Source organism: Astyanax mexicanus, chromosome 18 (assembly GCF_023375975.1).
Source record: "Astyanax mexicanus isolate ESR-SI-001 chromosome 18, AstMex3_surface, whole genome shotgun sequence".
NCBI classification, from domain to species: Eukaryota; Metazoa; Chordata; class Actinopteri; order Characiformes; family Acestrorhamphidae; genus Astyanax; species Astyanax mexicanus.
The window spans coordinates 21,954,295-22,025,485 of record NC_064425.1 but is presented as its reverse complement, the minus strand read 5'-3'; the positions used below and the strand labels follow the sequence as shown (position 1 = coordinate 22,025,485).

Sequence of the window (71,191 nt, the reverse complement as noted above, 5' to 3'; positions counted from 1 at the left end):
CTTTACAGGCCTGCTTGATTTAAGCGGTCCTTTGATTAAAAATTGAAATTTCATATATACATATTTCATTGGCTCTATAGCGCCACCTAGGTTTCAATGCATATTTGACATTACGGAAATGCTCAAAAACTCTTGAAAATTGTCAGATTCCATAAGATCTAAAAACACTTTACAAATATTGTGATAATTTTTTCATGTGTAGCTAGCGGACTCTATAGCGCCCCCTAATTCATTCGTTTAATAAATTAGCTGTGGATGTGTCACAATTTGCCTAATCTTCTAAAATTTTGGTAGGAGCGTAGATACTATGACTCTGCACATATTTGCAATTGGGTTGTATTAGCTCCGCCCAACAGGAAGTCGGCCATATTGGATTTTGTAATTTTTTTACACTTTTTTTCACAAACTCATTTTAACTGCTCCTAAAGTCTTTGTCAGATTACCTCTAAATTAGCTGAGAATGAACATCAGACACAGTTGATGAAAATTGCCAAAGGAATAGTTGATCGCTAAAACGGTGACGTAATGGCGAGCAATTGATTGAATAGAGACGCAACACTAAACCAAAGTGAAACCATGACACAGTCAGAACACAGATGATTAAAAATTCATGAAACTTGGCAAAAACACAAGAGACATCATTAGACACGTTTTCAGTATTGGTAGGACTGACTCCGCCCAACAGGAAGTCGGCCATTTTGAAATATCTGAATTTTGCATACATTTTTTGCGTATGTTGTCAAACTACTCCTAGAAATTTTGTTGAATTCTCTTGGTATTTGGTAAATATAAACATTGAACATATCTGATGATAAATTGTGAAGAAATAGTCGATATCTTAAACGAGGAGGGAATGGCGGACGGTTGAATGTTTGAGATGCCACATCAAAACTGGAGGTTGACACATAGGTAATGCTAGGAGTTTTGAGGACGTTATAAGAGAGAAAAGCTCACAAACTTTGACCGGCCTGCTTATCTGAGGCTGTTGTTTGATCTAGAATTAGAATTTCAAATATATGTGTTTTAACAGCTCTATAGCGCCACCTGTATTTTAAATGGGTATTTCACATTTTTGGCAGGATAGAAAACTCTTGAAAATTACCACACTTAATAAGACCTCAAAATTACTTTCACCGGTTTCTCGGTTTGGCCCAGTACGATTTGCGCTGTTGTGCGAGGGCCCTACGTCCCCCTGTGACAGGGGGACAACTCGTTTTTTATTATTTCACCTGTCAGTGATGTTTTTTTTTTGTTAAGACATGTTGTTTAAGTATCATATTTGTTTGCTATTAATGTAAATATGTTTTTGGATACACAATATTTTTTTTAAAAAGACAGCTCATGGATTCATGTTGGATATTTATACAGCATGAGAAAGATAAAAAGAAATACTAGTGTAATAAACTAGGCATAATTAACCAATATTTTATATATAAAAAGTCTTCAGCACTCACACCTACTTATTTATTTTTCTTTTAGTGTTTGCCAACAAATAACACAACATTTCAGCAGTATTAAAAGTGATAGAAGTTCATTTCTATCACATGCTGTGTCTACATGACCTAATCCTTCTGAGAAAGGCTGTTCAGTCCAGGGTCAATGCCACTCACTAATCAATTCCAATGTTGGTGAGCTTTAAATACCCTATCAGAGTGACCAGGTTTGTTGTCAGTTTGAGCTGATGTATAGTGCAGCCTAAGCCCATATAGCACTACTCCAGATTCCAAAAGGCCTCATACACACCTACTGTACAGTTAGCATTTTTTTTATTATTAATTATTATCAATCTTTCAGCACAGCAGTGATATAAAATGTAAGCAGAATGTTTGTGTGTGTTGTGCAGGTATGAGTGTATCAGGTACAGCAGTGTTACTGGACTTTATACACTTTATTTTCATGGCTGAGCTGAAAATAGTGTGGCAACTAAAAATATCCAGGGATCAGTGGCCATGTGGTCAAAAAAACACATCTTAGTGCAAATGTGATTCAACAACCCCAAATGTTGTGACAGTATGGAAAATGTAAATAATGAAAGAACACAATTTCTTTTTTCAATTTTAATTTTTGACTCAAGATATTTCATGTTTTGTCTATTTAGCTACATTCCATTTGTTACTGTACATCCATTCCTGCATTTCAGGCCTACAACACATTCTAAATCAAATGTTTAGGGCTAGTAATGTGGTACTGTCACAATTTCAAAACAGTAGCCTCATGTTGTCCAGAAGCAGAATTCGTTTTTTTGGTCTGTGAGGCATTTGGGTTGGACCATTACCAACCAACCAACCAACCAGCCTGCCTGCCTGCCTGCCTGCCTGCCTCGTCTGCCTTATTTTGAAAGGAAGGGATTGTCAAAGAAAAGGAACAAAATAAATAAATAAATAAAAAGACCCAGCACTTTAATAAGATATATATAAGATAGAATATAATTTATAATAAGATATAAAATAAATAAGATAAAAATAAGGATTACAAGTAATAAAAATGTAAGGAATGCAATAACAAATAAATACATAAAACTAAGTATATAAATGAAAGAATAATAAAAAAAAATATATATATATATATATATATATAACAGGAAGGTAAAAGGACAGCTTAACAAAAAAGTTAACTAAAATTTTAATCAAACCAAAAACAACTCATAAATCATAAAAAAGTCAAATAAAATAATTAAAATAAATTATAAAAAATAAATTAAAAAAACTATAACAGTGGCAGGATGTCTCAAGCTGGTTAGAGACTAGAAGCCTCAAATTATTGTGTGACACCAGCGAGCTGAGCTTTAGAGTTTCCTGTAGTGAATTCCAGCTCATTGGTGCACTGTAGCTAAAAGATCAGATCAGATAGTGGAAATGTGTATTGTGGTCAGATTAATCGGTATTCTGTATCTTTTTTTTTTTTGGAAAAAATAAAGATATGTAGTGTTGGCTATAGGCAGGACTGTGGAAGAAGAGGGTACTGGACTGGTCTGTCTACAGCCCTGACTTTTTACTGAATTTAAAATGGAAAATGCGATGTGCAAATACTGCTGCACTTTTAAATGTGTTTGCATGACGAACACTCAAACACTAAAACACTCAACCAATGGTCATCTGTCTTTTTAATGTTGTTAGCATTACAAATTGGTGAATGTTTTACCATCCCGGCTTTATTTAGAATGTGTTGCAGGCCTGAATTCTAGGAATGGATATAATGGATATTAACAAAAATTAAGCTGATCAGACAAAACATTAAATATTTTGAATTCAAATAACAGTTAAAGTAAATGCAAGTTTTCTATACCAACTTTTTTTGTAAATTTGTGGAAAGTCTCTATAGTCTCTAGGATCTAACGTTTTATACAAAATAATAAGTATATTGTTTCTAACTGGTTATCAAAATGTTAAGTGCGTCTAATTAGGTGGCCATTGAACGTTTAGTACGCTACCCCTTTAAGTTGACGCGTTACAAAAATAAATAGGGCTAATCTAATTTAGTTTAACACAAATCCTGTAAACCCCATTTCACTTTCTCTGTCAGTGTGGCAGTTTGTCTCCACTCTCTAAATCAAAACACTTCCTATATGTTTGAGCTCAATAAATCTAAAGTTAATACATTGGGATTTAATTAAATGTTAAAGTAAATTGAAACAGAAATAGATTTTAAATAAATTTAAGAATAGTGTTCAAGAATAGTGTGAAAAATAAGCTTTTGATCTATTTACATTTATTTATGTTAAGTTATTTGCTTGGATATTTTCTTTTGACTTTTGAAATATGTTAAATTATTGTTCTGAATTGTATTATTGTTTATTCCTAATATTTTTTAATACTTTTTTTAGGTATTTTGAAATCTTCCTTTTATTGATTAATCCAAAAGATCCCTTTTTGTCCTTTTAATTAATTGTACAATACCATGTTTATTACTTAGTGTTCTGAGAATTTAGTTAACTAGTATATTGTCACTGTCATAGAAAATCCTTTTGCTTTTATCTTAAAGACTTCTTAACTTTTAGTGGAAGAGTGTAAAAGTGTGTTTTTTTGTTCCAGCTTCTTTAAGAGCATTTTTATTTTAATTTTATTCATCATGACTGTTTCACACTATGTAAATAAAACTTGCCAGATTCAAAAAGTAAAAAAACAAACAAACAAAAAAAACAACATTATAAATTATTCTGTCTAAAACGTAAGACCTGATTTTTGTTAGGCAACAAACATTCAATATAGTTTAGGTTTGATTTCTTCTTTTTGTTGCGATAATTTTGTAGTAACCCACACAAAACCTTTAAGAAAATGTTCTATCGTTACTTTAATCTGATTAGCTACTACACAAATCTGTTTTAAGGCTGAAATTATTTTTGGTATTCCCAGTGTCCCCAGTGCATTACAGAGTGATTCGGCTGTACTCAGCACTGCGGCTGCTGAATGGAATCCCTCTGGCATTAATCTCATCTGTTGTAGAGGCTGTTAATCGTCTGAGTCCAGATTTACTAAATCAGGAGCGCTGATCTTTGATAGCTTTATTGATTGAAACACATGCTCTTCATCAGACCATTGGTGCCCGGCCAGTTGGTTGCATTTTTAGCCACACAGAGATTATACGTGCCGAGGCTGTTCCCATGGGTCACTGATAACTAAGGTCAAAAGAGGGTGAGCTCTGTTGGCCAACACAGATCAAAGGCCTGTTAATTTGGCTACTATCATATACACAGTAATTTTGTTCATGTTACTTTGATGGTAGGATGAAATATGTTCTTTGTATTATTTTGAAAGGTTATACTTGGCTGATAGCAGGTAGCAGATGATGCAGTAAATTACAAGCTTGAACAAAGTAACTCAATAAGGGCTGAGCTTTTTAATGCACCTGAAATGTTGTTTATATTTATTATTTATTATTTAAGCAAGAACAGGTTATTGCAATCGTAATAATACATTGTTATATTCAGAGAATTCATATAATTATAAAACTACTTACAGTTGGTTCATTTGAATTATATGATCATTAACCCTCCTGTGTTTTGTTCATTTGATGTTCCCTGGTCAGGAATGTTTAATTATGCAAAATATCAAAAAGCAGTGTGATTTTTTTATTACTAACTCCATTGCTAATTATTCTATCAATATTTAGACCAATGATGTTCCTTACCTCTAACAGGTAACAGTTCAATTAGGATAATTCGTTTTTTAAATTTTTTTTTAATAAAAAAAACATGTTCAAACTTTTTTCACTACTTTTTTACTTTTAAAAAAGACCAACATATAAAACGTAATAGTTTTACGTAACATTAAAACATAACATTGCAATTTTGTTTTAGTTTTTGTTTATGCAGGGGGTGGTTGCAAATATGTAAGATAAACCATTTTTATATTATATGTTGATTACACTAATTAAAGCAAGCAGAATAAGTTTCATATTGAACAAAATATTTTTAACAATTTTCCTTGATCTTCAAACTTTAAAATGGGTCAATTTGACACGTAACATAACAGGAGGGTTAAAGGTATCACTTTTTCATGTTTGGTGTTTTAAGCCTTAAATCATAAGTTTTGAGTTCCAAGTAAACGCTATTACTCCGTGGCTCAGAGCCCTAAACAATCAGCCACTCACTGAATAGGAATAGTGGTCGTAACCCAAAAGTGAACTGTAGAAACCATTAGGTTCCCCCAAGAAAAAATCTCTATACAGACAGATACGTTGGCTGACTTGATTGGGTTCTCAGGCTAAATGCAATGGGTAAGATTAAAACCCACAATACAGGAAAAGTAGTTTTGAACCAAAAGTAAACTGTAGGAATCTGCAGTTTCCCCAAACATTTTATTTTTATACAGGCAGTTTATTGGATTCTAAATTATTAGGGAACTGTAGGAACCCTCTTGTTCCCCTAATCACTTTTTTATACATTTGTTTTTCACACTATGAGGCGCACCAGATTATGAGGTGCATTTTAAGCAACACTAGTAAAGATGAGGGGTGTCGACATGTTTTCCTTCTAAATCAGCAGGTCTCACCGTAAGTTAACAAAACTGTAATTCTAAAAAAAAAAAAAAAAAAAAAAAAAACCATTTTCTTTTGAAGTCACTGGATCACTGGATGTTAATCTATACAGATTTCTCTTCTATTTGGGTGAGTAAAGCACTTTTGTTTATTTACAGTAAGCTTAAATTTCCAGATTTCCACTATGACTGAGTGCACCAGTATAGTGCACCAGCATTAGCGGCTAATACCGCCCGACAGTGCTAGCCTGAGGAACCCTGAGATTTCCAGTAAGCCAGGGCGATATTAGGTAGTGTTTTTTCCCACGTAGCTTGTTTTAACATGGTAAACACGCAGACTACAGTCCAATATACTCACATCTGAATGGCAAAATAGCTAGCACTTAGCACAGTTAGCAGCTAATACTGCTCCAGCAGTGCTAGCCGGGGTGAGCAGCAGGCTACAGACCGATAAAACTCGTCTCTAAACGGCAAAAGAGCTAGCGCTTAGCGCAGTTAGCGGTTAATGCTAATACTGCTCCAGCCTCCGTGCTGAACTAAACTGAATAAACTGAAACTCCTTTACGATGCTGTACTTCAGCTGCTTCTTACAACCTGACTGTTAACATTCATTCATAAGGCGCACCAGATTATAAGGCGCACTGACGATTTTTGGAAAATTAAGTTAAGTTGGCTGATTATATTGGGTTCTAAGGGTAAATGCAATGGGTGAGACTTAATTCTAAACATCCATACATCCATCCATCCATTTTCCTCCGCTTATCCAGGGTCGGGTCGCGGTGGCAGCAGCCTAAGCAGGGAAACCCAGACTTCCCTCTCCCCAGCCACTTGGGCCAGCTCGTCCGGGGGAATTCCAAGGCGTTCCCAGGCCAGCCGAGAGACATAGTCCCTCCAGCGTGTCCTGGGTCTTCCCCTGGGCCTCCTCCCGGTGAGACGTGCCCGGAACACCTCACCAGGGAGGCGTCCAGGAGGCATCCTAATCAGATGCCCAAGCCACCTCAACTGGCTCCTCTCGATGTGGAGAAGCAGCGGCTCTACTCTGAGTCCCTCCCGGATGACTGAGCTTCTCACCCTATCTCTAAGGGAGAGCCCAGACACCCTGCGGAGGAAACTCATTTCAGCCGCTTGTATCCGTGATCTCGTTCTTTCGGTCATGACCCAAAGCTCATGACCATAGATGAGGGTAGGAACGTAGATCGACCGGTAAACCGAGAGCTTTGCTTTTTGGCTCAGCTCCCTCTTCACCACGACGGATCTAAAAATTATGAACAGAATCGGTGACAGAGGGCAACCTTGGCGGAGTCCAACCCTCACTGGAAACGAGTCCGACTTACTGCCGGCAATGCGGACCAAGCTCTGACACCGGTCATACAGGGACCTGACAGCCCGTATCAAAGGGCCCAGTACCCCATACTCCCGGAGTACCCCCCACAAGACTCCCCGAGGGACACGATCGAACGCCTTCTCCAAGTCCACAAAACACATGTAGACTGGTTGGGCAAACTCCCATGACCCCTCCAAGACCCTGCTGAGGGTATAGAGCTGATCCAGTGTTCCACGGAAATCATTTTCCATGGCCTCTCCGAACTCCTCCCACGCCTGAGTTTTTGCCTCAGCAACCACCCGTGCCGCATGCCGCTTGGACTGCCGGTACCCATCAGCTGCTTCCGGAGTCCCATGGGCCAGAAAGGCCTGATAGGACTCCTTCTTCAGCCTGACAGCATCCCTCACCGCCGGTGTCCACCAGCGGGTTCGAGGATTGCCGCCACGACAGGCACCGACAACCTTGCGGCCACAGCTCAGGTAGGCCGCTTCAGCAATGGAGGTGCGGAACACGGCCCACTCGGACTCAATGTCCCCAACCTGCCCCGGAACGTGTTTGAAGCTCTCCCGGAGGTGGGAGTTGAGGTCCGTCTGACAGGAGACTCTGCCAACCGTTCCCAGCAGACCCTCACAATTCGTTTAGGTCTGCCAGGTCTGACCGGCATCCTTCCCCACCATCGGAGCCAACTCACCACCAGGTAGTGGTCAGTGGAGAGCTCCGCTCCCCTCTTCACCCGAGTGTCCAAGACATGCGGCCGCAGATCAGATGACACGACAACAAAGTCTATCATTGAACTGCGGCCTAGGGTGTCCTGGTGCCAAGTGCACATATGGGCACCCTTATGCTTGAAGATGGTGTTGGTTATGGACAATCCATGACGAGCACAGAAGTCCAATAACAAAACACCACTCGGGTTACGATCGGGAGGGCCATTTCTCCCAACCACACCTCTCCAGGTCTCACTGTCATTACCCACGTGAGCGTTGAAGTCCCCCAGCAGAACAAGGGAGTCCCCTGGAGGGGTGCTCTCCAACACCCCCTCCAAAGACTCCAAAAAGGGTGGGTAGCCTGAACTGCTGTTCGGTGCATAGGCACAAACAACAGTCAGGACCCGTCCCCCCACCCGTAGGCGAAGGGAGGCTACCCTCTTGTTCACTGCGGTGAACCCCAACGTACAGGCCCCGAGATGGGGGGCAACAAGCATGCCAACCCCAGCTCGGCGCCTCTCTCCCGGGGCAACTCCAGAGTGAAAGAGTGTCCAACCCCTCTCAAGGAGACTGGTTCCAGAGCCAGAGCCGTGCGTCGAGGTGAGCCCGACTATTTCTAGCCGGAACCTCTCTAACTCGCACACCAACTCCGGCTCCTTCCCCTCCAGAGAGGTGACATTCCACGTCCCAAGAGCCAACTTCTGCAGCCGAGGATCAGATCGCCAGGGTCCATGCCTTCGGCCGCCACCCAAATCACACTGCACCCGACCCCTTTGGCCCCTCCCACAGGTGGTGAGCCCATGGGAAGCCCACGGAGCTCTTTTAATACCGGCGCCAGGCGCCGATACACCACACTATACACTAACAGTTAATGCCATACATACCTTTCATGTTGAGCTACTGCTAATTTCCAGCTAACCAACTCTGTGGGTGCACACACATTGTTTGTAGCAATAGTTTAACAAAAGTACCACAATATAGTTGAATAATCACACACACACAGGTTTTCAATGTTTTTAATAACTTATCTTAGCGTGGTGAGGAAGAGCCACGTTTGTTTGTTTGTCTTTTCTCTCCTGCAGCACTTCCGGGTGACCAAAGGACCAGAACTCTGGAAGCCAGCTGGCTTTGTAGTGCCTGCCTCGTTATGATCCATGATCTCATCCAATTGCTGTTAATTAAGAGTAAATTAAGGGTTGTGAAGAGACTAGGGTTTTGTAATGTGAACGGATGTGTTGTATGTAAAACAATTTGACCATTTGTAAATCTTGCCATTGTTTTGTAAATTGGGAGATTAATGGGGTTGTGTAGGTCTGCAGCTGTTTAGGGTTAATTGTAGGGGAGGGGCTAGTTGGTATTTAAGCTCTTAGAGAGCGGGGTTGGGGTGGCCATTTTGCAACGGCAGTTTGGGTTGTAGTTCTGAGCTGTGCAGTTTGTTTTTCAGACTGGGAAGTTTGTACTTTATGTTAGTTATATGTTTGTTTTCCTTTTGTTAGTTTCATTGGCCTATATTACTTGTAGCACTTTGATATTTCAACTTTATTTTTGTTAATTTTTGTTGTGTTCATTTGCTCACTTTTGGCACACTCGGACTGTAAATAAACACCTTCCTTGCTTTGGAGTTGCAACTTTTGGCTGTGTCATCATTTTGTCACGGAACCCATGTGGCAATACTATAACTAATTTAAATTATTAGTAAACTGGAGGAACTCCCAATCAAATTTTTTACTTTTTTGTAGGCAGCTAGTTTCGCTGATTATATAAGGCTAAACGCAATGAGCCAAAGGACCTCACAAGATAGACATAGTGGTCTTAAACCACAAGTGAACTGTAGGAACCCTCATTTTTTTGCAAACAAACTAATTATACATGTATAAGAATAGTGGTCTTAACCCAAGAGTGAAGTGTGGGAACCCTCAGGTTTGCCAAAGTTGTCTTACATATGCACTAGCAGTAAATCTGGTTACATTTATTGGGTTCTAATGCAAAATGCCCTCATTATCCCCCTAAAATTTTATATTTATAGATTTATAGAAGCAGTTATCTGCAGTACACCTCGTGTGTACACGTACTGCCTGTGCCTTTACCTAAACCATTAGTCCCATAGAGAAATTGATGTACATTGATTGTATTAGGGTCTATAATTTCAGCACACATACTGCGAATATTTAGTTTTGGACAAAATTGAGTTTTCTATTAAAAAAAGGGAAATATAGTCTACAATTACACCTGATCCCTCTCCAGGAAACCAGCCATTAATGCAGTGGGCAGGACTTTACAAGGAAAAAAAAAAGAGCACAAGGATGCAAAGGTTGACCCATACTTGACCTCCTCGTGGAAAGTAGCAGATAGATTTACCTGAATGTCTTAATTAAGCTTGGCCCTTTGCATGTTTTGCTGAATGGAGGAGTTGTGTAAGAATTCCAAGCAGGAATCCCCATCCTATATGCCCCACAAAGATATCCTTTGGTTCTTGGAAGAGTTCAGTGGTTATCTTGTTAAGGCGTTATCTCCCCTTTTACATGCTGAAAAGCTTAAAGGCTTTAGTGGATACTCGCACAGCTCTGCCATTCCTCAACAAGTTCAGCCAAGAGCAGCTTCATCCAGCATCACTGCGTCTGAGGCTACTGCTGCTCCTGCTTCTGCTCCAGTGAAACCTGAGGATCTGGGTTTCCGGCTGTAGCATCCATATCAAAGCAAGCACACTTTGCTCAAGGAGTAATGGGTGCCCATGGATCTAACCTGGATGAAATCCTGGCTGAGGACATGCACCACTGGTACAATAAGTTTATGAGGGAATCACCATCAGGGCTCATCACTCTCTTTGAGCTGAAGACCATGCTACAAATGCAGGGCATGACGGAGGAGGCCAGCAGCTACGTGGACCAAGTATTCTTTACTTTTGACATGGATGGGGTAAGAACTTAAACACTGCTTGCATGTTTTTAACCTCTTAAACTCCTTGGAACCACCATTGTTTCCTGACAGTGAGCCAAGATAAAGACTTTAGCCTTATATTATCACTGTCAGAATTGGTTTTAATGGTTTTAGGAGTCGTGTCATATGATTAATGTCTTGTGTTTTCTTGCTGAGGAGAAATTCAGCAGATCTAAATAATATTTTACTGCTTTCTGAAAACCACACAGAAGAAAGCTATATGATAAATGATAAGATATTACACTTGTCGGTACCACTTTAAAATAAGACTAACTTTGTAAAGGGTTTATACATGGTTTAGTTTATTAATGGTACTAATTAGGTTGTAAATGCCTTAAAAATCATTAATAATCAGTTATAACACTACATAGAAATGTACGTAGACCTGTTGTTTGCCAAATAGTGAACCCACAGCCACATGACTGATTATTAATGATTTTAAGGCATTTACAACCTAATTAGTAACCATTAATAAACTAATTGTAAACTGTTTATTAACCCTTTATAAAGGTAGTCTTATTTTAAAGTGGTACCCACTTGTCTTTTATGAATCTAATTGAACTTAAACCAAATTAAAATTATTCTGACCAAAAAACAATAAATTATGATTTTGATGAATTATTTTGACATAAATGAGAAAATCTGAGGGTTGCTTCTCAGGAGTTAAATTTCAGGTTTTAATTGTGTATAGAATAACTTAAACATTTGTTACTGCTTAGAATCATTCATTTAGAACTGGTAATTAATTAATCAAGTGATGGTTTTTCATTAGAGTTTCCTTCACACACTGCCAGTAGTAGTGTTCTTAATCCGGCATTAATGGGATCATGTTACTAAAAAAGTTACTGTCCCAGTTGACAATGCTCCAATTCAGCCTTTACTAGTGTTTATTTCACATTTGATCTTAAATCCTAACCCTGAACATCTCTTTTTTCTTTTCTTTTCAGGACGGGTATATAGATTTTGTGGAATATATAGCAGCAGTAAGTCTACTACTGAAAGGCGAAATCAATCAGAAACTCAAGTGGTACTTCAAGCTCTTTGATCAAGATGGAAACGGCAAGATTGACAAAGATGAGATGGAGACCATATTCAAGGTATATATATATATAAGTAAATGATATTCAGTAGGGGTGGGCAAGATTATATCGTATACAATATATCGTGACACAGAAATATCATGATATTAAAAATCCATATCGTGATAATAGGGATGGTTTGTCTTAAAAGTAGTCCATTATTTACTGTGAAGCTTTAGGTGTATTTATTGTATAATTGTTTTAGTTTATAGTTTTTGTTTGCAGTTTATATGCATGAAAATATACTGCAATATTTTTTGCTGCATTATATTATTTTATGCTATATTATTTATTTTGCCACATTATGATTATACTGTTATACTATTATACTATATTCCTGAAATTAATTAATTATTTTTCTGTTTTCCTATATAGCCAAGTATATCGTTATCGCAAAAATACCCTGAAATATCGTGATATTATTTTAGAGTCATATCGCCCACCCCTAATATTCAGTGTGTGAATGAAGATGTCTATGATATTGCTTAAGAAGCCTTGAAGTAGCTTCCCACAAGAAACAGTGAATTAATTAATCAATTAAAAAGTAGGGGGGTGTTTTATGGTTTGATAGAGATTTCCTCTTGTTTATGAGCAAGAAATAGACTTGTGGAACAGATTATCCTAGGGATGGGTTAAAAACAGCCTGTGCAACCCACTGCCACAAAGTGCTCTTAATCTTTTCACCCACACTTCTTAATCCTAGCCTCAATCCTTCCTGGTCTTTTGCTGTCTTGGCCATGTGTTTCTGCGTCTTGCTCTTTCTGAATTTTATAAAAGCAATGATGGTATATTTTCATAATTAATTATTAATAGATATTAATTAAATAAAACACTTTACAACTCTGTTAACTGTCTCCCTGGATTATAAACTATTGGGGATTTTTTTTCCCAGTCAGCGATTAAGCCTAGTGTTACACTATATTTCTTTTTAATGAAAAATCTCCATTCCAAATACTTTGTAACACAAGACTAGTCTTAATCCCTGCCTAGGAAACTGCCCTTGTATGTCTAAATGTTTGTTCATGGTCCTTTTAACAGATTCATCTATTTTAAGACACATATAGTTTGTCTAGTTCCTGTACAGAAGTATTGCCAATAAAATAAGAATCTCGGAAGCAGAAGTGGGTTTGATGGCTATAAATCCCCCTAAATCTATAAAGTTGTAAAGCAGGGCACTATTTTTTTCTGCAATAATGGGGTTGTGAGCATTCCCACAAAAGCAGGGATAAATTAAGTTTTAATATTATGGATTTAAGAAGTAACAGGTGTCCCAGTTTTGTTGTATATTTAGATTTAATGTATTTCTTATATTTCCTGCCACTACTATTCTTTCTTCTGCACTGCTGTAAAATTGCAAATTTACTTGCTGTGGGATTAATAGAAGATTATCTTATCATTTCTTATATTGTGTTACAAAAATACTGTACTTTAAGTACTGTTATTCAGAAAAAAGTGAGTTAACATTACTGGTACCTGTTTACTTTTATGTCTTACAATAAAAAAACTCCTTAAATCAGTGGTTCTTGAGTTCCTCATGAACAAAGGTTTGGACACACATTTGCATTTAATATGTGTTCTTTATTTGTATTGTTTACTACATTGTAGATTTATTAAATATTAAAGACTTAAAAACTATAAAGATACACATATGCAATTAGGTAGTAGGCAAATAAGTGTTTGTCCTTCATAAAAACAACCCAGGTGGTTTTGAGACAAGTTGGAGCGCAGAGTGTAGGAAAAACAGTAAACAAGAGCTTAGAACCTCTAGAACTCCTTTAGACAGTTGGAGAACCATTTAAATAATCTAAAGTATAAAACATATGTTGGCGTGTTACACACTTTTTTGTTTACTTCATAATTGTATGCATGTTCCTTAATTCAAACTTTTGACTCATACTGTAGATAAGGGGTGTTGCGGTATAGGACACATGAAACTGGGCAGTGAGTTTCCAGGACTGGTGTTGAGAACCAAGCTCAAAAATGCTTTTTTTTTTTTTGGAGATGGATAACCCACAAAATATACAGGGCAGGGGTGTCCTAGGACCAGGGTACAAATGTGTTTATATGTCTTTAGGAATGAAAATGAATGATCTTTTCTTTTTGTACACAGGCCATACAGGACATCACCCGTAGCTACGAAATCCCTCCAGAGGAGATTGTCACACTCATTTACGAGAGGATTGATGTCAACAATGAAGGTATTTTCAAAGTCACAAGTTTTACATACACTTAGACCCCATTTACACATTTTCTAGATTGTATTTTGATAGGATTTAAGTCACATGCGTTTTAGCCACATGCATTTATACTTGCTAGTCAAAAGCATATCTGGTTAGACTGAAATCTGGCTGCTGTGTGCAATAGAATATGCAAATATGCATCTTGGAGAGATAGATGTATCTCAAATGCATTTCAGACGATCCTCTTAAAGTGATCCTGAGTGATCAGACTTGTATCTGTTATAAATGTGTCTTGAGTGTGTTTAAACTTGCATTTTTTATGTGGCCTGTCTTGTTTTAAGGTGCTTAAAACTGTGCTATATAAACCACTTTAAGCACACACAGAGAATTCCTTTTAAAATGCCAGATTTAATTATATGGACAAATAACAAACTATTTATTTACAGCAGAATTGGGTTGTGATTTTTAGGTGCATTGCAAAAGGTCATTTCTAAAGTGATCATTTCTAGAGTAAACACTGTGCGAGTGATGTTGACTATATCAGTTGCAAAAAATGTCAGGTAGAAGTATAGGCTTCCTGTTTCAGCCATATATGTGCCCATTAAAATCAATGCAATACAAAATGTTAATATATTAAAAACCTTAGTTGGGAAATTGTGCTTAAGTTCTCTTGAGTCTCATGTAAAAACCAATAGTGTGTAGAAAAGGTATGTTTATATGTTTTATATATTTAACTTTTTTTATGTAAGGAGTACAAAAAGTACAGATAATTGTGTGAAAAAGTAAGGAGTAGAAGTAAAAAAAAAAACTCCAGTAAAGAATAACTTGTTACCTGACACCTCTGTATGATATGCATTAGGGGTGGGCGATATGGCCCTAAAATAAAATCAGGATATGTCATGGTATTTTTTCAATAATGATTTACTTGGCAATATGACAAAACACTGAATTTAAAAAAATCGAGAATACACTACTGCAACAAAATAAATATTAAATTATATTACTGCATACAACCCTAACTGAGATATTAAAAAATACAATAATTTTATCAGATTTGTAACAGAAGTCAATGATCCAGAATGTAATGATACTAATAATAATGCACTCCAAATATCTCCATATATCCAGGATTAAAGTAAAATAAATGATACTGGACAGATATAATCTGTTTCTAGTAGATCTATAATGGGAAATAAGAACAGTCTGAATTCCACTTTCTTAAAAATAGCAAAAAGTAAATGTAAGGATATAATGATGTAAGAATATTTCAGGGTATAATATCGTTTGCTATATTCAAAAATTGTAAAAATATTATTATGTATGATACAATATGGCACACCCCTAATATGCACTGTATCTACATGTCTAATTGAATGTTCTAATTGAATCTCTGTTAAAGGTGAGCTGACTCTGGAGGAGTTCATCACTGGGGCTAAAGAACATCCTGACATTATGGAGATGCTCACCAAGATGATGGATCTAACTCATGTTTTAGAGATTATTGTCAACGGACAGAAGAAGCCTGAGAAAGCCTGACTGTGCTGTGCCACGCAACTGGCAAACACGCTGTTCCCCTCACCATGTGAACGTCACCGAACTGTGTCCTATAATCTTAAAAATATCAGTGTTTAAGAAAAAAAAAAAGAGTGCGGGTGAAGAGAGACGTTAAACGGCCCCTGTGACTATTACAGATCTTGAGGGAAAGTGAGCAAGGAGCTTCCAAAGAGTGGTTACTTCTCTACACCCGTCCTCTGACTTTGTGCCTCCTGAGTCGAGGGGACTTGCTGTCTCCTCCTCCACCTCTGACAGTTTGAGTTAGTCCTTTAAGTGAACCAACCCCAGGGGTACAAGAGATGGACTTGGATTAGTTGGAGACTTCACTGAAAATGAGAGATTTCATATCAGAGTGGAAATGAAATGAGTTAGAGTGGCACCGGAAGGGTCTGAATTCAGAAACGTTCAGTCTGGTCTCTGTGGAGTCTTACATGTGGAACAGTAATCTAGAAATCATCAGCTACCAAATTCAGCCAGATAAAGCGCATGAAATGAAAAATAATAAATGCCCAGTTTTATCCTAAAGAGTAACAAATGACAGTTAAACATCTGATTACCATGATCAACAGTAACAGATTGTAATGTTTATTTTTCCTGCTACACAAAAATAGGTCACTTTTTGTGTTTTTTTTTTTTCATATTAGTTTATTGTTTTATAGTTGGGTTAAACAGAACTTTACAAAAACTTGTATAGGTCTACTGATCTGTAACTACGATTTTCCAAAAGTGTTTTTGAATACTTTGAAATATCCCTAAGAACTGCCTTAAATAAACTTTAATATGTACAATTCACCTCCTGTATTTATTCACCTGGCATAATAATTTGAAGTATGCTGTTGGTAAAACATAGACATGTTAAATCACTACTTCAGGATAAATGTTACTATTTAATTTTGGCATTGCATTTTGTCTGTGTTCTTCTGGAAACTCTCAAAGACAAAAACAAATGTGCAAAAAGAAAATAATGATTTAAAATATATTTTTTGTTTAAATAAGATATGTTAGTATACATAATAGCAACAATATCACTATAATTTTATTATCTTGTTTTTTTTTTCTGTCAGTTTTACTGGTCCATTTCTAGGTAATGAATAGACCAATAGAATTTATTTTTTAATTTTTCAATTCTTAAAAAAACACCATTCCAGACGTTTATAGCTCTGAAAAAAATTAAGAGACCACTTCAGTTTTTGAATCAGTTTCTCTGATTTTGTTATTAATAGGTATATATTTAAGTAAAATGAACATAGTTGTTCAAATATATGAACTACTGACAACATTTCTAAATATTTTCATTTAGAGCATTCATTTGTAGAAAATGAGAAATTACTGAAATAACAAAAAAGATTCAGAGCTTTCAGACCTCAAATAATGCAAAGAAAACAAGTTCATATTCATAAAGTTCAGAGTTCAGAAATCAATATCTGTTGGAATAACCCTGGTTTTTAATCACAGTTTTCATGCATCTTGGCATGTTCTCCTCCACCAGTCTTACACACTGCTTTTAGATGACTTTATGCCACTACTGGTGCAAAAATTCAAGCAGTTCAGCTTGGTTTGATGGCTTTGTGACCATTTTTAAGTGGTCTCTTATATTTGTTTTCCAGAGCTGTATATATATTAGCCCTTAAACCCTGGCAACAGGGCTCTCTCTTTTTGGAAACTTGGTTCGCCGGTAGGACTGGCAGCAGATTCTTCCCTACTGTGGATCAAATTTGAGGCTAGTTCAGTCCCAAAGTCCTCACTACCAGTTTAATCTTCCTTCTCAAATTTTTTTTCGCTATTTGCAACTTCGGCACTATGTTCGAGAAAATATTCCTAATTTTGAATTTAAACCAAATGATCATCCACTATATAATTTTTTTTGTGTGGATCCCCAGTCTAGACACCTGGTCTCGCAATTTATTTCAGTTTTGTCTTCAACTCCTGATTCCACACAGTACAGAGAGGCTTGGGCCAGGGAGACTAATAGTCAGATAACAGAGGAAGTATGGGAGGAAAGCATAAAAAGGATTTCACTATGTTCAATAAGTTCACGGTATAGACTAATCCAGTTTAAAGTTTTACATAGACTGCACTATTCGAGGGTTAAACTGCATAAGATTTTTAGTTCAATATCCCCACTTTGTGAAAGATGTAAATTAGAGGAGGGTACTTTGGCTCACCTGTTTTTATTTTGTCCTGTTCTGCAAGGCTTTTGGACAAATGTATTTAATTGGCTCTCAAGAGCTCTTAATGTACAGTTGGACTTTAACCCTATAACTGCAATTTCTGGCTACTCTACATCACTGGATGCTTTTCCATATCCTGTACAACAAGTGGTAATGGCTGGTATGGTTGTGGCCAAAAAACTGATCCTCCTCGACTGGAAATTGTCCACTGCTCCATCCTTTAAACGTTGGTTGTCTGAGATGCTTACATTCGCCTCAATGGAACGTTTACGCAGTCATGGCCAGGGTGCACAACATCCCAACAAAACCTGGAAACTTGTAATGGACTATTTCAAGGGACAGTAAAGTGAGCCGGGCTGTTTTTTTTTTTTCTTCTTCTCTCCTTTCCCTTTGTTTTGTGTGGTTTGTATGTGTGGTTGTCGGGTTGGGGTTTGTGATTTAATTGTTGATGTTTGTTATGGAAAATACAAAATGAACAAATAAAATATAAAAAAAAAACCCTGGCAACATCCTGTACTGCTGGGTTTAGTGTTTGTCTGCTCCTGAACATCCACTTTAACTCAGGACAAGCTTGTTAACTAATTGATTAGTTGGATCACGTGTGAGCATGGATGTGCGCAGGACAGTGGCTAATCCACGACTACGGCTGAAAACCACTGCCTTATGATAACAAACTAAATTAAAATGATGAATAACCATATATCAACCATCAGTTATTAAGATCCAGTTATTTTCTTTACTATAGTAAGTGTTTTTTGTTTATGGTAAGTGCCTTCATAAATGAAGCTCTGTAAATCTAAATTAAGCACATTTTTGTTTTTATTAAAACAAACTTGTCTAAATAATATAAAAAAGAATAACTGATCTCTCTCTAAAAGGAACAATAATTGATATATGGTTATTCATTGGAAGGGCTCATTTAATTAACTATTATTTATGTTACCTAATTATATATTTTAGGATTACCAATTACCCTGCAAAAAACTAAATTTTAGCAAGTGAAATTTTCTAAATTTAAGGCAATAAATCTTATTTTCTTCTCTGATAAGACTTTTTGTCACAATCAAGCAGCAATTAAGTTATTCTGATTCTTGTGTCTCTTGTGTTCTTGTGACTTTTCTGCTTGATTTAGGTGTTTTACTTCACTCATTTTGAGACTTTGCCATTGCTTTTTGTAAGAAATCTTACTAAGAAAATTTTGCTTACCCCATTGGCAGAGTTTTTTTTGCTTAATATACATATATTTGTTTTAATTTGCAAATATTTTGTCTAGTTTTTGCCAATGGATTTTTTGCAGTGTACACAAAAAAATATAAAATGAGTAACCTAAATCAAGCAAAAAAAGTCACTGTTTTTGGACACAAGAATCAGAATAACTTGATTGCTGCTTGATTGTGCTTATTTTGAGTTCAAATTACGATAATAAGGTAAGATAATAAGATAATTATCCCTAAAATAGGCAAAATAATCTAACACTTACAATGCTTAGTAAGACAAAAAGTCTTATCTGAGAAGAAAATAAGATTTATTGCCTTAAATTTAGAAAATTTCACTTGCTAATATTTAGTTTTTTGCAGTGTAGGCACATATTTTTACATTATGAAAGAAACCCAGAGCACCCTGCTTGTATAATATCTAATAATCTGGCTGGCACTACAGTGATGTGGCACTGTTTCATCATCCCAGTATTCTGCCTCAAATCACAGCAGCTGAATCTGAACAGACACTCTTCTCTTCCAGGGTTCACCACACGGGGCAGAGGTCACGGCCTATTACAGTGATCTGTAATCTACTGCCAAAAGAACGTGTTACATTCAGTTATCATGTGAAAACAGCGAGGTCCTTGAAACAGGATTGCTACACACTTACACTGATTACCAAAGCCAAGGCAGAATGCCTGAAAAGCTTTAGCCAACATTTCACACTGGTGTCCAGTTTGGACACAGGCTAATCAGAGATGCAGAAGAGTAATAAGTACACATTTTACGGGATATTTTTGCAAATTTACCTTGACATGCTGTCAGACTGCAACGTGGAAGGAAAATAATGTCTGGCTATTTTTGGTTGAGCTGCCAGAAAACCTAAAAGAAAAACTACACAGATTAATTTTTCACAATTGGATCACTTTATACTTCCTGTCATGCATGTGTCCATTCTGTTGCAGCAATTGGGTGGTCAGTGACACGGGTGGACAATTGTAGCATTCAATGAAAACGTGGTTGACTTATAATTGCAGAATTTTTTGAATTATACACAATGCACTTTTTCTGTTTCGGATATACATTTGATTTTCTAATAATATTTTAATTACCTTAATATTTTACCACAACAGTAGCTGAAGCATTACCTCTAAGTAATAAGCACACAGACAATATAAGAACATGCCATGACAAAAACCCACCCCAAGTCAAAGAAAACTGTAAAAAAGTAACTGGCCACTTTATGAAACAACTATGCTTCAGTAGGAGCAAAACAATACAAGATCCTCCCGAACATGAACAATTTAATGGACGTTTAAAGTCTGTATGTTCCATTGTTGAAAAGAATAGTACAGTTTATGTACGCTGTCCATTGTCCAGTTTTTGCAACGTCTCAGACTAGTTGCTCACTGTCTCCAACAGATTACATCCAAGTTTATATTTACACTAACTGCATCCAAGCCATTAGTGGCGCTATTATACTCCTGAATATCCTCCTCCTGCAGCTCTGAGGGAGTTTTTCCTTGCCTCCGCACTCACTGGGGGTTCTGTATTCTGTATTTTGTATGTTTAATGTTTTGCCTGATTCTTTGTCCTGTAATCATGTTTCTGTAAAGCTGCTTTGTGCCAATACCAGTTGTAAAAAGCGCTATACAAATAAATTTGATTTGATTTGATCATTCATGTGGCTGTACCAGCAGAACGCTGGCCAGAGTTCAGTCTCACTCAAGAACATCAAGAAATCACCTCACATCTTGTACAGATATGGACATTCCCAAGCAAACTAATTTCATCCCATGATGATTGAGAGCCTGCTCGTGCATTTTGATGATGTTCAAGATTCAAGATTGTCACGTCACAGAATACAGGTGTATGTGTGAGCGAAAAACTCGGGTACAGGTTCCCAAACAATTGTGCAGAGAACAATATTTACATAATAACGATAACTTTACAGTATAAACAATATACATAATAACTTACACTATAGACATACTGACAAACGATATTGCAAGGAAATATGCTAAGTAAAACTGGATGTGCAGATATCTAAAGTGTGTGTGTGGAGGTGAGAAAATAGCCCAATGTGACAGTATATGAGTGACAGAATAGCTGTGAGTAAAGTGCAGGTACAGTATGAGTAGTGTGGGAAGTACAGGGGGCAGAATTCTGAATGTAGGATAGCATGGAAAAGACTAATAGTCTGATGTGCTACCTATATCATAAAATGCCCTTCTATGATTTCACCCCTACCAGGCAAGGTTCCAAGACCACTTTGGGCCATGTTGAAGGACTTGAAGATGACCAACATAAACAGATGTGCTTCTGTCTCAGCTTTAGATCTACAATGTCTAATACAATGAACAGTAAGTGGACACAGTGTTTAAAAACTCCAGCAGCACTGCAGAGTTCAATTCTCTTGAACACACACACATCAACGCACCACCACGATTCCAATATCACTGCAGTGCAGAGAATGATCTACCACCCATATAATAGCTGCTCTGTGGTGGTCCAGTGGGGACCTGAGCATTGAACACCAGGGTAATGTAAAAAGAGGGTAATAAAGTATGCAGAGAAACAGATTACAGGACTGAATAGGGTCTGAATAGTCAGCGGAGTAGTGTGCATACTGTACATGATTTGCGACAAATCATGGTATGATCTGAACACGCACATTGGGGTCAGTGTCCTACAGCGAGCTCAATGGCCTTGACACCGTCCAGCCAAAATGTAAGTCTGTAAAAACTCAAATAATGTAAGCGGCGGTTGCTTCATCCCAGAAGAGCCGCAATGTTCCAGTCTAATCAGATCCCAGTGTTTACGCAACAGGACTGGGTGGCAGGCCCTCCTCCCAGCGCCACACACTATAAAAGAACACCAGCTCACTCACTCTGCACTGCACTACTCAGGCTCTCTCAGCCGCAACACCGCCTTTCCATCAGAGCAGGAGCTGCCTGGACCTTCCCTGTCGATCATGCAGTACGCCGAGACCAAGCTGAACAGAAACTCCCTGCTGCTGCAGCTCAAGCGCTACAGCTCAGTGGTGAACAACATGGAGCAGACCATCCTGCTGCCCAGCCTGCTCAGAGACGTTCCGTCCGATGACGTCGAGGACTCTGAGGCTGCGGAGAACAGCATGGACCTGTACGAGAGCTATCACCTGCTGAAGGCCATCAGGAACACCGTGGAAAGTGGACTCGTGGCCCACGATGACAGCAAGGTTAAGAAGAACACAGCTCTGCACAAAAGCCTGGAGCCACTGCTAGAAGGTGATCCAGAGGCGTTCTTCTACTTCCATCTGCGGGGCCTCTTCTCGGTGATGACCACCCTAACAAAGAAGTCACAGAATCTCACAGAGAAATACCTGGACGTTATCGGCATTGGAAACTGAACTGGACTTCATTTCCAAATAAGATCTGTTGTCTGCAACAACTGCGATAATGTCATCAATGATTTCCGATGTGGTTTTTGTTGACAAATATCTGTTTACATGAAACGCTCTACACTACTTGAGAAGAATGTCATGTGCAATAAAATCATTATTTCACTCAGTTCATCTCTTTGTCTGGGTCTTTGTAAACTTCTCTGCAACATTTGAATGCACAGTCTGAGTCACTATATCTGATAGAAAGGATCACTTTGTCTTAAGAAAGTCAGAAACAAGTAACTCATTCCAGACACGGTTCATTTTAAGGAAATTTTCAAATGCAAGCATATACGGTACCATTCAAAAAATTGAGAAAACTTTTTCAGGTGAAGCCACTGAGAAAATACCAAGAGTGTGCAGATCTACTATCAAAGCTAAAAATGGCTACTTAAAAGAATCACAAATGTTAAAGTTAGAATTGCATTGCATTTTAATTGCTTTTTTTTCGATTTACAAACATTATAGGTGTATATTTAAAATACTAGCAAAGACCCCAAACTAGCAAAGTTATTTTTTCTTGGTAAGGACATTAATGGGCTAATGTAGCCCTGACATGCATTAGGCATAATGTGTAAAATTCTCTATAATAATTGTATAATTCTAGCTCTTCTATTCCATGTCTTCCTGTTTCAAACAGAAGACCTCAGGGTCTACTTCATTCATAGTTAGGGTTAAAAAAAGTATACAGCACATTTCAGCAATACTTTTAAAAGTCCATTTTAGAAATCAACATCATTTTTGTTTTATTAAGTGCTGGGCTCCACACTAACAGCCATAATATTTGTCTATTTAGAAAACTATTGCACTGTGAGTAAAAAGCTACATTAACCCTACATTCGCATACACCCCCAACTCTCAATCAATCCCTGACATCAGTATTTATAAAGATCTGAAGAAAGAAACTTTTTAATTCTTTTTTTTTCTGTCCTCACTAAATGACATCCCATACATTCAACTGTGTTTATCGTAAGTTTTTTTTTGTTTTGTTCATTGTGAATAGCCAAAAGGTGAGATAAACAAATTACTGCACACAATTAGTGTAGCTGTGGCAAAAAACTGCTTTAGTTTGTGCTTTACTGTTCAACAGTTTCAACAGAAAAATTCCACCATGAGCATTATGGGAAATAATGTCAAATAGAATCTAGTTGCAGTTTTGCAAATGAGTGACTCTGCAAGATTATGTCTTTTCAAAATCATTCTGTAACTGAAAACCTAGTAAGTAATGATAAACTGAGCTTAAATATGAATTTTTTAATGTATGGTTAGCACTGGACAGGTAAGGTCAGTTTCTCAGACAAAGGGTAAGCTTAATGCTAGTCTAAATTATCTCTTTCATGGCAAATCTCTATTTAAAATGATGTGTATTCCAAAACTAGGATTTATTCTTGTTTGTCCCCTCATTGCCCCCCCAGTCACATATAGTTGCAGTTTACTGATATTTTTTCAAAGCTTAGGGTAATCATGTTAACTATATACCTTATAGTATTAGTGTGGACTACACTAAAGGGACACTCATGGGCGTAGTAGTGGGGGAAAAGTGGACCTAACTACCCAGGGCCCGAGTACAGAGAGAGGCCCATAAAAATGCAGATTTGTTTTCTCTTATGTTCCTTGTGTACTGGCATGGATAGGGGAACCTGTACACTGACATTGACAGTGTACAGGGTCCGGTCCGTTTACATTTTGACCATTTGATTCTTGAACTGAATAGAGAGCGGAAGAAATGGGAGGGAAAAAAGCGGCTCGTTTTTTCGTTTAAACACAAAATGTACACGGACCCTTTACCCTGCCTGTTGTCTTCCTCGCTAACGCTTTGCGTGAAATCTGTTTCCACCCGTTTTCGCTTCCCACCCGTTTTCATTTTCCAACTGTTTCCGTTTTTCACCCGTTTTCGAACCCACTTGGGCTGTGTGTTTATTTTTTCTCCTTTCATCTTGCTTTGAGATCTACTGTTCTGCAAGTTTGTTCATCAACCTTCTGGGCTGGAGAGCTGCTTGTCTGTAGCACTCCACATGGGCGGGCGGGGGGATGGTATCAGTAATCAGTAATCGACATGATTAGCCCCCCATAGCATGCCTTTATGAAAAATCTTCATTTGGATTGATCTAAAAGTCACAATAAACAGTCACAATAAACCTGATCTAGCTGTTCAGAATGCTTCACACAGCTGTGGTGTAAATCAGAACTAACATTTTAGATTCAAATGTGATCCTGTTACAGTGCCATGTACATAAAAAAAGACCACATGTGTGATCCAGCTTTTCACACACAAACAGTATTAACTCTGCATCACGTCTTTCTTAAATTCTAAACCGTTTAAATGGTGCCACCTAGTGGGAAATCCAAATGCTGAGCTAAAGAAAGGGTGGGCAACAACAAGAAAAAACAGAATCCTGACACTATTTCTGTAGCGATGAACAGAATCAGACAAACCAGACTGAAAAATCAACAACTGCACAAATGCTAGAAATATTTCACATGATTTTCCTTACTGCACAACATTACAATCCAATTAAAGAGATCGAATGATGCTGTCTTTATGATGCTTACAATTACACTTATATAGCACATTTCTGGCACTGAAGGACGCTTACAACTACAGTGCATCCAGAAAGGTTGTCAATACGTTTTTTTTTTTAATTGTTTTTAAAACTCACATGGTCATAATGGGGTATTTTGTGTAGAATTTTGAGGAAAGAGATTAATTAACACAATTTGGAATAAGGCTGTAACGTAACAAAATGTGGAAGAAGTGAAGCGCTGTGAATACCTTCCGGATGCACTGTACATTCCACACACACACACCAGTGAGAAACTGCAGTTGATCGCGCACAGCATGCTCTTAACCAAAAACGACCGTCCACCTGGAGGACTGCATCAGGCACTGAAAAGTTCACCCAGCACAGTGTCTCCAATTTTCTGGGCAATTTAGAATATCCAATTTAACCTGATCACCATTTTTAATTTTTGGGACTGTGGGAAGAATCCAGAGTCCCTGCAGGAAACCCACACAGACAAGGGGAGAACATGAAAACTACCCAGACAGAGGTCACCATGCCACCCAACATGCCCCTAAATTTGTGAGAGAACATAAGCATTTTCATTTTCATGTACTCACCACGGATAAATGTAAATGTGGAAGAATACTCAATTAACAATATATGTTGTTTTTTAATTGTTTAATGAAATATTAGAAATAACATATTTAAGAATGAATCAATATGATACACTGTATAATTTTGGAAAGCTGTGCCACAGTATCAAAAGATAAGTGGAGATTGACAAGCAAACTTCCAGGATGTTCTTCACATATGTCACAGGTGTGACAACCAGGTCCACTCAACGGATGGGATGAAATGGCTCCACAATCTCTGCAAATGTCTTCTTTTCTAAAACAATAAGAAAAAGAACGATTTTTTAAGACCTCATAGTAGTATTTAGTGTAAAACATGGAATACTGGTCACTACTAGATATGATACATCAATAATGAATAAAGGTAATATAATGAGAAAGAAAATAAAACTGACGCTATATGGACTAAAACTGGAAAATATTCTGCTTTTGTTGGAGCATCTGTCTCATCTGAACAGTGTTACTGAGGACAGAATGTTGAAATATCACCACCCCAACTCATCCCATCCCCAAAGGACTAAATAAGGGCAATAAAACACTCATCGTGCCAACAGATTCACATTTATCTGCACCAGAGCATCATTTTATATTCAATGCTTGTCTGTTTTCTACAATTTCGCATCTGTGTCAGCAATTCGTGCAATTCAAAGCAGCTGAATGAATGTATTATACATTTGGACACAGAGTACACAAGAGAAGCTAGTGGATACAATTCTGATGGCCGTTACCTTTCTGTGGGAACAACTCAGGGTGTATTTGGACATATTCGTTCATGTCTCTGTCTAACTTGGCGTACACATAGTTTTCAAACTTCGTGCAATAGTAGCCAAGAACCCAGCCAACAGTAACGAACAATGCCTGTCGGTGAACACCTGCAGAGACATTCAGAATCAATATTCAATAGGTTATTTACATCAAAACACTCTAGGTTCTCATGCAATTTAGGGGTGGCAGTATTTCAGGTTATTTTTGCAAAACATTCAACTCTGAAAAAATTAGATTTTTAATAATGTTTTTCCTTGATCTTACCAAATTGAAAACCTCTGAAATAATAATCAAGAGGAAGATGGATGATCACAAGCCATCAAACCAAGCTGACCTGCTTGAATTTTTGCACCAGGGGTGGCATTAAATTATCCAAAAGCAGTGTGTGTAAGACTGGTGGAGGAGAACATGCCAAGATCCATGAAAACTACGATTCCAAAACAGGGTTATTCCACCAAAAATTGATTGAACTTGTTTTCTTTGCAACATTTGAGGTCTGAAAGCTCTTCATCTTTTTTGTTATTTCTCGTTTTTTTCTGCATGACAATATTGTTATGTGAAATTTGGGAGAAATGTTGTTTGTAATTTATAGAATAAAACAACAGTGTTCGTTTAACTCATAAAACATATACCAATAAATAGCAAAATCAGAGAAACTGATTCAGAAACTGAAGTGGTCTCCTATTTTTTTTCAGAGCTGCATTTCTGCTAATATGAAGGAAGAAAAAGTAAGTTACCTGTTAAATGTCTGATTTTATTTATAATAATAATAATAATAATAATAATAATAATAATAATAATAATAAAACAAAATGAATAATACAGAAAAAAACAGGGAAGTCAAAAAATAAAAAAAATAATAAAAAGTATTTATTTCAGGTAATTTTAAGAAATGTATCAAGAAATTGACAATGTAGATAGTAAGCTTGTTTTTAAATTGGACAGCAATGACCTTAAGACTAATTAGGTGGTACTTTCACTCAAGTGTAGGGCTAAATAATTATTTAAATAAATTATTTTACCATGGTTATCTGTATACAAATTGCTACTTGATACTGTGTACTTTTACCAGTTTTATAGACAGTTATAGTTTATAGGGAACCCTTTTTCCACAACATTCTGAGGTAATATTTTTGCTTTAGGAGAACACTAGAACTCATGAAGCATGGGTAAATTATTAATTAATTATATTTATTAATATAAATCAAAATACGGCGTTAACAATTGGCCTTGTATATTATTATAAGACCGTTATATACTATAAAAAATATTGTGATGGTGACTTTTATCATTATTTGTTATTCCTGTGTGAACTCTCCATTCAGAAGAATTGAAGAATGATATTATTTTTATTAGATTTAATACAGTGTAATAATAGTACAGCTCATACTAGCTAAAGAATAATTCTATTAAATAAGTTAGTTAAATGTATACATTTGAGCAGCAGACTGGGGGAGCGGGGAAGCTGGATACTCACCGGCCTTCAGTGCGGGCCTGCGGCTATAGCTGTTATTCAGCACCGCTGTGATCCAGCCGCAGAAGCCGAGCCACACCGAGTTCCTGTTAACGATCCCTGGAGGCGGGAGAACCTTCGCCTCATCGAGGTCAAGCTTCATATTCACGGATCAGATCAGAGACCCCTCCGGTAAAGACCGAATTAACCCGTTAGCACAACACCTCTCGCACCAAGGACACTGTTTGGGGGCACCGCACCAGATTACCGTCCGTCATGGAAACACGACCTTTCTATAAAAGGTTCCGGCCTGTAGCTCACAGTGGAACTAAATAGACAGCTAGCTATTTTCTGAAATATGTTACAGAATAAATATATTTGTGATTTCCTTTGATTTTACCAAATTGAAAACCTCTGGAATATAATCAAGAGGAAGATGGATGATCACAAGCCATCAAACCAAGCTGAAGCAGTGTGTAAGACACACTGAAAACTGCATGAAAACTGCGATTAAAAAACAAGATTATTCCACCAAATATATATATATATATATATATATATATATATATATATATATATATATATATATAAAGATAAATATATAAGAGATATATAAAACAATATCTATGTATATATGAACAAAAGAATACAATTATAGTAATAGCACAGACTATGCAGACCTTCAGTGGGGCCTTAGGTAAAAATATTAAATAGTAATCCAATCCATAATTTCTAATATGTTCTGACATTTGCTTTAATTCGAGCGAGCACATTTATTTGAGTGAACAATATGCAATTCGTACTTACAAATAAGTAGTTCTTAAATTATTTAGACCTATTTGTACCTCATTTAACAAACAGTAGCGGCTGCTTCTGTTCCTAATAAATAACCCCTGTGCGGGCCATCAGTGTACGGTGGCCGAGAAAGCCCAGCGCAGTGCAAATTGAAAAGCGCTGCAAAAGCACAAAACACATCCATCAAAATTACAACATAGGCGCAGCAAATAGAAAAACGCGCTGCAAATAGAAAAACGCGCTGGAAGTGAGTCACAACACAACGGAATTTTCCCGGGGGACCTTAAAAGATGCTGTACCAGCTAAGCTGCGTCTTCAGTAACGTCTCGGACTTCACTATGTGTACAAAGGACAATAAGTGGCAAACAAGCTTCTGAAAAGTAAGTTATGTTTATTACCTGTGATTGCCACGGTTGTGTGCATATTATTAAAAGTTCTGCTTCACAAAACGCCTTGTTTGCCACTTATTGTCCTTTGTACACATAGTGAAGTCCGAGACGTTACTGAAGACGCAGCTTAGCTGGTACAGCATCTTTTAAGGTCCCCCGGGAAAATTCCGTTGTGTTGTGACTCACTTCCGTTGTGTTGTGGTTGTATTTGCAGTGCGTTTTTCTATTTGCAGCACGTTTTTCTATTTGCTGCGCCTGTGTTGTAATTTTGATGGATGTGTTTTGTGCTTTTGCAGCGCTTTTCAATTTGCACTGCGTTGGGCTTTCTCGGCCACCGTACATCAGCACAATAATGGGAGCAAGGCCTTAATATTATACTCTTATTATACTAAAAATAGATCTCTATAATAAACTTTTCATGTCATGGTCATATAAGAAAACACACACGAACTCAATCACATTCAGTGGGATGTGAACTCCATTTCCCAGAATTCACTGCTGCTCCACTGTCTCCCATGTTTAGCGGCTCGGGTTTCCAGCGGCAGGCGTGATGATGTCATGATGAAAAGCGAAGGAAACTCTGCAATCAGAGGGAGCAGAAACCCAGACTGAGGGATTTCAGTAAGGTCTTGTATAAGAACCTCCTGGGGAGGCTGGATGCCTGTGGAATAACCCGTTAACTGGGGTGAATCCCCTACACTCGGTGAGTTCAGCTACGCTTAATATAATATATAATATAATGTAGCACTATAGAGAATATAGAGAAGACTGGCTGAGTAAACAGCCTGGATCAATCCGAGTGGGGATGAATGCAGTTTGCTAACTGGCTAGCAGGGTAGCGGGGTGCCTGCTGTTGTTTTTCTCCCTCCTGCAGATTGGGGGAAAGAAGCAATATTTGCAGGAGAGATAGAAAACAGGGGGGATACGAGGCCGCTTTTAGTCAGTGCAGACTTTCCATTTTCTGAGTCCTAAATATGCTGCTAATAGCAGTTATGGATGCAGAAATTCAGGCAGTAAATCAGTGCACAGGGTTGAAATGGCTCCTGCAGGTTAGCTAGCTGTTTGCTGGCTAAAACAGCTAATAACTAACTAAAACACTTGACATTAAATAGATTAAAAAGAAAACTAACAAGAGATAAATCAGTTAATGTAAAAAATGTCCTAACGTGGCTAACCAGCTTAAGTTACCTAGTTATCTAAATAATAGGAGACTAATGCTATTGAATTAGCTAGATAGCAGTAAGTGTAGGCTAATTTAGGCAAATATCTGTGTGCATTTTTGTGCCTACAGAAAAGAGAGAGCGAGAGAGAGAGAGAGAGTGTGTGTGAATGTGTGTGTGTTGACTAGTCTTGGCTTGGCGAGTCTTTCTAGGCCCCTTCTTCTTTATATCCCTTGTTTCTTTATTGCAGTCCTCTCAGCATCCTGCCATAGGCCTTGGCAACCAGACCATTTAAAACACAGGCACAGAAGGCTCTGCCCATAGCAACACCTCACTTGCAGAAGGGGAGGGGGCACATGTTGCCATGATTACAGTTCAGCACTTTATATCTGATAGATTTGTGTTTCTAATAAATGACAAAACAGGATCTTAATGAATTTCTTTCACTGATTTCCAAAATGGGATTAAATGTGGTTTGAAATGGAAAAAGCATTGCCTGCACACTGTTTGTTTAAAAGTCAGACAAGTCTATCAAAAACATATAGCTTTATTTTTATAATGCCATGAAATCTAGCACAAAAAAGTACAAGGCCAGAAACAAACTGAGCAAATGTTTCGGCTTCTTGCTCTTATCAGTGCTTCTGGAGCAATTCTCAGACAACAACAACAACAGCAAGAGGATATACAAAGACAAAAAAGAGGCACATCAAAGAAATACCAAAAACCAAATATGTGGGCAGTGTTCTTTCTGTTTCTGTCTTTTTCATTCAGATTTCTGCTGTATGCACCTGCATTAATCTGTTCTGAATGTTGCATGCAGCTCAAGAATAATGTGTTCTGAAAATGTGTTTTCCCATGATATATGAACCATGTAGTGTGTATAATCAAAAGAAAAAGCCTTTAATGTGGAAATGTGAGTCTGTAAATGGCCTATGTTGTATTGCACTCACTGTCAAAAGAAAATCAGTGCAAGTTTCAGGACTTAACTGCCTAACACATACTGGTGATAGCTCTTGGTCTTAGTCTAAATGTTCTCTAGCAAACTTTGGTTTTGCCATATTTGCCATAATTACTTTCCCCACAGCAAGGGTTTCAAATATATTGGCTAAGGGCCATCTGTAGGTCCTGTAATGACAGTTTAGGTTCGTTGGAGGCTTCTTTCAACATCTTGTGGTCTGTACCTGACTAGGAATGCCTGATTTGCCCATGTGAGCATTTTTTTCTCTCATAAATTAGTGGAATTATTAAAGACCCTTTTCAGACTTGTACATGTATCTACAGTCGTCTTTCTGAAGGCATCTGGGTCTTTTGGTCATGGTAATTCTCAAACTTTCAATAACAATCAAGATCAAACCAAACTAAATGAGACAGACTCCTCCAAGATCATCTCTAATCATGGTCTGTTCATCTGCAGCTGATGTTCTGCACCTGATTCTGATTTCACACATTTTACCTATTAATAAATGTGAGTGTCCATTTTTTTTCCTTACAAAAAATGCTAAACATTTTAAACAAATTTTTAAAAGAAAAATGTATTAATTATCTTTATTTCAAATTCTGCCATCTCTCTATATTGTTTAAAAGAGATCAAATGTTTAGATGTGATTAAGACAGAAGATGTCATAGGGTGTCTCAATTGTTCATATGACTGTATGCATGTTACTATAATAAAGGACTGTAGTTTTTATTTATAAACACTGTTTATGTTTCTTTGATTACCTGGTCCATGTATTCCATATATAGAAACTAATTTCAAAAACAGTAGTACTGGATCTCTACTGTCTCATTAGTATTGCTTTACACAGGGAAGGAATGTGTAGTTTACTAAGTAGCGCTAAAACACTGAATTTTCACACTTCCTCATCATAGACATGTGTCAGCACTGGCTGCATAAACAAACATGTGATCTGTGTTTACAGCTTAAAACACACACAACCCAATTTCTCAATATTATCAAATATTGGGCGGTTCATGGAATAATAATTGATTTGTTAGACCATTTTATAAATAAGCCATATGAACTACATGGGAAAATATGTGACATTTATTTCACTGTAGTGATCACTTCTGCGGCTGAAACTGTCACTTGCTTATATGAGCAAACATCTTCAGCTTCATTATGTTTCATTGTTAGTTGCTTAGGAACAAAGAATCTCGCAGTGCACTAAACATTACAAGTGCATTTTGGGAGTTTGTAGTGGCCTTAAATTCATGCTTGATAGAATTCTAGTTTACAGTTCAGACAGTGTGGAGGAAAATAGACATCATGCTCAGTAGTATAATGTAAATATGCCTTCAACTGCTTTTTTGTGATTAAAATCAACACACCTCCATTTATTGAACCTACATCAATCAGTTCAGCTGCATTGATCGATCAGATCAGATCAGATATTATTTACATATATGTCTTAAAGGTGCAGTAACAACAAAAACAGTCTGTATCATTTTATGAAAATGGTCACCAATTTTGCACCATAGCTCCTTTAGATCTCTAGATTGCAGACTGCAGGTTTGATTTGTATTTAATGTTTTAAATGACCTATGGGTGTGTTTACACTTGTATTTTTATGTGATTTGGTCTTATCCAGGTGTAATCCTGATAGTAAGATTAAAGCTGCACAATATATTGTTTCAGTGTTGCACTAGTGCAATAGTCACGTCTTAGGATATGCAATGTGATAGGCAGTGAAAAAATACAATTTAAAAACGCGTTTTTGTTGTTGGATATCAAACGAAAATGCACAGTATTCTATTTTCATTTTCAATAAAGTCAAATTATATCTGCCTAATATTATTCATTTCCTCTGATATTGAATATATGGAATGCATTATTTATTGTGACATGCTATATAATTGACTTTTAAGTAATCTGGTGAAAATAGCTATTTTAAATAGATTTTAAGTATCATAGAAAAAAAAAAAATGCATGGTATATTTTTGTGCAGCCCTAGTTAAGATGTGCCCAAACTATTAACTGGACCAATAGAAATGGTTCCAAATTTATTTTAATTGACTTTCATTCCATCTTCTCTGGTACAAATTCCATTTGGAGCTACAAGGTTTTTGTGTGACAGCAATGGAATATTGGATATGAGTTCTTTAAATGTCATTTAGGTGAATTTTAAATTAATTTGTGGAAATAAGCCATTTGTGTAGACTGTAAGGACAATCTTGCTGCATTAAATATTTACAGGCAGTTAAAGTAATGGGAGATGGATACAGATTATATTAAGTATCACATTGAGTTGAGATGTAATAAGGTGCACAGAATCCTTCATACAGCTCTCAACACGAAACACAATGTTTATTTTTATCTCTTTCTCTCTCTCCTCACTTTTCAGCTACGTGTGACCATGGAGGATTATGATTACCTTTTTAAAATCGTGCTGATAGGAAATGCAGGAGTGGGCAAAACCTGCCTCGTCAGACGCTTCACTCAGGTCAGTCCTCTTGTGTCTTTTGAATGTAATTTCCTAATGGAATGGAGTGTTTTTTTTTTTTACTTCCTATCTGAGAAAGGCTTTTGTGCCATTAGGCAGAGACTGTTCTTAATCCTCGTGTTGTATTAAGGATCAAAAATAACCTGCCACTCTTGAACAGCAAGAAATAAAAAGAATTCAGCTTGAGATTGAGCGCTTTGTCCATTTTCCTTGCATGGCTGCAACCTTAAAAAAAGCAAAACATCACCCAGTTTGTTCATACTACCATGAAAGCTGTACAGCATGCAGGGTTTGTACACTCATGAAAAACCTGGAATAGATCAACAGAATACGTTTTGGAAAAATACATACCCAGAAAGTACTGGAAGAGTCATGAAAATTTGCAATTTACAAATCTTTGTGTTTTTTTTTTTTTTATTTCATCTATTGATCTGAAGAATTTATTGTTGAAGATTGTGTCATTATTGCTTTTTTATTATTGCTTATTTGATTATAGTTTTAGTTAAATTCTGATTTTATTGTCCATGTCTCGACTGATGTTTTAAAAAACGTATAGTCATGAAAATTTGCCTTGAAGACATGGAAAAGTCATGGAAATTTCTTGGTTAAAGACTGTATGAACCATTACCACAGAACACAGATCGATTTTAAGTCAATTTTTGACCCTTAGGAGTACGTAAAAGGACAGAATGTAAAGATTACACAAGGGTTATCTCGCTTACTGTGAGCTGTCACTGCATTTCTAGGTGAGATATTGCTTTAAAGCTTCACGAATGAGGGGGATGCAGTTTAAACACCCACACACTGTAGCAGCCTCCCCCATGCAGAGCAGAAACAGAAATTATTGGCAGGATTTTGGACCCTTTAGAGACTTGTATAATTTTATCATGCTGTAATGAGAGGCTTAACATTTTGTATATTGTGTAAGCGGTTCATATTTATTAGACATGCTCATTTGTGCTGCATTTTCTGTTTAATTTAAATGGCTTTAGGGTCTGTTCCCACCTGGTCAAGGAGCCACAATCGGGGTTGATTTCATGATCAAAACTGTGGAAATAAAAGGGGTGAAAGTAAAGGTATGTATCATAAAAGGTCAGGGTTTACATGTTGTACCATCTTTACCTATGAATAATGAGTGGTTTCTTTATTTACAAAAGACATAGACATGCTTCACAGTGATTGAGTGATTTTAAATACTCTGTCTATAGTTCAGGTAAAACAGCACTTTACTCCCTGTCCTGTTTCACTCCACATTGCAGTTGCTTGTTGCAGTGGAAACTTGGTTCACTGCTTTTTTGAGTCCTGGTTCAGCTGCTAAATGGCTGCATTGATTATTTGATTTTCTGATTTGTGCAGCTTCAAATCTGGGACACGGCAGGCCAAGAGAGGTTCCGCTCCATCACACAGAGCTACTACCGCAGTGCCAACGCTCTCATCCTCACCTACGACATCACCTGCGAGGACTCCTTCCGCTGCCTTCCGGAGTGGCTGAGGGAGATCGAGCAGTATGCCAATAACCAAGTGGTGACAATCTTAGTTGGTAAGAGATGTTCACCACTTTTATACAAACTAGGTGAAAGGCACTTTATAGGCCTTGTGAGTTTGGACTTAAGTGAATTTTTGTAGATAATAAAAAATTTTAACTACCAGAAAAAAAATACAACCAAATAGAAGGTATTTTTTCCAGTTTCCATCCTTTTCAAGCGCTAAGCACTGCTAACTGAGGCTAGTGCTGATGCACACTGCGCTGTTAAAATGATTGAAAATCTAAACTTAACCTTAACTTAAACATTTTTTTAGGAAAGAAATCTGGGTAGATTAACATCCAGTGCTTGTTTGACTTTGAAAGAAGCCCACCCCCCCCTCCCTTATTATAAATTTGCCTTATAATCTGGTGCTCTTCATGTATGAAAAAAGATCCAAAAATTGATAGTGAGCCTTATAATACAGTGCGATTTAAGTCATTACATAACTTTTCATATTTATACTAAATAAGGCTTTAATAAAACAAGAATATTGTTATCGCAAAAATACCCTGAAATGTTGTTTTATTATTTTAAAGCCCTATTCCCTACCCCTAGTCTCTATTTTGCCAGGCAGAATAAGTACATCAAATAAGTGAGATTATTATTTTAAGTCTTTTATCTGAGTCCAGGTTTTCAGTGTTCAGAGATTGTGTTGCATGCAGTGCTCAGCTCAGCTATCTAACCATTCTGTTGTCATCAACAGGGAATAAGATTGACTTGGCTGATAAGCGGGAGGTCCACAGACAGAGAGCAGAGGAGTTTGCTGAAGCCCAGAGCATGCTGTACCTGGAGACATCCGCCAAAGAATCTGACAATGTGGAGAAACTCTTCCTGGACCTGGCCTGCGAACTGATCCGTGAAGCCAAGCAGAACACATTGGACAACAACGAGGCTGCCCCCATGCCTGGAGAAGGGAAGAACATCAATTACCTAAGCTGCTGCAGCATCAACTAGAGAACTTGGCTGCAAATCTGGCGAAGGGCTCTGGCCTCTCCCCAAGGACTACAAAAGGTGGTGGTGTTCTTGTTGACGTTCTCTGCGTAGTTGCGATGATTCCTCTTTACCACCACAGTTGAAGTTTAGGATACTTCCTTAACCCTTACTTGAACCCCTGGGGTATTTTTTTAAAAACCACTCACTGTACGTATAGAATGTCAAGAGGAGATAATATGGATGCTGCTGCCACTGAGGGGAACTCAAGCTCCTAAACACATCAGGACGTAAAAAAAAAGAAAAAACAGCCTTCTTACCGAGTACTGCTATATGGAGTACTGACAAGGAAACCCACAGGCCAGACAATGAGATTTTATGCACTTCAGTAGAATACTAAAGATGTGTAAGCCAATGTGTGTATTCTGTGACAGATTTCAGCAAAAATGCAGGTCTTTACCAGCAGGGACACATCATTCTGAATCACAGAAAATCTGCCACTCGTGTAAAGAGAAACCGCAGTGTGGTGCAGGGTGGAGCACTGTCATGACTCTTAATTCAAGCATTATTCAGAATTCCCTTCCAAAACATAAACCAGTTCATTTAGGTTTATGATCGCTTGACAATTTTAGAATGTGCCGGAAAGGGACCATGTTAAACAGAGTAAACATGCTATAATACATTATGAAATCACATTAACACACTAATCATTTTTTTCCTTTGTCAAATTACTTAATAAATGTACTTTATATATACTCTGGTCTTATCCCAGAACATGACTCAGAACACTCTTGTTCTCTAGGCTCTTCTTCATTCGGATTTGATTTAAGTGCATTCTTTGGATTCAGAGGTTTTATTCCAGACTAGACACGCACTTATTAGCCTCTATTCTAACACAAGCTTAATTCAGTCTACAGATGCTCAGCTCAAGTTAATGAATTTGCTGAACTTGGATTAAGTTGAGGTTTCCACAAGCCAATTTTAGATGCAAGCAGAAGTTCAATGACCCCTAAAAGATGCTGTAGTGCATTTTTTTTTTAGCTTTCCCTTTGTGCACTCAAACATCAATTCAAATCAGTTGTAAACACTAAAACACTGTGGAAGGTGGTTTTGTGCATTAATAGGCTAATGGCCTAATGTTAATGTGGTGTAAATGAAGACTAATGCAGTGTGTAGGTTTTTGGACAGTGGTGCAATTTTTGTACTTTTGGCTTTGTGGATTTGGCATAATGGATTTGGACTGTGAAACAATGACCATGAGGTTAAAATACAGACTGCTGTATTAATTCAAATGTGTGACGGAATGTGGCCACACTGATTAAATTTGGCATAAACTTCAGCTGTTTTGGAATAGACTTATCCACAAGGAATAAAACAGTTATCCTAAGAAGTGCTCTGTTACTGTATTGTTAGGTAAGCTAAGGTACAAACAAGAGGGAACAAAAAAGACTAACCCAGGCTCTTTTTTGTTATATTTAAGAAGACATTTATACAAGTTACAGTTTATTCCATCTGGTGTCGTATAGTGCCCCCATGAGGTAGATAAATTGGCCTGTAGTGTGTGAAGTAAAGGTTGTTACTATATACAGTTCTGGAAAAAAATACCACTTCAGTTTCTGAATCAGGTTTTTTCTGATTTTGCTATTTATAGGTATATATTTGAGTAAAACGATCATTGTTGTTTTATTCTATAAACTACGGACAACATTTCTCCCAAATTCCAAATAAAAATATTATCATTTAGAGCATTTATTTGCAGAAAATGAGAAATGGCTGAAATTCAAAGCTCAAAGAAGATGCAGAACTTTCAGACCTCAAATAATGCAAAGAAAACAAGTTCATATTCATAAAGTTTTAAGAGTTCAGAAACCAATATTTGGTGGAATAACCCTTGTTTTTAATCACAGTTTTCATGCATCTTGGCATGTTCTTCTCCACCAGTCTTACACACTGCTTTTGGATAACTTTATGCCACTCCTGGTGCAAAAATTCAAGCACTTAGTTTGATCATATTCCAGAGGTTTTCAATTTGGTAAAATCAAAGAAACTTATCATTTTTAAGTAGTCTCTTATTTTTTTTTCCAGAGCTGTATATCGATATTCGGCCAAATAAGTAAAAAGACCAGAAAATGTATACTAAATAATGACTATGTGAAAGGGAAAAAGGGCAATATTCACAGTATACTGCACATTTTGTCAACTTGTGCATCATTTTGTATCCCGAGTTTGGCACATTATTGGCTGTTTGTGCACAATTGATAGTGGTAAAAGCAGTATTTACCAGTTTCAGACATCACTTGAACATATTATTATACCTTAAGGTTTCTGAGTGGCATGCACATTTGTGAAAATACCCTATTTACCCAAATAGTGCATATCATGCACAGACTGTTACCCGCGTATGGTGAGTCCATATAAATACTTATACCATTACACTCCATTTACATTCAGTTTGGGTTGAGTTCATGATTGGTGTGATTTGCATTGTTGCTTTGTTGGTTTTTAAGGAGTTTAGGCCATCATAAAACATTAAATTTGTATCATAATAATCCGTACTTTACATTGTTAAGAATGAGAGAGACCACAGGACTAGATGTATGGAGAATATTATCAATCAATGATTGAGAAAAATCTCTCACCTGCAGGTTGTGGGCACAGATGTGTCACTGTGTACTATAAAGAGAAGAATATACCTGCATCACTTCAAGATACAATCTAGTGATAAGCCTCAAGAACAGAAAGCCCAGGTTACATTTTGATTGACAGAACACAATATGCTTTGACTTCTGGGACAGGTGAGACTATAATTCATTTGTACCAGAGTGATGGAAAGAGGAAACGTATTGGAGGAAAAAAACTGACAATGATCGTTATCTGTGAAATATGGTGGAGGTAGTGCCATGGCTTGGGCCTGTATGGCTGTTCTGTTGCTTATGTATTACAGAGTAATATGGTTGTTAATCAGGTTGAATTAAACACTGAATGCCAGCAGTTAGCAGTTTAAACTCATGGTCATTAGCACTGTTTAGACACAATTAAACCTCTTTAACCTCATTAAATATTCATGGGGTCCTGGGGAAATGTCACTTTTAAGTGTCTCTTCTGTGTTATATTTATTATCTGAGTGCACATATCTGTCAGCGAGTGTCTCTTATTAGTTACTAAACACTTTGGGGTAGTTTCCCAAAGAGGAATTAAGCCTAGACTTAACAGCATTTTGAATGGAGATTTTAAATTGAACGGAAAAATATAGTGGACAACTAGGCTTAATTCCTGTCTGGAATTTTTTTTAATTGGAATTTACTCTGATTTTTATTACAAATTACAATCTAGATTTTATAACAATCTAAACATGGCTTCTCTTCAAATCCAGTATACTGGAGAACACAGCCAAAACAACAAAATATTACAATTTGCACCATGGACTGTTTTATATCTTTCTGTCATCATTTGTTAGTATAAAGAACCTCCTACAGTTTGCTGCATCACCATTTTGATCTTGTGGTCTCTCCTTGCTATGTTAATTTAGGCCTGAAATCTACTCCATACAAGAAGTGTATTATAAAATGCTTTTTTTAATGCAACACAAGCGAAACACTAAAAAAGTGGCAATTTACAGGCGAATGAAAAGCATTTCTATTGGTATATTCATTTCAATTTATGACACAATTTAAAGAACACCTGCCAGATGTGGCCAAAATTGTCAAAGAGTGAAAATGGTTAGTATTTAATCATTATTACCCTTTTAATAATCCATAATATAATTTGTGTGTGTTTGAGCAGGGAAAATGCAGGGCTGTAGTTGTATAAGAGTTATGAAGTATGGGAATCAAGGCTATATATTTGCACACTGTCCTTAAAACTGAACACACTCTGCTTCCCTTTATTGAAAAGGTGTGTAAGAGTCTTGTTCACATGTTTCTCTGGATGACTCCTGATGTAATCTGTGGTAAACCAAGAAAGGGACTTGTGATCATCAATTCTACAGAGCATTAGCTCGATAGAACTTGCATCATCAAAATGTAACCAATTTGCTCAGCCTGACATGTGAGCCACACTCATGTTTTACATGTTTAAACAGCTATTTAAGTCCAGCTTTAGCTCTCATACCAGTAGTTTTAACATAATTCTGCCTTTATCCCATTTAAACCATTTAATATCCGTATATATTACATTCTACAGTATAATGGGAAGCTTTGTTTATTTAGTGAAGCTTTGGTACTAAACTTTTTGTCATTTATTCAGCACTGTTTTAAAGCGTTTGACCTGGGAGTAAGTGTGTGTGTGTGTGTGTGTGTGTGTGTGTGTGTGTGTGTGTGTGTGGAGAATCTTGTTACATCCGATTGTTACATATTCAATTATTGTCAGCACATATATACGGCACTTCATCACATCAAGCAGAGTAATGGCAATTGTTTCCTTTTTTCTTTTCCACAATGTGATGTGCTAAAGTATGACTTTTGTATGTTCGCTGCCCTTTTCTTGAACAGTGTTGTGCATCTTGATTGAGTTTGAAAAGAAAAAAAAAATATGGAAAGTGTACCTCCATGTTGACTTGACTCTATCGTATGGTTGTTTGCACCTGTATTACAATGGAACTGTGAATTACATCTTTTATAGACTTTTCAAATGTTTCACTTGCTGCTAAAAAGCATTTCATTTTGATTTTCTTTAACAAAATTCATAGATTCATAGATCCTGCACAGGCCATTTATTGCCTTGTCTCTAATGCCCTGTGTTACCTGTGATAAAGGATTCAAACATTTTATGTAGTAATTCTCAACCATCCACAAAATGTATGTTCCAAATCCATAAATAACACAATCTGCTATAAAACAAAGATATTCCTTTTTTTTTATTAAGCGCTAGCTTTGTTTTGCTTTTGTTTTATTTAGTTAACATTCATGCCTTTTAAGCTGTTTACCCCAATGGCCATATTTTCTATTAACACATTTATTTCAATGTGATAACCTTTTCTAATTTTGTATATAGACTATTTTTTTTCTTATATGTTTTATGTCGTGCCATGCACAATATGCTCTTTGTCAGGTATTTTGTCTAGCTTTATTTCACAGACTTTTGTCATATTGTAACTTTTTGTTTTGTATTACTGTGGGACTTTAGCCCTTTCTTTTATATGTTTAGGCCATAATTTCCAGAATAGTATTATTAAAAGAATACAGTTTTCTTATTCTTATGATTATATATATTTTTTTCATTTTTAAAACAATACTTTAAAGTGATAAATGTCTTTACATATAGAGAACACAAACACCATTCCTTAAACTGATCATATTTATTTCAGTTTATTTTAAATGTTCTAATTAGTGTTGGGTATAATTTGTATTATTATTATAACAGTTACATTTGTCAAATGTTTCCTTTTTAGTGACTATCTGAACTGTGAGAATGATGAAAACTGTTACTCATGAGTTATGTCTAAAGACCCAGACTCTGCAGTAGAACTACGGAATTTCTTGTTTTGAGAAAAGAGATTTTACTTTGTACAGTTAGGTCTCAGTATCATGTTTTTATTATTTCTCACTGTGTGTAGGCTGCAAGTCAATATAAAAACATGTCCCAATTAAATATGAAGTTATCCCACTAATCTTGTTCTGTACTGATATTGTTTTTGTGCACGTCGAATTTGTCTTACTTGTCTTCATTCAGGATTGTTGCATTATTGGAGGCTTTAATGTCTGTAACTATACATTATTACCATATTGTCATAAGTAATAACATTTACTCAAGTAATACTTTTCAAGAGCTCAAGTATTTTTTGGTTTTATTTAAAATTAAATCTACTTTTCTAGAACATTTAATTTTTCCTTGCTAAAATGCTGTTTAGTTATTAAGTTTTAGCTATTAGGAATTTACCCATTTTATTTACTAATACTTTAAATAATTTTACTAATAACTGAATGAGAAGGTGTGTCCAAACTTTTTGACTAGTATTGTAAATTACAGGGATCTTGAATTTGAGTTAGTTATTCCTGTTGCCATTTTAAGCTTAAACGGATTGTCATAGTGGTTGCCCAAAATACAGGTGCATCTCAAATAATTATCATTAAAAAGTTACTTTATTTCAGTAATTCTGTTCAAAATGTGAAACTCTTATGTGGATGAATTACACACAGAGTGATCTATTTTAAGCTTTTATTTCTTTTATTGTTGATGATTCTGGCTTACAGCTAATGAAACCCCAAAAATCAGTATCTCAGAAAATTAGAATATTATATAAGACCTATACACCACTGAAGTCCTGTTGTCACTTTGTAGTCTGCGCCATGTTGTTTATGCCCATATTTGAGGTTCCATGTCTAAGAGGTTCAAGTGAATGGAAAAAAATTAATGGGCTTTTCAAAAACTGGCCTCTTATCACATTATGTGGTAAATAAATATGTTCAGAACCCTGTACCTTTTATTCTGTGTACATTTACCTCCTAAATACCACTGGATCATTTGAATTTTGAGATCGTTTAAAGTGTATTAATTACAAAAATGCTAGTTTTTAGCTAATGCTTAACTGACATAACAACACAGCTGCAGGGAATGATAGCGGACTCAATTCTGTGCTACACCAGCGAACTCTGGCCGGATCGCATTTTAGATTATTATTACTCTTCACAGAGGCTCATTAAAGTATTTAAACAGGTGAAAACACTTTCTGTAATGTTGAGCAGTGTAGTCTGTGTTAGAGCTTTAAAAGGCAGATAATAACAGAAATAATTTCTCAGTTCAGGAGCAGCGCTTCCCCGCAGGTTTAGTATTTAATTATGGTCATTAGTTGAAGCTAATTACAGCACACCTGACCCAAATAATCAACTAACAACTAACTAATCAACTATCTGCCCTTGCTGAGGCGGGCTATGTGAGGCAGCAGTTACTCCAGAACCACAAAACTAGCTAACTAATCTAAGATATTTAATGTAAAAAGGCTTAATGTGTGTTTTTTCCATTAAAAAAAGGACAAATCGTAACATGGCTTAATGTACTGAAACAACAATCCAGAAGCACCAAACATATCTAATTCATTTTACTCTATTGAAAAGACGGTAAGTTAAATGTTAAAATGTGGTAACTTACAGAGTTTAAAGCTGGTTCTGGCGTATCACTGTCCTGTTTAAGTGATTTCCTGCTGTAAAACCCTCAGCTCTTCTCAGAGAGGGCCATTAGTTCATTAGTTGGATCAGCTGTGTGTAATATGCAGTAAACATATGACCGGAGTTCACTGGTGTTGCGCCAAAAAGAGTCCCCTGCTGCTCTCTGCAGCTGCGCTGAGATGTCAGTTCACTCCGCTGTAGCATTAGCTTAAAGCTAGCATTGTTCTAATTATGACTCTTCAACGATCTTAAAATTTAGAGGATCCAGTGATGTTTAGGATTAAAATGTACACAGAATAAAACATACAGAGTTCAGAATAATTTCTTTACCACATAATGTGATAGAGGCCAGTTTTTGAAAAGCCTGTTTATTTTCCTCATAGGGAAAAACCTCTTAGACACAGAAGCCATACGGGGACTACAGAATGACGCACAATTTCAGTGGTCTATTGGCAGTGTGCCAAGTCCTGCTGGAAAATTAAATCCGCATCTTTATAAATGTTTTCAACAGAGGGAAGCATGAAGTGCTGTAAGATTTTCCGGGAAAACACTGCACTGACTTTGGACTCTTCCTTCACTCTGGTCCACTTTGTCAAGTCCAGTCATTGCAATATTTTCCTGGAAAATCTGTCTGCTGGAATTTCATTTTTCAATTTCATACTGCCTACACTGCCAAAAGTACCAATTGTTCTTATATAAAACTTTGTGTTTTCATTGGCTGTAAGCCATAATCATCAACAATAAAAGAAATTAGTTCACATTTTGAACTGAATTACTAAAACAAAGTAACTTTTCAATGATATTCTAATTTGATAGCTTTACTCAACTTCCCATATATCAACACTCAACCCAGGTCTGAACAGCAATAAAAGGTTATGAAAACTACAACTCCCATGAGCCTTTGCGCATTATCTCTGTCTTTACGGCGGACGTAAAATGTGCCGCGTTTGTTGTTATGGCACAAGTAGAAACAGAAGTGTCAGGCTAAACAAAATTGATCTTGTTTTTGTACATATATTGTTTTTTTTTTTTTTTAGCGACTTCAGTCTGGTGTAGACTGTCGCTGAGTGGTAATAATAATGGTGGAAGCTGTGTGGGAGTGACCCTGTCAGTTATATCAGTGAATCAGTGTCTTATGACTGACTGTCTGTGAGTCTGTGAGCAATGCCCCGCTGTGAGTGTGAAGAGGAAGGACTTCCCTGGGCAGAGTCTCAGTAGCAGCAGCAGCAGTAGTAGTAGTAGTAGTAGAAGCTCCAAAAGAGGCTCCTTCCTTCCTTCCTTCTTCCGCTCATGAAGCTTTAGTCGAGGTGGGACACTCGTCTCACTCCTCTCTCTCTCTCTCCATCAGCCATGAGCTCCTGGTCCGGACCCCTCACTCTTCTCCTCTCCTCAGCCCTGCTGCTCCTGCTCACCTCCTCTTCTCACTCAGCAGCAGCTCTGAAAGCTCCTCATCTGCTGGGCAGACACAGAGTAACCCGGAGTCTCCCCCAGCAAAGACCCGTCTACTACACTACCTTATATCTGGACCAGCAGGTAAGTTCTTAAAATCTCTCTAAACAACTACTATAGCTGGGTTTTCTAAATGTGTGTGTGCGCGTGTGTTCTGAGTGCTGTCACACAGCTGTAGTGTATAACTTATCTGTGAAGCAGTAAGGCAGTAGTAGTAAACTGTTTTGTAATAGGATAGTTAGATAAATACAGCTACAAGCTTTATAGACTTTTTTATTAAACTTTTTTTAACCCTATAATATTCATATTGTTACTGTCACACTAAAATGTCATATCTCCAAAATGTCAACAGAAGCCAGAATCAAATTATATATATATATATAAGTCAAATCCAGGAAGTGTGAAGGTTAAATAGTTTTGTTTAACAATTTAGCAAATGCTCATATAGTCGCTGTCATGCAACATGATATAAAATTAAGAAAAACTTCAAACTATAAAATTAAAACAAGGATTTTTTTTAAACCCTTAAGCTAATGTTCATAATGTTCAGGCAGTAGTTGTAAGCTGTTTTGTAATAGGTTAGTTTACTAGGTAAATACAGTGAAGAAGTAGCTACAAGTTTTATAGACTTTTTATGGATCTTTTTTTTTTAACCCTATAATATTCTTATTGTTGCTGACACACTAAAATGTCTCCAAAATGTCAACAGGAGCCAGAATCAAATTATATATGAATAAGTCAAATCCAGGAAGTGTGAAGGTTAAATAGTTTTGTTTAACAATTTAGCAAACATTCAAATGGTTGCTGTCATGCAACATGATATGAAATAAAAAAACACTTCAAACTATAAAATTAAAACAAGGTAAAGTAATAAAGAGACTCTTAAAAAGGCTAAATAGAGTAAAGTCGGGCAGTAGTAAGCTGTTTTGTAATAGGATAGTTTACTAGGCAAATACAGTGGAGAAGTAGCTACAAGCTTTAAACTTAAAGCTTTAAGCTTAAAAAATATTATATATTTTATATAAGTCAAATCCAGGAAAAAATAAATAGTTTAAGTAGTTAACTAATGCTCATATGGTTGCTGTCATTTGAACATGGTAGGAGAAAGAAAAACTTTAAACTAGAAAATTAAAACAACAAAAAATAATAAGACATCTTTAAAAAGTGTAAATGATGTGTTCTGATGTAGCTTCTGTTGTGAGTTTCTATTGTTTGAAGGCCTCTTTCTCAAATGAGACTATTGTTTTGGACAAAACAATCTGAAGAAATGAAGAAATCTTCATTACATGTTTATCTAAAATCTAATATTTTGTTACTGTCCCACAAAAAACTGTACACCTTCATTTATTGTAAGCTGTTTTTTTGACAGTTCAAACTTTATATTGTTCAAAAAAACCAATACAAATGACTTTTTACATTAAGTTTTATTTAAGGTTAAGATTAGGACTGCACAATATATCATTAAAGCATTGTTAATCACAATGTGCATGTGTACAATAGTCACATCACAGGGTGTGCAGGGGCATGAGCAATTAAATCTAATATCAAATGTCGCTGGATGCAAAATGAAAAGGTTTGTATAAAAAAGTATCTTCCATATGTATATCTGGTCTTTTTTGTCATTTCAATCTAGTTTTGCATACTCAGGTCATTAATATGATGACATTACAGATCGTAGTCAGATCACTGATCAGTATTTATTGTTTAAAGAAAACTGAATTGCAAGGTCAGTCTTTCCAATACGATGCACATCTAGGTTGCTTTTTAAGTTTACAAAGTTTTTGTGTTTGCCAGTATTAATTTGCATTTTTAAAATAAGGATTTGGTTATGTTCAACTGTTCATTGTTTTTTTATAGTTTATGCTAAAGACAATATTTACAGAGTGCCTCCCCAAAGTTCTGTCTGTCACTGGTTTACTCCTAGTATACAACTGGGTTTCCTCTACGGATTTCCTTAATTTTCTGTGCACATAATCTGTGCTCCACTGCTTTGTATTGTGTCTGCTGACAATCAGCTTTTCCGGCTTGCCTACTAAGTAGAAAAGCAAAGCCATAAGAGATCTGGCACTGGTCCCACTTCAAGTGTCATACTACCTGGTACTGGCATTTGGCCAAGAAGGATTTGTGCCTTTTTATTGAAACCCATTTGTGCTTTAGTCAGCTCTTACTGACATACTAAGGAGGCTTGAGTTTGGAAGACCGATTTTTTATTTTATTTTATTTGACTGGTGAAACAGAATGTGAACACAGTGTGATATTGTGTTATTTTTATAAGGATTTTTTACTTGCTTTATCTTACAGTAGTTTAAGTTGTGTGTAGGTCCACGGTGCGTGAGAACGGCTGACACAGGAACACCCCCGACTTGTTTAAGACAAAAACAGACTGGACTGTGAACGTAATTACCTTTTGACCTGAACATATCAGATTGAAGGGAATTGTTTGACACCGTCTGTTCTGCTTGTAAAGCTTCACAGTGCCAGATTTATCTGCCAAGGCCTAAGGAAGAGTGAGGCTATTTCCTGACCTCCTTGCTCCTTATTGTCCGTCTTTTCCCTTTGTCAGCACTTATCAGGTTCTAATCAGTAACCTGGAGTTGTGCTAAACTCTATGAGCATTTCGTCCAAAACAACCTGGTAATGGTTTAATAAAAATTTATACAGAATTGAACACTTCAGAAGATTGAAGGTTGTTTATGGTAAAGTGTTTTCCCAGTGCTTGCAAATACATAAGTTGCATTGCTCATACAGGGGTTGGTCAGCATTTGTTAGGGCTGCAACTAATGATTATTTTGGTAGTCGACTAATGTGCTAATTATTTTTTCGATTAGTCGATTAGTCAACAATTATTTCTGCCATGTCCTCCATCTCTAAAAAGGATAGAAACAGCTGAACATGAGATTTAAATGGCATTTAAATGTCTAGATGTTATTTAAACCTGGAGAGTACTGATTATTTAGTGATTAAATATAGGTGACCTGTTTTCCAAAAGACATAATGATGTCATCCTGATTGGTAAATGTTTAGCATGTCAAATGGACGGTGCTTCTATCCTTTTTTACTCTTAAATTGTACAGAACAAATACAGTACACTAATCATGCTTCAAATATTGAGAAAAGGCATGATTCTTCTTTAACTTTTTGCCTTTTGGAGAGTAACTTAATTATTCACATACAATAAAAATTTTTTGCACTCTGCTTTACTAGATCACAAGACACGGTCTTTAGAGCAAGCTTGTTTTTTTGCCTTTCTCTGACTAATAAAGATGTTTTGAGCACTTGCAGAGCCTGAGTAACTAGAACAGAATGCTTATTCAGCATGCTTAAGGCAGTCTGCGCTGGTTCTTTTTACATTTTAACAAGAGGGGAATTCCAGCAGGAACATAAATTATTTTTACCTTGCGTGGTGAAAAGTGAAATGGAGAAGTGGAAAGAAAAAGATGCTGTAACAGATGCTGTTTTTGTGAATTGAAAGGGCTTTTTATATTTTTAATTTTATTTGTTTTGATTCGTCAGAAAAAGGTAAATACTGACATAGGGGTGTGCCATATTGTATCGTAGGCAAAAATATAAAAAAATAAATAAATATCACAAAAATACTCTGAAATATTGTGATGTTATTTTAGATCCATATGAGCTATTAGGGTACAAATTTTTTTCTACGATTTTTAGCAAAAGTAAATTTCACAATGTTCTCATTTCTCATTATATTTTTACAAGAGGCATGTTGAGTGCATTTTTTTAGTATCATGACATTGGAACATGGACTTTTGTTACAATCTATAAGCCATATCATATTATATGCAATAATATATCTTTTTTCCATGTTTTGTCATATCACCAAGAATATTGTTATCACAGAAGTACCTCAAAATATTGTGATATTATTTTAGCCCTAACAGGCATTATGTAAACCGTCTGTAAACACACATTTTGTATTGTGTAGTCTAGCACTGTGTTTCTGAACTTCTGGCCACCTGCCTCACTCTTTTACTGCTGTTCTGATTTGATTAATCGAATTACTAGTTTAGATTTTAGATTATTTAAAAATGGAAAAATCAAGATAGCACATCTTTACATATAGATCCTGTAGACAGGCTTGTTTCTGTGGCAGTAATTTTTATCTTTTAAATTTTCCATGAAATATAAGGAGGTTATTTTGCTTTTTTGGTCAATATGAATATCTGCTTGTAAGGATTTTAGTTTAGGTTTTTGGTTTTAGCTCTAGATTTGGCTTAACTATATATCTCAACAGTTCACATTCATAAATTTACATTTATATTTCGGCGACAGCAGTTAAAAGCAGCCCAACATGAGATTTAAATGGCATTTAAATGTCTAGATGTTATTTAAACCTGGAGAGTACTGATTATTTAGTGAGTAAATATAAAGTCTATTGTGTTTAGGCACTTTTGGAGTCAAAGACTCAGTTAGGTGTAATCTATGTACATGAGCCATTTACCCATTTCCCATTGCGCTTCTATCCCCAGCACTTTGTGTAATGTAGTAATGTTAGAAATAAAAAATTGGTCGACAGTTAAATTTGTAATTGACAAATTTAAATAATCAACATTGTCGATTATATCGACTAATCGTTACAGCCCTACTTTAAATAGCTTAACGTTGTAAAGGTGACCTGTTTCCAAAAGACATAATGATGTCATCCTGATTGGTAAATGTCCAGTGGACTGATTGCTGTGTATCAGCTATGAGCTGTCAGAGTTTAATATTGCATAAAAAATAGGTATATTGCAATTGTTTAAATGAAATCTTAGGACATCTATCATAATATACACAAAATTTATTTTATTTATTAAATTATAAATAAAAGAAAAGATGACTTTTTATGCAATCAAAACAGTAGGATTTAATGACAGACACCAGCAATGCTGTTCTTACGACACTTCTATGAAAGTGGCCTAAATCAGGAATTGAAATTGATACAGTTAATGTGAACTAATCTGTCCCTGAAATTGTACACACCTGCACATTAATATGTGCATTGTCTTTCCACTGATTGTTGTCACAGCTGTTCCTCTCCATTGTTGTTTTGCTGCACTGTGCACATGACCGGTCACATTTAGTCACATGTTTACTGACCTGATCTATGACCATGTTAAATTGACACAAATCTGATAGGAAAAATGCAGATTATCAGATTTAAAAAAAAATCTGATCTGTGTCTTATTATGGCAAAAAAAAGTGCATTAAGCCAGATCAGCCTGGTAATGTGAACTTAATAAGCCTTAATAAGCCTTATTATTTAAATATTTGTCTGTCCTGATAAAGGTGGCGCTGTTACCCACTGTAATACATCAGCCACTTTATAATTAACTGATGTGCTGAATCATGTGTGTTGAATCAGGGCAGAGAATAGTTGACATTGAACAGGTCAGCGTATTCCCAAGGAGAATCATTGCTATAGAACATAAAATGAATAGGAGTGGTGTACATGATACGCATGTTAATTTATCCTTTGTGTCCTGAAAAGACAGTGATGATCCCTGTGCTGTGACTAATGCTTTTTGTACTTATTAACCTTCTGTCTTCTGTGTGTTTATTAATATTGTGCAAAAAAATAAAATGTTTGTGCTTTTATTTGTTCCTTTTTTATGTCTTTTGTATGTCGTGTATTTTTTTATATGTCATGTATTAATTAATGTAATGTAAATGTATTGCCAAAACCACTATATAAATATATAACATATATGGGACTAAAAACCTAGTGAACAGTGTCTGTTATATTGCAGAGACTTGGTTTTCAAATTTTGAATTTCACTTCTCCGCTCTTCTCTTGAGTTCCCCATCAAACCTAATCCAATAACTAATTAGAACTAACAAGTTGTTTCTGAGGTGAACTATGCTACCATTAAGTCCACCTCAGAAGCTCTGGAAAAGAGACCACTTAAAAATTAAGAGTTTCTTTGCTTTTACCAAATTGAAAACCTCTGGAAAATAATCAAGAGGAAGATGAATGATCACAAACCATCAAACCAACCTGAACTGCTTGACTTTTTGCACCAGTAGTGGCATAAAGTTATCCAAAAGCAGTGTGTAAGACTGGTGGAGGAGAACATGCCAAAATGCATGAAAACTGTGATTAAAAACTAGGGTTATTCAACCAACTATTGATTTCTAAACTCTTAAAACTGTATGAATATGAACTTGTTTTCTTTGCATATTTGACGTCTGAAAGCTCTGCATCTCTTTTTGTTATTTTAGCCATTTCTCATTTTCTGCAAATAAATGCTCTAAATGACAATATTTTTATTTGGAATTTGTGAGAAATGTTCTCTGTAGTTTATAGAATAAAACAACAATCTTCATTTTACTCAAACATAAACCAATGAATAGCAAAATCAAAGAAACTGATTCAGAAACTCTTAAGTGGTTATAGAGCTGTATATAATGGTGGACAGTATTTTAGCCAGTCGTGCAATACCAGACCAATGCTTCAATAACTGTAACCGCATATACACAGTGAGGACTGCAGTAGGTGCAGAAAAAAGTGTATATTTCCAAAACTATGATTAATTAAAATGTTGTTGTCTTTGAAAGGGTATAATTGCTTTGTTATGCTATTCTGCTATCACTATGTCAGCAGCATTTTTTGTTCTTAACATGATGATAATATTGTTTATCACAATTATTTCTGGGACAGTATTTCATCCACAAAATATTGTTATTGTGACAGGCCAAGTGTCTACACACAGAGGCTGTTTGTAGGATCTGTAATTTTGTGACTTGTGTAGTACAATGCATAGGAGTAGTGTGTCATTTGGGGCTTAATCCTCTTGGTTTTTCTTATTTGTTGAGATACTGTTTCCCCAAACAGGGATAATATACTTGTGCAGTTGTTTACATTTCTGCATAGACAGATTTAAAAAAAGCTTTTAATTCATTATTTTTGTTCTTTCTTTAAATTATTCAGATATTTGATAGAGTTGCCAAGACTTTGCCAAGCAAATGTGTTTTTTTTCTTTTACTTTTAAACATACAAATGTTTTAAAGCACACTTTAGAACCAGTTTTAGAATGTTTTTAATTAGTAAAGAACCTATACCCTCATATGTAAAAGGTTCCTCTCTGACCTGGGGAATGTTCTTTTTTAGACTTTACACTTTTAAGGAGTTTTGGTGTTTGTTGAAAAACACGCTGCCATCATACTTGTGTTAGTGACCACCAGGTGGCACTATAGATTAAAACCAGTTCTTTGTTCAGCTTGTCCTTTTCTGCCAAAGTTGTGATGGTGAAGAGATAAAAACAATGAAGTTTGCTTTCAGTTTGTTGCACGCTGTATGTTGTAACTTGTTCATATAAATGTGTGTGTGTGTGTGTGTGTGTGTGTGTGTGTGTGTGTGTGTGTGTATTTGAAGACAATGCACTTGGACGCGAGCAAGATCAGAGTTTTTTTTTTTTTACTTTTTCTCTTTTCTTTTCCTCCCATTTTTGTCTGCTTTTAAACATGACTTTGAAGTTGAATTACTATTTAAAATGTATGAAAGCAGTGACAGGCATTTGGCTGGAAGCCGAGATCTGACTGTTGGGAGAATGAAAATTTTTGGCCCTGGGAATCCATTTACTGTCATTGCCTCATAAAACTTGTGCCTCTTTTTTTATCCAGTGGGAGGGGAAGAGAGGGTTCGGAAAAACAACACAAAAGAGGACATTCTTTATTTACTGGGTGTGATTCAAGAAGAGAGGGGAAGAACAGTTAAGAAGCACAGCAGCAGCAGAGAATTTCAGCTTTGGAAACGTACCTCAGTCTGCCCCCCCTCCCCCCCCTTATTTTCCCTAAATTCAGAGAGAGGGAATAATAAATAGGAACGACATTGGATGAGTTCTGGGGTTGAATGAAAGGACGTCACAGGGCTAGTGAAGCCGGAACTAATGTGGCATCCCTGATGCCTGGCGTTGGATTTTAATACAAATTGAAGCTAATTATCCTTGCATCCTCCCCCTGAGGTTTTCCACTTGACAATACAGAGATGGCACAGGGCCAGATCACCAATGAGAACACCCAGGAATAACTACAGTTTCCTGCCCTGTGTGCCACCCCTATTACAGTATATAAACTGCACAGTTCTGACTGATAAATACCAAGGTTATATAAAGATACCATTGTTTGTGTGCGTGTGGTGGATATGTGATCTTTGCTGAGTTGTGAATCATGCTTAACCTGTGTTTTGTTGTCTTTTTTCTTGTGCAGATTGATCACTTTGGGTTTTTGGAAAATGGCACATTCAAGCAAAGGTACCTCCTCAATGATCTGCACTGGCACAAGGACAATAGCCCGATTCTGTTTTACACCGGAAATGAAGGAGACATCACATGGTTCTGTAACAACACGGTAATTAAAAAAGATCATCCATCCATCTATCCATCTATTTACTAACAGTTCTATGAAGCTGTGTTTTTACAGGTTTCTCCAGATACGATATAGTATTCAGGGTTCCTGCAGGTCCTTATAAAGTCTTAAAATGTCATAAAAAATCTGGATAACTAAGGTCTTAAATTGTCTTAAATTTTCTGAAAATTTGCTGTAGGTATTATTTTTTTAGATTAGATTTAGTTTAATGGGGAAACACAGTGTCATCAGAGACTTTGGACAAGTCTCTGAAACATTTGTGTTGTTTTGCAAACAGATATGTACATACATTTTCAATTTACTGGCTTGAGACAGGCTTTTCATGTTGAGCTTATTTACAATGAAGACTGCTTTAATTATTGAGTACTTTTATTATTCTTCATGGAAGGCATTACCACCAACAGTAGACAGCACAGTCATTGATAATAATTATGACAGGCAGTGTAGAATTGTCTAGAATTGTCTGTGTGATTGGACAAGCAAGTCCACATTTTCACAAATCAAATCCACATTTATTGTAGGAGCCCCCATATGCATATCCTACTGGTCAATGCAGCATTTATTTTGGTTCCATGGTAAATTATACTATTCCCATGTTCCATAGCATTTGTCATATTGTTTTATTGGTTCGTTTGTCTTGATATTTAAACAAAATAAACAAAATCAAATTCAAATTGTGAGCAGTAAAAGCAGTAAAAATCCATATACAATGTTTTTGTGTGACAATTCAAGCCTTTGTTGTTTTAGGGTTTCATGTGGGACATAGCAGAAGAACTGGGAGCTATGCTTGTTTTCGCAGAGCATCGCTACTATGGGGAATCCTTACCATTTGGAGATGAGTCTTACAGTGTAAGTCTAATTTTGTTCTAATAATGATAGCTTTTTAAAATCATGTGTGTATATTTAACAGTCAACTTATCTGTCTTTCAGAATGCCAAGTATTTAAACTACCTGACATCAGAGCAGGCGTTAGCTGACTTTGCGGTGCTGATAGAAAACCTCAAGAAAACCTACCGAGGAGCCCAGAACAGCCCTGTTATTGCCATCGGAGGTTCTTATGGTGGAATGCTATCGGCTTGGCTAAGAATGAAATACCCCAGTGCTGTAGTAGGGTAAGACATAGATGAGTTAATATGTTATGAATTGCACAGAAATATATACTTAATAATTTACACATTTAAAATGATTACCTGTAAGATGTTTTCTTTCACATACCAATTAACAGTCTAAAGTTAATCTGTTAATCACATGAAGTTTAATGGAATTCATTTATTTGTTTCTTTTAGTGCTCTAGCTGCTTCTGCTCCAATCTGGCAGTTCACTGATATGGTGCCCTGTGGTGATTTCTATAAAATAGTCACTCAAGACTTTGCCATTAGTGGATTCAATTGCAGTAAAAACATAAGAAGGTCATGGATGGCTATCAATAATGTGTCCTCAACAGGTTAGTATAGGTGTTGCCATTGTTTATTACAATACAATACTTTTTTTCATTTAGATTAGAGATAAAGTTTCAGTTCTCTGTATCTAAAATGATCCTTTTCTTTGTTGTTTTGCTTCAACTGATCCTAGATGAAGGTCTGCAGTGGCTGTCTGAGGAGTTTAGACTGTGTTCTCCACTTAAGGAAGAGGATGTAAGTGGTTTTAAGGGGTGGCTCCAAGAGACCTGGGTGAACTTGGCAATGGTTGATTATCCTTATGAGGCCAACTTTCTCCAGCCCCTCCCACGCTGGCCTATTAAGGTAGTGTATATTAAATTCACTTTCACAAGTTGCCCTTTTAAAAAAACAACAAGAACTTTCCTTTGTTACAGGAACAGTTGTTCGATTCACAGTGAAGTTTACAGAAATTGTCACAGAGCCGGGCTGTTTTTTTTTCTCTGTGGCCGTGACTTGTTCAAATCAAAGAAGGAAAGCTTTCACACATGTTATGATGAATAATTTACACATGAATAAATTATTTTGCCCTTTTACTCTGTGTATTAAATTGATAGATTATGGTTTACGTTTGTAATCTCAGTTCAAATATAGAAAAATGGTTTGAGTGTTAAAGGCCATCTTTAAAGGAGTGTTAAAGGTAATGATAAAATATAGTCATATTGCCCACCTTTAGCACACTGAGAAGTTATTCTAAAGATGGTGGTATTTATGTATATTTTAGAGAAAAATTTTACAGATAAAAATGTAAAAAAAAGATCAGTGTTTTACTATTATGGCAAGACTGCACAGCACCTCAGTCAGTCTACATAGTTTCCTTTAAAACGAATCCCCCATTAACACTGTCCGAAACCAATTATTTGTTCTGATAAGATGCAGGTCTTTTGTAATTGCTTGTTTACCCCAGAAGCATCATTAATATTCATAAGGTGCTGTTGTTAAATTTGTGTTCTCTCTCTTTGATCAGTTGCTATTGGTAGTTCTTTCTTTAGCTCCACTAAGCTGCCTATTGAGAAACCCTTTCAGATCTCTGAGGTGTTCTGTCTGACAGAGTTTGAGTTATAAGTTGAGTTTAAAATGACGTTTATATATATATATATATATATATATATATATAAATTAATAATTTTTTTTTTTTCCATTTGGTGATATAAATGAATGAATTTGTTTAAAAACAGTACTTGTATGTACAACCTATCAATGATTTAATAATGCACAATATTTATTAAATGTATAATCTATAAATACATTATATAAATAAAATATATATATAAAATGTTTAGTAGCTAAAATACATTTTTCATAAATAATGTAAGCTAAAAGTCACCTAACTGAGGAATAAGATAGTTCCTCCTAAATTTTCTTTTATTATATATTTATTTATAATTACTTAAAATACTTGCATGTATATTTATATTTGTACTTTTGGACTACTTTTTTATTAATCTTCCAAATTATTATTATTATTTTTTTTAATGCCCAAAGTTTAAGTAAAATAATACAATTTTGACATTCTCCATCCCTATCCAAAGATTCTGAGAATCGAAGAATATAGAAGTTTTTATTCGTTTTTGACCATTTGATTACAGCACAGTCCCACGTGTGTTACTTTACAATGTTATATGTCTTTACTGTAATTTTAATATGCAGAAAATATTCCCACATTGTTTAGTACGTGTGTGTAAACTTTTGATCGGTAGTATAATTAGTGTATAATTAGTGTGTTGGTCTTCATATGACTCCTGAAATGTACGTGGTGTTTATTTGAAGTGATTATTTAAGATATTCCAAAAATAAGTGTATAAAATAACATATACACAGGACAAAATAGCAAAATAATGAAGAGTATTTAGTGTTTCCAACTGTGGTTCTTCTATACACAATTACCATTCTTAAATTGACACAAAAAATAGTGAAATCAACAATTTTACACCTTTTAAAACACTGTAAATAACTGTTTATATACCTTGACTGCTTAGTACTACTACTGCATATGGTGCTACTATTACTACTTCTACTACTACCTCTACCACTACTACTAGTTCTACTACTATCAGTAATAATAATAATAAATTCATTGGAAAACTAATTAAACAGAAAAGAAATGATTGTCAAACTGGGCATGCGAATAGTCTGTGAGTGTTAACCAAATCTGGTGTCATGTCTGTATTTGAGTATATTTTGGTCTGACAAAGAGAAAATGTCATTTTGGAGCATTTTTCCCCAAATCCGTTAATGTATGCGACCCCTATGGGTGTTTAAAGCGGTTTAGACAGTGGGTGCAAAGAGGGGGCCTTTTAATGACAAAGCTAATGTGATTATGTGAGTGACTGTGAGAAGGGGGCATTGAGGGCTTAGAGGAGGGAAATCTGTTGGCGGAGATGAATGTATAAGCCTAATCTCATCTGAAAAGTGGAGAGAAGATGCTTTAGAAAACCACTGCATTTTTTGTCATGGTATAAGTCTTAGCTTGGACATGTCTGTGGCCTACCTCGTGCATAGACCACCTCCTCTTTTAGGCCTCAAACAAAAGCCTTAGCAACAAATTCTGCGCTAACTCCACTCTACTTGAACTCTTTAGCCACTCTACACCCGAACCTAGCCTGTGTGCATCCCATATGCATCAAACCCAAACTTCTGTAGACTTCAGCATAGTCACTGTGCAGTTTTTTAGGTGAGGATTGCACAAAGATAGAACTGATTTAAAATGCTTGGTGTGTTTTTTTTTCTGAGGATTCTTTGTTTGCCTTGTCCTTGTCGATCTTAAACTGCTCCAGAGGCTTTGTGCCGGCTCTCCAACTATAAATTCTAGTAAAGCTAAATTCCTTTCCACACAATTTCACATGCAAATCAGACGATTGCTCAGAGAAAGTGCTGGGACGTTTACTTTTTTTCACACAGTACAATTAAAGTAACACATTAATAGAATGCTGATCCCTTTGAGTTATTACTTAAACATTTACATTAAAGAAATGTATTTTCTTTCCCAAATTCCAATTTATTTATTTTTCTTATTTTAGTTTTTTCTGATTTATGTTTCCAACCATATCCTTTTTTATTCCCAGATTTGTTGTTTAAATGTTGCTTTTTTGTCTTAATATTTGAAATAGCCTGTTTCAGTTCTGAGATTCTTTCTCTGATCACTGCATCATGGAAATCATTGAGTCATATTAATCTAATACTATTTACCCTGGTAAAAATTTTAACATTAGTCACTGGTGGTAGTTGTTAAATATATGTACTTCTATGGAGCATTAGGCTCATTTTTATAATTAAAAAAAATTCTGTAAAGTGTGTCCATTAGTTATTTCCATATTTCATCCTTTTTTTTCATTTATTTTGGAATCTAGTGTCAACCAGAGGTGGATTGGTTCCCATTTTGAGTGTTGGTTCTTTTTTAAGGATTCTTCCTCCTGAGCTGAGGGAGTTCTTCCTGACACAGTCCTGACACACATCTTACTAGATTGGGATGTGAATCACTGTAAAGCTGATATATATATATATATATATATATATATATATATATATATATATATATATATATATATATATATATATATATATATATATATAACTTCTTTTAATATACTGATAAAATGATTGTATTTTTTAATATCTCATTTAGGGGTGTGCCATATCATATCGTATGCAATAATAAAATATTTTTTTTATTTTGTTGCCGTAGTGTATTCTTGAATTTTTTTTATTCACTGTTTTGTCATACCGCCAAGAGTATTATTATCGCGAAAATACTATTAAATATTGTGATATTATTTTAGGGCCATATCTCCCACCCCTAATACCCATACATCTTCCTAAGTGCTTGCTGGCCAGTGTTTAACATTACTTGCAAGATAACACCTCACAACAACAGATGTGGGCTTTTCAACCCATAAAAATATTGTGCTAAAATGTCAATAATAATGGCATAATAATGTTTGGGAATGTAGCTCATTTGTTCCCTTATTCAGGGTGGGTAGAATGGGTGAACATACATCACATATCATATCAGTAATAGTAGTAGTAAAGACATGCACATGGTAATGTTCTGCTGTGTTGTTTGTTTTTTTTAAGGTGGTGTGCTCATATCTTTCATTTGTTACTGACGTGCCAGACAAGGAGCTACTGCATGGAATCTCTCAGGCAGTGAACGTGTACTACAACTACACAGGAAATGCTGAATGTCTGAATATTTCTCTCACTGCTACTGGAAATCTGGGCATCAGGGGTTGGTTCTACCAGGTAGGCACACAGCACAGCACAGTACTGCATGTTCACATTTAATGTGAGTATCATTGCTTATTATAAAGGTAATATAATTCCACCCTACTATGGTCGCTGTGGTACTGTGAATCTGTCTGCTAATAGACTTCTTTTACTGTTTTTTCTTCTTGTCCAGTCCTGTACAGAGATGGTGATGCCCATGTGTACAGATGGCATTCAGGACATGTTCGAGCCTCAGCCGTGGAACTTCCAGGCCTTTTCTGATGAGTGTTATGACCTGTTTGGAGTGCGGCCACAGGAGCACTGGGCTGGCACTGTTTATGGTGGGAAGAACATTGGCTCACACAGCAACATTATCTTCAGGTGAGCAACTTTTATGACTCTAAATCAGCTTGAATCACTGGCCTAAATGGTTGCCGAAATGTCTCAAGTGAAAATAGTCATAAGCCCTATTTGGACTGGATTAGTTTCTCTTGGGGAAATCTGTAAAAAATATTTCACACTTATTCTTAGTGATAAAACTCTTGCATCCGGACTGCAATTGAAAAAACAGGAAAACTAGTGAGTTTTTTTGGCTTTCTCAGTCACATGACATCGTGTTCAGTAGCTCCTCCATTTCCACTCGCTGTTGTGTTTATGTGGAAATGCGCGCCTAAAGTGTAATTATGTTGTGTGAAAGTGGGCAAATAGCTATTTTATTAAACACAATGTGACAAAACTCAGAGATGTCTGTCCGGACGGGACTTAAAACACCGGAGGACCACGAGTTCAGTGAAAAACAGTAGGTAATTCAGCCTGTAATTTTCTCAGAGGATGTCTGAGATAAACACATACATGGTTGTCCAGATAGGACCCCCCATAAAAAAAATTACCCCAGGAGAAAACATCATAAACATCAATGTCTAAAACATCATAGCAATCAACTAATCAAATTGAAGCACCCATATAGTGTCCACTCAGCAACACCATAGCAACCATGTTGTAGGGTATTTAGCAGATGCCCTTATCCAGAGTGACTTACAAAAGTGCTTCGTTGTTTACTTCAAAATATCCATAGCTAGAATCCGTGCAAGCCTTCTGCATTTTCTTGTACCTTGTAAATGTAAAATGTAAATTTCTATTTGTAAATGTTTGAACGATATGATAAAAACATTATATTATGGTATTTAAAAGCCGAACCCGGGCATTAGACAGGCTGAATTACCTACTGTTTTTCACCGAAAAAGCAAAAAAAACTCACTGGTCCACTTTTTTTCAGTTGCATTTTGTATGCAAGAGTTATATCAATAGGTAGAAGTATGAAATCATTTTCACAGACGTCCCCCTGAGAAACTAATCCCGTCTGGATAGGGCTAAATATACTGTTTTTACAGACAGACAAAACGCATCAACAGTGGCAGATTTGTAAAAACTGCTATTCATATACTCTTGTGTATAGTACAGTGTTTTTTTTTTATTTGGTTGTTGTAATAAAATGTACAGTTGGTTCAGTTTTCTTCAATGTTAATATCCTTAATGTTTAAAAAAAAAAAACTTATTGTCAATACGATAAGTTGAAACCACATTACACAGCAAGTCTCTTATTACTAAGTATTAGACAGTGGAAGAAATTAAGCTGATGACCTTTGCTAACATAAGCAAGTAATAGTTTTGAGCCATTAGGCGCCATGATTTTCAGGTATGTTTTCCCATGTAGTTTGTTATTGGGAGGCACATTTATTAGGCAATGGAAGAAATCTGTGTGTGTGTGTGTGTATGGATTTTTAAACACAGCTCAGCCACTCATGTTTGTTAATGTGAATATTTAATGTTAGCCTTGAATACAAATGTAGTAATAATTGAAAGTATGTAATTGTATTACTCTCCTCACTTCAGTGAGCTACAAATAAAGGAATTAATATTAAACATGTCTGATCATCACTGAAGATAACTACAGATAAATGTGTTTTCTCTTCCTGCAGTAATGGAAGATTGGACCCCTGGATGAGCGGTGGTGTCACCAGGACTGTCTCAGACTCTCTGGTGGCCATTGTGATTCCTGATGGAGCTCACCACCTTGACCTGCGCTACAATAATGAATATGACCCAGAAACTGTTATCCGTGCACGGGCCGTAGAGGTGCAGTACTTCAAAAAGTGGATTAAACAATCAACAAATACACGATAACAACTGTGGACAGTAGTTCTAAATGGACCAGAGCTGTTGGAGTTAAGCACGTCCTGAGCACAAATCAATCATCTCAGTTCACTGCTGTGTTCCAAAGGTTTCTCTTTTAATTCGGACCAAAGAAGGTATTTTTTATATTTGAATAGACTTTTTAAAAAATGTGTTCATCTTTCAGATCTTCCTGCCAAAGTAGCACACCTGGGATGTAGATATCTTCATTGATACACAAAAACCTTCTATCTCCAATTTTGCCATGTTTTATTTGTTGACATAATATGAATCTGTCAGTTGTTCTTTGCATTTTATTATACTTTAATGATGAATAAACCAATAGCAATATTCCAAAATCACTGATAATAAAGTATTCATGTCTTTCTCCTGTAAAGTTTGGATATACAAGGTTTTGGTTAAAACATATGTTTATGTCTCCTCTACAATATTTTTGAAATTTGTATTTATTTGCATTGTTTTCTAATTTATGATGCATCGGCCAATAGAAATGCTTCAGAATTACTTGGTTGAGCTTGATTTCCATTGAAGCTCCGAAGGTTTTTCTTCTCCTATAAAGCTGGAATTTTGGAGATACAATGTTTTGTGTGATCGAGAAGATATACCTTTATTTTGTGTGTATTAAATTTTCACTTCCTGTTTGTTTTGTAAGTTAGCTAAATACAATCTTATTCATCGTCTCAGTTTCAGGAAACTGTTATGGTGAAAAGTATGCAACTGGGGATTAACAATGGGATCAAACTTGCACTAATTTTTAAATAAGTCTGTTTACCTGTGTAGAAATTAATCTTTTCCCATTCTCTTGACCCTGGGCTATTTTAGCTCAGTATTTTTTCAAATGTTTGATTGCCAATCCTTAGCAATAAATAAATAAATTGATTGTTTTAAAAAATGAAGGTATTTTGATTCTTTTCACAATGGAATACTCAATGGACCATAAAAGATATTGGGATTATAGATTAATTATTACCAGTAACCAAGTAGTTTGGAGAAATGTTTCAGGTATTTAAAAACTCTGCATCACATCTGGAAACATTAGTGGACATAGTTTAAATTTTCCTATCACAACCTATAGAATATTTTATTCAGTAAATGTAAAATATGTTTCTCACTTTCTCAAATGTGGTCTGTAAAAGATTGTTTCTTTTTACTAAAATATCTAAATGATTACTGCAACAGGAAACTGAAAGACATAATGGGCCCTATCTCACACCCTGTGCAAGGTGCGTAACAATGCTCATTGCTATCTTACACACTTTTTGCTATGTTTTCATACCTTCCACCTGCATTGTTTAAATAGCAACAGGGCTTACGACTATATCTACACCGATGGGCGTGGTGGTCTGGAAATGAAGTGTGTTCAGGTTCATTTCTGGCTTGTTGCTATCTTGGCAATGAAAAGCTGAGGTGCTCCACTGCCTGAAAACAACCTAGACAACAGTGAACCATCAGACATTCATTGCTATCTTGGCAATGCAGGGCGCACCGCATGTGCTCAACGTGTGTACACCTCCGTTTGTTACACACACACACACACACACGCACAATTAGTACATGCATTTTGTGCATTTTTTGAGATGTTACGATAGCAAAGACATATTGATGCACAGTTGACAGCTCACATTTAAATGACTAAAATAGGGCCCTATATCTTAAGATGTGTGTATGAATATGTCTGAATGTACAATATATATATATCTATATGAGAATCGCTGTATGTAAATTGATCAAATGTCTAAATTATACATTTTCATTTAGCTTTTTTAACCATTTATGTGAATTAATGTATGAAAAAGTCTAAAACACAGTATATGGACAAAAGTATGGGGATACCTGCTCATTCACTGTTTCTTCTGAAATCAGAGGTATTAAAAGAGTTTATCCTGTTTATCATTTCTACTAGATTTTAGAGCAAAAGCTTTGGTGAAGTCAGGGTTTTAAATGATGACCAACCAGCTCCAACCCCCAACTAATCATTCCAGAGAACACAGTTCCTCTGCTCCACACACAACTTAATGCTGGGGGTTTTATAGCCCTCTAGCCCACACATTAGGCATGCCAATAAATTCATATTTATTTGGCAATACTTCTCTACAGAGATTAGACAAGTGTGTGTATTTTCACATCTGTATCAGCAGTGAGTGCAATTTAAATGAGCTAAATGCAGTTATTAAAAGGGGTGTTCACAGACATTTGGACATATTGTGTATGTATGAGGTAGAAAGTAGCTGCAATGTAAATGCATATTAATAGAATCCAGCAGAGATATCCCATTTCCTGCTCTTGCTCCTCCACTGCTCTGGTGTGATTTAATAAAAACTCCACGGCAGACGTTGAGCAATAAAGTGGCTAGCGGGAGGCTAGCAGTGTATAACAGGGAGACCATGCCCCATGCAGACCAACCTGCAGGACTCCCTCAGACTGCCATTCTTCCACTGGCAATTCCAACCTCTCTAAATTGCTGTACCTCCACATCCCTCATCTTTCGCAAGCTGCCCCCCGCTAGTAGTATTATTAATACTGCAGCCGGAGCACGGAGGAGGTTCTGGCCTGCTGGTGAGCTGGGGTTGAGAGGTGAGGCTCTGGAGATGAAATGAAGTTGAATGGGATAAAATGATGGATGATGCACACCTACTTTTAAAAGGGTCACAAAAGTGTCGGCGCTCGTCATACCAGAGCCACATTTTGAATGGTTCACTCTAAATACTAAAGGACTTCTAATATTAGACAGATATGATGTGATGTGGTGATATGATGATCAAAGTAAAAGAAAAACCTAAAATAATGCAAAGAAAACAAGTTCATATTCATAAAGTTTAAAGAATTTAAAAATCAACATTTGTGCAGAAACCCTGTTTTTTTATCACAGTTTTCATGCCTCTTGGCATGTTCTCCTCCACCAGTCTTACACACTGCTTTTGGATAACTTTATGCCACTCCTAAAAATTAAGAGACCACTTTAGTTTCTGAATCAGTTTCTCTGATTTTGCTATGTATAGGTATATGTTTGATTAAAATGAACATTGATGTTTTATTCTATAAACTGTCAATATTTCTCCCAAATTCCAAACAAAAATATTGTAATTTAAAGCATTTATTTGCAGAAAATGAAAAATAACAAAAAACAGAGCTTTCAGACCTTAAATAATGCAAAGAAGACAAGTTTATATTCATTAATTTTTAAAAGTTTAGAAATCAGTATTTGGTAGAAAAACCCTGGTTTTTAATCACTGTTTCATGCATCTTGGCTTGTTCTCCTCCACCACTCTTACACACTGCTTTTGGATAACTTTATGCCACTCCTGGTGCAAAAACCCAAGAAGTTCAGCTTGGTTTGATGGCTTGTGATCATCCATCTTCCTCTTGATTTTATTCCAGAGGTTTTCAATTTGGTAAAATTGAAGAATAATTTTTAAGTGGTCTCTTATTTTTTTCCAGAGCTTTATATATATAAAAAGGATCCAACATTACATTGTTTGATGTGTCCAGCCTGTTACTTTTGGCAAAATGTAAGCTCACTGGCAAAATGGGGTGCTGCTGTATAGAGCTGGAATATATATGCATAGACACTGCACTGCTGTCCTTGATTAATCCAGCTGCATATATTTAAAGCTTTGGAAGGCATAGCACTAAGCTGAGCACCTTTTCCCTTTTAAAATCCTCAGTAAAACCTAGGTTAGGCTGTATTATACAGTTTGAGAAACGTTTTTAAAAAGTTTTTTTAAGTGGAACTCAAAAGTAATTAACTGGCAGGAATGAAACTTGGTGGGAGGTTGTGCTAGAATGTCATTGAGTGTGACAAGTTCTGCTTTAGTCCGTGTGTGGAGGGTCTGTGGTCAGCATCTCAAGTCTGACCACTCCATGGTGTGGAGTGCAGATTCCTACAGTTCCTGTTATGGTCTTCATAACAGGCATTTAACAGCCCAACATTGCGTTAACGAGGTCCTGCAACCACTGTCACTAACTTAACACTTTTAACACAGGACAGTGCTTGTCCACATTCTGCTGCTGTCTTAAGAGCTTGTATTGAAGATACAGATACCATACCGTGGTCAGTCACATTGCCAGAACTATCTATGGTTTAAAATGTGTGGGATGCTACTGGACTCGCTATTAACTGTGTTAATGAACTGTATTCAAACCACATGGGATGGATTATCGCAGGACATTATGATTAACATCTACGACTTAGTGCAGGGACTTCTGGCATGTTGAATTACAGATTCTTTAGACACAACTTTTAAATATGACCAAGAGTTGCTTATACAGCTCTGGAAAAATGTAAGATAGGTTCTATGATTTTGCTATTTATAGGTATATGTTTGAGAAAAATGAACATTGTTGTTTTATTCTATAAACTACGGACATTTCTCCCAAATTTCATATAATAATATTGTCATTTAGAGCATTTATTTGCAGAAAATGAGAAATGGATGAAATATAAAAAAAAAGATGCAGAGCTTTTAGACCTCAAATAATGCAAAGAAAACAAGTCCATATTCATAAAGTTTTAAGAGGCCAAAAAAATCAATATTTGATGCATTAACCCTGGTTTTTAATCACAGTTTTCATGCATGTTCTCCTCCACCAGTCTTACACAATGCTTGTGGATAACTTTATGCCTTTACTCCTGGTGCAAAAATTCAAGCAGTTCAGCTTGGTTTGATGGCTTGTGATCATCCATCTTCCTCTTGTTTATATGCCAGAGGACTTCAATTTGGTAAAATAAATCAAAGAAACAAATATTTTTTTAGGTGGTGTCTTATAATAATCTATATTATGATACTTCTGGTATCATTTGTATTTCTTCCAAATAGCATTGCAGCTAGTTTTTCAGTGATGAGTATAATATACTATATTATATACATATACTGTAGATTTTGTTTCTTTGGGAAAAAACGGAGTATAATCTCTCATTATCTCTCTGTGGACACAGATAGAGACAAACAGTGGTACTGACTGAGCCATTAGCATGAGCCATATCTCACCTTTCTCCAGATTTTAGTGCTGTCATTTATTTTGCCGTCCTTTATTCTTTCCTGACACTTCAATCAGTCAGATTTTTTTTGTTGTTATTAGCTTTCTGTTGACCCATAGTGTGTGAACCTGTCTGTATGCCACTGCTCATGCAGACCACACAGTAGTAGTAAGAGATTAGACTTGTGCGAGCGTGTATTTGCGAGTGTGTAAAACCTGCTTTTGACACCCAAAGTCGGTGGAAAGAGTGTTTGGGGGTTAGGGAGAGAGGGTGAAGGAGAAAAAAGAAAAAAGAGTGGGTGCTGAGTTTGTAAATTCCCTGGGCAGAGGGCGGGGTTCACAGTGTGTAACGATAACCAAACAATGCTCACTTTCAATGGTCCGTTTGCTTAAGCAGCTTTTCCAGCGACGTGAATCGAAAGCAGAAAGATGACCTGCCTCATTTGTTCCCCCCACTAAGACATTTGTTCACCTCTATTTGACCTTGTTTATTGTTCGTTTTTCTCCCAATGTAATAATGTCTTTTATTTATGTACGCATGTTTTGTATATAGTGTAAAAATCTGCATGTTAGGAGTTCCTGGCGTTTTTGCTTTGGCTTTGCCAGCATGTGTTGCTTGCAGACGAAACACATCAGGACATTTTTGGAAGTTCAAGTGGTCAGGAATCCCCTTTGTCGCTTTTCTTTAATGTAATGCAATTCTCCCCAAAACAGCCCCCCCTCCACCCGCCCAACCTTCTCTCTTGCCAGTATTCAACTCCCAACCCCCTCTGATCCCCTCGCCCTTTATGTGGCCATAGAAACTTGTTTCCGGAATCAGTGCATCAGGCCCTCAAATGTGAATGACTAGCATGTACAAAAGCTCTGTGCGGGAAGAAGAGAAAATTTCGCCCATTACTTTGGTGATGTCACTGTGCCAAAATTAGGCTGCCGAAGAAAGAAGAGGATGTGGAAACTTGCTTAAAAAGAAATGAAAGGGCTAATCGCGTTGCCAAAGTCTAGACGTTTAGAGCTTGAATTTTAATGTAGGTTATGCATTCTAAGGAAAAATGCTGAACTGTAACTCACATTGTAGGAATAAAATTTAGCATGCATGACATAATATCAAACAATAAACACCTTTTTTATATTGTGGCTCAAATTGACACGTTTGAAAGTAGTTTTATTTTATTTATGGCGTATAAAACCTTTCTGCTTAGTGTAATTTGTGTAATTAACTTGTTAACGGAACACAAATTATATGTAATTATATTATGTATGTTAATATATATATATATATATATATATATATATATATATATATATATATATATATATATAAATAATTAGGTCAAGATTCAAGAGGTTTTTTACTGTCATATGGACAGTAAAACAGGCAGTTACACTGTACAATAATTTTTTATTTCGCACATCCTTCACTAACACACTAGCTACTGCAAAAATAAAAACTATACAACATAACATTTAGTTAAAGTTAAGTAAATGAAGTTAAAATACAATAGATATGTTACAGATGCACATTAACACATCAGTTTCATCCAGTAATCAAAATATCAAATGCTAAAAAATAAAATTAAAACTGAGGCTATATATATTTAAAACCTAAAACCTCTGGAATATAATCAAGATTAATATGGCTGAACTGCACCAGAATTGGCATGAAGTTATCCAAAAACAGTATGTTAGACTGGGGGAGAATATGATGCATGTAAACTGTGATTAAAATCCAGGGTTTTTCCACCAAATATTGATTTCTGAACTCGTTTCCTTTGCATTATTTGAGGTCTGAAAGCCTTTTTCTGCAAATAAATGATCTAAATGACAATATTTTTATTTGGAATTTTTGAGAAATGTTGTCCGTAGTTTATAGAATAAAACAACAATGTTCATTTTACTCAAACATATACCTATAAATAGCAAAATCAGAGAAACTGATTCAGAAACTGAACTAATAGATGACTGTTTGGATTACATATATAATGATTCTGTGTATATTGTTAATTATACTAATTAAAAAAGTATATTTGTTAGATTGATAAACATGGCTACACACAGCCCTATACATAAACAGGAGGGTTTAAGAAAAACAGATTTGTAATAACTAATAAAATATCTGGAGCTTTTTACAGAATAAAAGTCTGCACTGATTCAAGAAAAGTTTGTTGCTATTCTGTTCCATTGTTGTGCAGCTGTTAATTGTGAGGGGATGGCAGCTTCTCCAGGACCCCTATTCAGGCCAGGGGAGCTGGGCTACAGATAATTAGATCAGTGCTATCAGTTTCACTGTTCCTTTTCTCCGTTGGAATTTACATAATAATAACACTCTCTCGACAGTCCCTCTTTCTCAAAGGCGCTTAGGCTTTTTTTAAAAATCACCCTTGCAAACATCTAAATGATTCACTGCGTCACCTTAAAATGCACTTTTTGAGGGGGAAAAAAAGAAAATGCCTGGTAAAGTCTTCAGATGTGGTAAAGAAAGAGAAGGTAGAGTGAAATCACGTGTCATTTGGCACACGATTTCAATGTTTTAACGATGGAATGAGATGAGATTTGAGATATTGGTTTCCTTCTACACAACTACACTTATAGACTTCAAAATAAAAGTGCCTCGAGTGGATTATTGAGAGATATCACTTTGTTTAATATAAACTCATGTTTGGAATAGCAGTGTGTGAGAGCTCCTTTAGACCTTTAAAGGGGCTTTAATGTCTTCTATGGCATCTATGATTCTTTATCCTTAATGAACTTTTGGAGGTTCCTCAACAGGTCCAGCAACTGGGGAGGAACTTTCAGGAAACATTTTACTTCTGAAAACATTTTTGAAGAGACCTCAATGCATTTTAAGGGGTTCACCCATAGTTTTAAATTGGACCACCCCCCCCCCCCCCAAAAAAAAAAAAAAAGTTTAATAAGTATACATGCCTGAAAATTGCTATCAGTTCTAAAAGTGAACTTTCTTTAGTTTTCACAGATAATGCCAACTCAACATCACAAGTAATCTCTTCATATTGACAGACTCTCCTGTTATGCCCCTCCTTCTCGCTGCATTGTCATTTTCCTACCTCTCGAAATCCCCCAAACATGTCCTTGTAAGTGCTTTTGCTTCAGTTGGGATTAGTTTAGGCCCCTATGAACCTCCCAGTGTTGGTCCATCTCCCATTCCGGCATTCACCGCTAGCCAAGAAACTTCCTGTAAATGCGGGATTGTTTACAGCGGCCGTTACACTCATACCCAGGATTTCTTAAGGTCAACATTTCTTCTGGCACACTGGGCCTGAACTGCACTTTAGTCCCCTTTAATTTAACAGCTCCGGCAGCTTTTCTAGTTAAATCGACTGTTCATTATTGAGCCCCATTTTACGAAGGGGCTGTGAGGTGCAGTTTAATGAATCTCTGGCACAAAGATCCCTTTCACTGCCGAAGGAAGAATAGAAGCTATTTAGACCCTGTAGGGCTGTATGTCAAAGGCAGCCCATAATAGTTGTCAGGCAGAGGCTAAAATTCCCACTGGTGCGGGAATGCACAAGAACTCAACTTTCACCACAAGCAGATTAAGACACTAGTAGGAAGTTGGGGAATACACATGTGAACACACTGGCACCAGCTTGCCAGCTTGAACCCATGCCTTTTTCTTTTCAACATTTGATTAATACGCTATCATACATGGATTAATTTAGTTTATGCTCTGCAGATCAAGCAGACTTTTAAATGAGCGTTTTGATTATTGATGCCTGCAAGGAAACAACTTATCCAAGCTAATTAAATCACTGTGCTTGTGCATAACTTTTGGTTTTGATTACTGCCGGATCTTGTGGAGTGCCTTAAAACATTAGACAAAGACAAAAAAAAATTCTCTGAAATATTCTGAATGTCGCATTTTTTATGTAATTTTTCTAAAAGTAATTATTTTTTTAATGGACATTGCCTTTGCTTGTCATGAGATATCTCACACAGAAACTGCAAAATTGAAGAGGAAATAAAAAGAGGCAAATTAAAACTGTATCTACTCAAAATGTCTACATGTAATATCCTGATGTAGCATTGTGAACTCTCAAATCTCCCAAAAAAAGGCAATTAAATTTGTCAAAATAGCTGAAATAAATAAAAGCTGATGATACATATACACAATGATCTACATGCTTAAGGACAAAATGGCACCATAAAAAAACAGAGCAGGACAAAATAAGACATATAAGACAAAGTTAAGGTGCCTTTATTGATCTGATTTGATTTGAATGTATTGGTTACCGATCATTGTCTTTTATGTAATGACATTGTACAGGTCACACACACACACACACACACACACACACACACACACACACACACTAACAATAAGAGCTGCTTAGAGACAGTTGAACAAGTAGCTATTGTCTTTTTTCTCAGTGGGATGCCTCAGACAAATCCCTCTTAGTTGCAGGTGGTCAGGCGTGAGCAAAGAGTTAAGTCCCAGGGTCCCTCTGGCCCTCCCCTTTAATGTCCTGACATCATTGGCCCTGCCCCCTAAAATCCCCCCTGCCTTCCCCCAAAGTCTGTCCCCCAGTCCTGCTTTGGGTAGAGTAAAAAGAAGCACGTTGCTTGTCCAGCTTGTCCAGCGCAAGGACCAAGGGTTAGCACACCACCCTGGAAGACTCTAGACAGAAAAAAAACAATGCCTAAATAATGATCTGACCAACTCTTGGGAATACCAGTGGCCATCTTGGTTGAAGATTGCAGAGAGAAATGGCTGTTCAGGCAGCCATCATGAACTCGCAGTTCTTAAACTTCTGTTTCCCTGGTTCGGTGATGGAGTATGAGGTGGAGAAGGGCTTGGACGGGGGTCTCTTGGGGGAAGCTGACTGTGAGCGTGACTTCAGGGAGACTACCAGGGACCTGCTCAGCTTCATCGACTCTGCTTCAAGCAACATCAAATTGGCTCTGGACAAGCCTGTCAAGTCCAAAAGGAAAGTGAACCACCGCAAGTACCTGCAGAAGCAGATCAAAAGGTGCACAGGGATCATCTCGTCTGGGACTGCAGCGACTCAAGAGCCTTGCAAGAGACAAGACTCGCCACAGACTCCAACCAGCACCCTGCAGAGCAAAACACCACCTAAACGGGATGGGGCTCAGGCCAACTTGCAGAGCAAGAGTCTGGCCGCCCTCTTTAACCCTGCCAAGGACTTGCGAGGAGAAAGGGCCAAAAAGCCCCCACTGAGACATCGAAACCTGCCTCCATCCTTCTTCACAGAGCCAGCCAACTGCTCCAGAGTCACATCAACTTCCGGCATGTCCCTCAAAGACCTGGAGCGGGGAAATCCGGATGCAGCGGAGTTCTTTGAA

The 71,191-nt window shown here is 36.4% G+C and overlaps 6 protein-coding genes across 6 annotated transcripts in view; 5 read left to right on the top strand and 1 right to left on the bottom strand.

The window, feature by feature from the left end:
* Positions 1 to 10,539: 10,539 nt before the first annotated feature.
* guca1c (guanylate cyclase activator 1C) lies at positions 10,540 to 18,416 on the top strand. The gene is made up of 4 exons (XM_022679304.2): positions 10,540 to 10,922; positions 11,891 to 12,040; positions 14,133 to 14,220; positions 15,602 to 18,416. The coding sequence occupies exons 1-4, from the start codon at positions 10,728 to 10,730 to the stop codon at positions 15,736 to 15,738; spliced, it is 570 nt and encodes a 189-aa protein (XP_022535025.1). The 5' UTR covers positions 10,540 to 10,727; the 3' UTR covers positions 15,739 to 18,416.
* Positions 18,417 to 22,004: 3,588 nt separating this feature from the next.
* Positions 22,005 to 22,677, top strand: thrsp (thyroid hormone responsive). The gene has a single exon (XM_007236729.4). It carries the CDS (start codon positions 22,101 to 22,103, stop codon positions 22,515 to 22,517), a length of 417 nt encoding a protein of 138 aa, XP_007236791.2. The 5' UTR covers positions 22,005 to 22,100; the 3' UTR covers positions 22,518 to 22,677.
* A 3,040-nt stretch (positions 22,678 to 25,717) lies between these two features.
* On the bottom strand, positions 25,718 to 28,196 carry ndufc2 (NADH:ubiquinone oxidoreductase subunit C2). Its single transcript, XM_049467340.1, has 3 exons — positions 27,929 to 28,196; positions 26,415 to 26,558; positions 25,718 to 25,942 (listed from the first exon to the last, which is right to left on the bottom strand). Exons 1-3 carry the CDS (start codon positions 28,065 to 28,067, stop codon positions 25,893 to 25,895), a joined length of 333 nt encoding a protein of 110 aa, XP_049323297.1. The 5' UTR covers positions 28,068 to 28,196; the 3' UTR covers positions 25,718 to 25,892.
* Positions 28,197 to 29,506: 1,310 nt separating this feature from the next.
* Positions 29,507 to 41,752, top strand: rab30 (RAB30, member RAS oncogene family). Its single transcript, XM_007236727.4, has 5 exons — positions 29,507 to 29,791; positions 33,590 to 33,688; positions 34,681 to 34,764; positions 35,045 to 35,228; positions 35,918 to 41,752. Exons 2-5 carry the CDS (start codon positions 33,602 to 33,604, stop codon positions 36,166 to 36,168), a joined length of 606 nt encoding a protein of 201 aa, XP_007236789.1. The 5' UTR covers positions 29,507 to 29,791; positions 33,590 to 33,601; the 3' UTR covers positions 36,169 to 41,752.
* A 2,442-nt stretch (positions 41,753 to 44,194) lies between these two features.
* On the top strand, positions 44,195 to 61,787 carry LOC103038921 (prolylcarboxypeptidase (angiotensinase C)). The gene is made up of 9 exons (XM_007236730.4): positions 44,195 to 44,780; positions 52,902 to 53,042; positions 53,808 to 53,909; positions 53,991 to 54,172; positions 54,347 to 54,504; positions 54,633 to 54,802; positions 58,571 to 58,738; positions 58,896 to 59,083; positions 60,682 to 61,787. Exons 1-9 carry the CDS (start codon positions 44,598 to 44,600, stop codon positions 60,884 to 60,886), a joined length of 1,497 nt encoding a protein of 498 aa, XP_007236792.3. The 5' UTR covers positions 44,195 to 44,597; the 3' UTR covers positions 60,887 to 61,787.
* Positions 61,788 to 70,425: 8,638 nt separating this feature from the next.
* LOC103039236 (protein FAM181B) overlaps positions 70,426 to 71,191 on the top strand; it is a 2,352-nt gene continuing 1,586 nt past the window's right edge. Inside the window, exon 1 of the mRNA XM_007236731.4 lies at positions 70,426 to 71,191. This exon is cut by the window's right edge and continues 1,586 nt beyond it. Coding sequence (XP_007236793.3) covers positions 70,595 to 71,191 — 597 coding nt within the window. The 5' untranslated portion in view covers positions 70,426 to 70,594.

Coding starts and splice junctions, on each gene's coding strand:
- guca1c (XM_022679304.2), top strand. CDS start 10,728: ATGGGTGCCCATGGATCTAACCTGGATGAAATCCTGGCTGAGGACATG. Junction 10,923..11,890: donor TTACTTTTGACATGGATGGG/GTAAGAACTTAA, acceptor TTTTCTTTTCAG/GACGGGTATATAGATTTTGT. Junction 14,221..15,601: donor GATTGATGTCAACAATGAAG/GTATTTTCAAAG, acceptor TCTCTGTTAAAG/GTGAGCTGACTCTGGAGGAG.
- thrsp (XM_007236729.4), top strand. CDS start 22,101: ATGCAGTACGCCGAGACCAAGCTGAACAGAAACTCCCTGCTGCTGCAG.
- ndufc2 (XM_049467340.1), bottom strand. CDS start 28,067: ATGAAGCTTGACCTCGATGAGGCGAAGGTTCTCCCGCCTCCAGGGATC. Junction 26,559..27,928: donor CAGGCCCGCACTGAAGGCCG/GTGAGTATCCAG, acceptor ATGTCTCTGCAG/GTGTTCACCGACAGGCATTG. Junction 25,943..26,414: donor TGAGTTGTTCCCACAGAAAG/GTAACGGCCATC, acceptor TTATTGTTTTAG/AAAAGAAGACATTTGCAGAG.
- rab30 (XM_007236727.4), top strand. CDS start 33,602: ATGGAGGATTATGATTACCTTTTTAAAATCGTGCTGATAGGAAATGCA. Junction 34,765..35,044: donor TAAAAGGGGTGAAAGTAAAG/GTATGTATCATA, acceptor TGATTTGTGCAG/CTTCAAATCTGGGACACGGC. Junction 35,229..35,917: donor AGTGGTGACAATCTTAGTTG/GTAAGAGATGTT, acceptor TGTCATCAACAG/GGAATAAGATTGACTTGGCT.
- LOC103038921 (XM_007236730.4), top strand. CDS start 44,598: ATGAGCTCCTGGTCCGGACCCCTCACTCTTCTCCTCTCCTCAGCCCTG. Junction 44,781..52,901: donor CCTTATATCTGGACCAGCAG/GTAAGTTCTTAA, acceptor TTTCTTGTGCAG/ATTGATCACTTTGGGTTTTT. Junction 54,173..54,346: donor TACCCCAGTGCTGTAGTAGG/GTAAGACATAGA, acceptor TGTTTCTTTTAG/TGCTCTAGCTGCTTCTGCTC.